The sequence below is a fragment of the Anas platyrhynchos genome, chromosome 36, assembly GCF_047663525.1.
Source record: "Anas platyrhynchos isolate ZD024472 breed Pekin duck chromosome 36, IASCAAS_PekinDuck_T2T, whole genome shotgun sequence".
Lineage (NCBI taxonomy): Eukaryota > Metazoa > Chordata > Aves > Anseriformes > Anatidae > Anas > Anas platyrhynchos.
Window position 1 is genome coordinate 4,903,697 of NC_092624.1, and position 54,378 is coordinate 4,958,074.

A 54,378-nucleotide genomic window follows, 5' to 3' on the forward strand; every position below is an offset into this window, starting at 1 on the left:
TATCGGTCATTTTATCATAGAACGTTTTCAAGTTGTTCAAGCATGACTTCCCTTTGGTGAATCCAGCTTACTACTGCTGATGACTTTCATGTCCTTTCTTTGCCTGTAAATGGTTGACAGGATGAGCTGCTCTGTTATCTTCATAGGGAAGAAGGTGAGGCTGACCAGCCTGTAAGTCTCATTGGTCCTTCTTCTTGCCCTTGAAGAAATGGAAAGAACAGCACTATTTAAGCTGCTCTAAGAATGTTAACTCAATCCCAGCAACACTTAAAAAAATTAGGCTTGAAGAAGGCAGAAAGAAATTTATAATGGTTTTAAGGAGAAAATAAATCACCATGAATGTGAATTAACACTTGGTCAGGAGAAAGTACTGACCAATCCGATCTCTTAGTTAAGTTATCCCTGCTCAGAGCAGACCATGGTGCGAGAGAGCTCCAGAGGTCCTTTGTGACACTAAGTCTTGTCAGGGGAAGGGGCTGGACAGTGGAGCCAGGGGTAATGGGCACTTCTGTGTGTTGTGACGTTACTGGCTTTTGTAATCCCTGTCCGGCCCTGTCCTCAGCACTACCTAGTGACCATGTTCATCCTCAAAATGCAGCTCTGATCCATGGGCTGCAGGACTCATTGAGGATGAGGGTACCACAGAAAATTTCTCAGAAACACTGTTGGGCATTACAGAATCACAAAATAATGAGGGTTGGAGGAGGCCTATGGAGAAAGTCTAGTTCAAGCACTTCCCACTCAAGCATGGCCAGCTGGAGCAGGTTTGCCAGGACAGGGTCCAGCAGTGTTTAGAACATCCCCAAGGATGGAAGCTGCAGTATCTCTCTGGGCAATGTTCGTCAGTCACCTACAGTAAAGAGAAGTTTTCTTAGGGTCAGTTAGTGGCCATTGCCTCTTGTCCTGCTGCTCAGCCACCCTGAGAACATCCTGGTTCCCTTATCCTGTCCTTTTGTCAGACATGTATATACATTGACAAGAACACCCTCGGAACGGTCTCTTCTCCAAGCTGAATAGTACCAGCTCTCTCAACCCATGTCCTTCTTGTACTTTGAAGCCCAGCAACAGACATAGGACTGCAAAAATGGCATTACCAGTGCTGAGCAGAGTGGAAGGACCGCCTCCTTTGACCTGCTGGCAATGCTCTGTCTAATGCAGTCCAGGAGGCTGTTGGCCACCCTTGACACAAGGGCAGCCTGCTGGCTCATGGTCAGCTTACTGTCTACCAGTACCCCAAGGTCCTTGTCTCTTCATCAGTCCCTCCCCAGCCTGTACTGGTGCAGGACTTATTTCTCACTATGGGAAGGACTTCCTTTTCTCTTTGTTAAAATTCCTGAGGTTCCGGTTCCCAAGCATGCTGAGGTCTATCTGGATGGAAGAATACCCTTCTTCTCTATCAACCACCTCTCCCAGTTTTCTGTCCTCTGCAACCTGCTGAGGGTGCCCTATGCCCCATTGACCATGCTCTCTATTGAATTATGGAATCATTTACGTTCATGAGGACATACACACTCACTGCTACACACACTCTGGTCTTTCCCTGCATCTCATGTATTTCACCGTCCCCCTGCAATAAAGGGACATCATTCCAGGAGGTTCATGCATCCTCCAGGATTGTGGATGTTTCATGTGTCCATCCAAGTGTGGGGAGTGACAGAGGGGAAGAGAGCAAGGTCAACTCACAGGGTACAGCTGAGCACAGATGCCCCAGCACTGGGCATTCCCCACCTCCTAGGCCAAGGCACAAATACCAAAATGAAACTTCATCATCTCTGATTTTGTAAGCACTGCCATGTTGACATAACATATGTCTTTCTCCTTCACTCACAGACATGAATTCTTTCCAATTCATGATTTCAAAAATTTTCTACTCTATAGAAGATATCTTGAGCTTGCTGGATCTTCCTGGTGCTTGTTACAGTCTTCTGGGTTCCCTCCAGAGCTCACAGTGAGGCTTCCTGTCTGCAGCAGGGCCTGTATGAAAAGCTTTGATGAAATGTTTGTCTTTTTGTCATTCTGCTGTGCAGAAAGAGGAATCACAGAAAAGCACTTCTTCCTGGCAAAAATTCTCTCTTGAGAAGGGGACCCAGCCTTTTCCACATTAGAGAGGGAAACCAGCACTGTCCATGCCACTTGGGCACATAAGGGTGCAACTTCTGCAAGATCACTTCTCATTGGCTGCTTTTTGCTTTTGCTTTTGTTCTACTCCCGATCATTTGATTTTGCTGTGGTTGGACCAGATGGTCTTGGAGGTCTTTTGCAACTTTAATGATTCTATGATTCTGTATTGTGCTGAGGGGAACCTGAGTGACCACTAATGTCTTCAGTCTGTGTCCATTCCTCATGCCATAGGGTATCTCAAATGAGTACCCAGAAGGGCAATGCACCACAGGGCTGAGATGCCTCCCAGACTCTAGGAGAGGCAGAAGAAGCCAGAGAGACACCACAACCATTGCAATGCCCTGCCTTTGGGTGTGCAAGGGAAGGACTTGTGTCTCTGAATACTGTTCTGTGTACGAGAAGTGCAGAAGGCCAGCTCAAATGTGAACACCTCACAAAGCCCTGATGCTTCCATGTGTGATGCCATGAACAATCCCCACCATCCCCATGAGATCCATCTCACCTGCCCTGCACAGGTTCATTGCAAATGCCCCTGTCTGTTGCATCACCCTCCCCTGCCTTTTTGGACTGTGTCAGGAAATGTGCCAGAGGGACCAGAGAGCTTTCTGGAGACTTGGAATGACATCAAACCTTTCTTCTGGAAGACGACAGAGGAGGGTGGGGAGAATTCAGGCTGGTCAGCCTCACCTCAGTCCTTCAGAAAGTGATGGACCAAGCTACAGCCACCTCCAGGCACTTGGACAAAAACAGGATTGCTGAACCCATAGGTGAGGGGAAAGAAAGGGATGCTGTCTACATGCACTTTAGGAAGGCTTTTGACATTGTCTGCCAGAGACTTCTTCTAGCCTGGTTGGTGCTATGTGGACTTAACAAATGGATGAGGCTGTGGGTGGGAAGCATGCTGGACAATCAGGTCCAGGTGTCATCTGTGGTGCAAAGTTCTCCTGTCAGACAGTTCCTAGCAGTATCCCTCAGTGATCAGCACTTGGGCCAACACTGTTGAATGTCTTTATTAAATCTTGGAATTAGGAGAGAGCAGAGGTAGAGATACATGTACATCATGTGTTACTATGAACACAGTAGATCCTCTGAAGAGTGTATATTTGAAGCAGTTTGTGATACATGGCGTAGTAATTTGTGTCATTTAGATGATTGAGACAATGCTGGCAAGACTGTGGCAAGGCTGGAGAAAGTTTATGGCTTAGCTTGTACTCATGACACTTGCAGCTGGAAAAGCTGACCAGAGGGCAGCAGGGGAAGATAATGATGGATGAAGTAACAACTTTCACAGAGCCAGTTCAACCCCAACTCAAGTGGTGCACATGTGCATTTGTAGTCATGCTTATACAACACCAAGGAGGAGCATGGTGGCCATTGTGACATTTGTTGGCCCTACGTGTCAGAACAGCTACCGGATAGGAGGGGATAAAATGAGTACTCCACCAGAGGAGAGAGATGTGATGCACTATCAAGGACAACGTTGCCTCAATGGGGACAACCGTTCAAGCAGTATGCCTACTGACTCCTTCCTCTAGTACATCATTGACTGGGAAAACCACCATGCTCATCGGTACCAGTGTCATCGCCCTGGGGTCTGTATGTATGCAAATAGCTCATAATAAAGCTTGCTTAATTTATACATATATATATATATAAATGTAATTATATATATACATATAGTCTGCTCTTTGCTAAACTGAACCAATCAGCTTCAGCCCCTGGAATCTAACTACAACAGAGCCTGATAGACCCCATGCAGGAAGAGGCCTTGGGTGTGGGTTTTCAATTCCCTTCTGCCCGATTATACGGTGGGACAGCAACAGGCACACAGCTTGGTCACATCTCCCTGAGAAGCTGGAAGGCCAGCAGCAGGTATGTGGATTGGAAGATGCTGGTAAGGTTTCATCTGTCTGATCAGCTCACAGTGTACCAGAAGGCTGATGGGTTAGGACACCTGCTTGAAGGGTGATCTGGGGGCCGGGATAGGACAGTACAGGACAGCCTGTGGTGGAGAAGACCGAGAGCACTGGCAAGGCTGCAAGGCCCCAATTAGAGCCAAAGTCGTTGTTCCCTTGGCTATGGCAGTTGTCTCTGCTACTGAGGCTCATGAGAACACATGCTGTGCTCATGAAAATGGGGCCTTGTTGCCTCCTTGCAACCCAGTGGGGAGGCCAGCAGGTGTCATAGCATTGTCCTTCACACAACATCACACACCCCACATCCCACTACCCCATGAAGAGCCCTGAGCCATGGGTGAGGGACAGGACCTCCGTGCCCAGGGGCTGGGGGCCAGGGCTTGGCCTTTCTGCTTCACCAAACAAACCAAGGCCTTTACTCAGCATCAGAGCCTCTTGCCCAGTGCCTTTGTCTACCTGCAATCATGGCCTCCAATTGTGTGCTCTAACAAGTCCACGGGGAGGCTTTGTCAGTAATGACCCTCACTGGGGCCCATTAATACTCTCAGACACTTCAAAATCTCCTTCTGACTTTAACTTCTCTTGCAGTTACATCATTCTCCTCTCACTACCTGAGGTTTATGGACTCAGCACCAAATGCACCATGGGAATCATTACAATTCAGCCATTTTAATCCAGTCTTCCAGACTTGTACAGTTAATTAGTGAGGTTTCAAGAATGCAGTTTAAAGAGAAAGTATTCAATGACCAGATTTCTAAAGAATGATTTAGATTTCTAAAGTATTCAATGACCAGATTTTCTTAAAGAAGGAAAATTTGCATTTTCCTTCTTTAAGATTATTTTCCATTAGTTTAGAGTTTTCAGAAGATCTGATAGCATCATTCTCTAGTTGTCATGGATTCAATGTGCCTCCTAAGGAGGTCTGTATGGGTGGAAAAGCAGTCCCTTGCAGTCCTAGACTGTATGGACAACCTTGCTGCTCAGCTCTTCATCCCCACAACTTTTCTCATCAGCCGCCTGGGACTTGCATCACTTTTCCTTACATCAGACTTCTCCACTGAAGTCCACAGAGGGATGTTACAGCATCTTTTCACAAAGTCCCACCTCCCTTCCTCAGACAACTGGCTGCACACAAGCAGTTTTGGATGTTTTTATTAACATTTAACAACAAACAAGCAAACCCCAATGTCCTCACCAGTGAGCCAAATCCAAGTTGCCTCCAATGAGATGCACCTTCCGCAAGGGATGACTATACAAGAAATGTTTGATATAGATAGGAAATGATGAATAGAAATGCCATTACAGAGTTGGCTGTAGGGTTGATGAGATAGGAGAGTGAAATACGGGGAAGCTTGAAGAGTCCTCAAGTTCTGAGAACCAACTGTGCAGATGAGAGTTATCTGAATGATCAAAGAGTGAGGGGAGGGGAATCTGGAGAAGAATGGAGAGTGCACGTGTCCAGACAGTCTGATGGAAAAGTGACTTCCAAAATGGTCTGTTTCATAAAGCAAGGCAAAAATACAAGAAAGACTAGGGAGATGAAGTGCAGAGCTTAAGAGACAGAGTCATGCAAGTACAGGGGAAGACTGGTATTTTTTCTCTTGCTGCAATAAACATCCAAGGGAAAAAAATATCATGGGACAACTCAAACATTGTATTATAAGTGATCAATCATTTCAGCTGATTGAAGTGTGCTGATTGAAGTGAAATGATTGAAATGGTTAAAAAAATTGGAGGCAATGGGCCTACAGCCCAGCTCAGCTCTTCAGCCCAACTCAGACCTAAAGCCTTAAAATAACGATTTTCTGTCCTGCATGGAACCCAGTTACCATAAAAACCTTCCTGCTCTGGAGTTTTCATGCCACCCCTCACTGCTGGCACAGAGCAAATCTGTGACTTGTCAACCTCTCCTGCCTGTTAGAGGCCCAGAAGATGTAGGCAATGGTATCTGAATTACCAAATGAGGGTACGGGTATAGCAAAGTAGGGATCAATGGGGGAAGATGTGATTGGTGAGAACTGATAATTGGGCAGGGGACTGCTTGTAAGAAAGGAAGGGATTAAAGTGTCTTGAGAAGGAAGAATCCTGTGGAAGAGGAGGGGAGAAGGATGCAAGGGGCCAGCTGCATGTGGATATGGGGCTGGTCATGTCAGGCCCTGTGTCTGATCACTGTCCTCCCCTCTCATTCAACTCTGTTGCTGGCTATTTGCTGTGTGTGTGCTCACTCCTGGGTGTGTTGGGGGTGAATCATACAATCATGGAACCAAATAGCCCTGTGTGCATCTGCACCCATGGGTAATTGCTGCTGTGGATGCATGGAGCACTGGTGACCTTCAGAGCAGATCAGGCTGAAGTGGGGAATGGGATGGGGCCAGGTGTGTTCACAGAATCACAGAGTTTCGAGGTTGGAAGAGACCTCAAGATCATCGAGTCCAACCTCTGACCTAACACTAACAGTCCCCACTAAACCATATCCCTAAGCTCTACATCTAAACGTCTTTTAAAGACTTCCAGGGATGGTGACTCCACCACCTCCCTGGGCAGCCTGTTCCAGTGTCTAACAACCCTTTCAGTAAAGAAGTTCTTCCTAAGGTCCAACCTAAAACTCCCCTGGCGCAACTTAAGCCCATTCCCCCTCATCCTGTCACCAGGCACGTGGGAGAACAGACCAACCCAACCTCTCTACAGCCTCCTTTGAGGTACCTGTAGAGAGCAATAAGGTCTCCCCTGAGCCTCCTTTTCTCCAGGCTGAACAAGCCCAGCTCCCTCAGCCGCTCCTCGTAGGACTTGTTCTCCAGGCCCCTCACCAGCTTCGTTGTCCTCCTCTGGACCCGCTCAAGCACCTCGATGTCCTTCTTGCAGCGAGGGGCCCAAAACTGAACACAGTACTCGAGGTGCGGCCTCACCAGAGCCGAGTACAGGGGGAAAATCACCTCCCTAGCCCTACTGGTCACACTGTTTCTTATATAAGCCAGGATGCCGTTGGCATGTCCACCGACTGTCCACCATCACTCCCAGGTCCTTCTCTGCCTAGCAGCTCTCCAACCACTCATCTCCCAACCTGTAGCTCTGCTTGGGGTTATTGCGCCCCAGGTGCAGGACCCGGCACTTGGCCTTGTTGAACTTCATGCAGTTGACCTCAGCCCATCAGTGTGGCCTATCCAGATCCTCCTGCAGAGCCTTCCTACCCTCGAGCAGATCGACACACACACCTAACTTGGTGTCATCTGCAAACTTACTGAGGGTGCACTCAATGCCCTCGTCCAGATCATCGATGAAGATATTAAAGAGGACCGGCCCCAGTACCGAGCCCTGGGGGACGCCACTAGTGACTGGCCTCCAACTGGACTTGACTCGATTTACCACGACTCTTTGGGCCCGGCTATCCAGCCAGTTTCTAACCCAACGAAGCATGTGCCAGTCCATGTCAAGAGCAGCCAGTTTCTTGAGGAGAATGCTGTGGGAGACGGTGTCAAATGCCTTGCTGAAGTCAAGGTAGACCACTTCCACAGCCTTTCCCTCATCCACCCAGCGCGTCACTTTGTCATAGAAGGAGATCAGGTTCGTCAAGCAGGACCTGCCTTCCATAAACCCATGCTGACTGGGCCTGATCGCCTGCTTGCCGTGCAAGTGCTGCATGATGGCTCCATGAGCTTCCCTGGTACTGAGGTCAAACTGACAGGCCTGTAGTTTCCCGGTGTTATAAATGGCTCAGGATTCAAATTAGGATTAAATAAAAAAAATAGGATTTATTAAAAGAATATAAAGGAATAGGGGTAAGCAAAAAGCGCTGGGTGCACTGGGAGTCTCTGCTCCACCAGGACGCACACCAGTTACATCAAGCAGCTGATTTTATGCACCTAGACTAATACATATTCATTACTACTTCTAAAAAAATAGATTATTATAATTAGCTTCCGGGGTCCAGTTCCTCCTACTGGAGCATGCGCATCAGTCTCCTCTGGGGGTCTCTAGGGGTCTTTCATGCTGAAGGCTCGTAGTCTTCCTCTCACCCTTTGTACGTACTCGGCACTATTCCAAGTTTATGGAACACTCTCTGTACACTCTCCACAGGTCTTGTCTCCCAACCGTCCTTCAGCTTCTTTTTTCTTCCTCTTAATCTCTTGGCCCCCCTGGCCAGATACCAAGGATCTCATAACAGTCACAAGTTGTTATCAGTTGTTCTGAAACTCCCAGACATCAAACACAAACAGCTTTCTTATTTGACGCTTCACGAGTAATTAAAACATTCTTCCCCAGCCATTCACAGACACATCTATAGCAGTGTTAAGTTAATCTCGAAGAAGACAGGAAAAAAGGCTGTAACTGTTAGAAATAGAAGTCCGGAATAACAAAAGCAAACAGGTTCACAAATTTAAGGAGTGTTTTCTGAAGACGTGATAAATTGACTAGAATGAGGGGGAGACTGGGACACACTGCATCTGTGGTTCAAGAATTAAACTGCCAGTGCAGGGCCCAGAGGCAGACAGGATTCAAACAGAATTGTTCTTTATGGACACAAATTTATGGACACGAATTGGAATTGTTAAAACATTCCTCACACCGGGTCAGTCCTCCGGCCCTTCTTGTAGATGGGTGTCACATTTGCTAGCCTCCAGTCCACTGGGACCTCCCCTGATAGCCAGGACTGCTGATAAATGATGGATAGGGGCCAGCTCCTCTGCCAGTTCTCTCAGTACCCTTGGGTGGATCCCATCCGGTCCCATCGATTTGTGCACATCCAAGTGCCGTACCCGGTCACCAACCAGTTCTTCGTGGATAGTGAGGGCCACATCCTGCTCCCCAACCCCTTCCACCATCTCAGGGTACTGGGTATCCAGAGAACAACCAGTATTGCCGCTAAAGACTGAGGCAAAGAAGGCATTGAGCACCTCCGCCTTTTCCTCATCTCTTGTAGCTAAGTTTCCCCCCGCATCCAGTAAAGGATGGAGATTCTCCTTAGTCCTTCTTTTTGTGTTGATGTATTTATAAAAACGCTTTTTGTTATCTTTAACGGCAGTAGCCAGATTGAGCTCCAGATGAGCTTTGGCCTTTCTAATTTTGTCCCTGCACAGCCTCGCAACATCCTTATAGTCCTGCCTAGTGGCCTGCCCACTTTTCCAAAGATTATAAACCCTCTTTTTTCTCCTAAGCTCAAGCCACAGCTCTCTGTTGAGCCAGGCTGGTCTTCTTCCCCGCTGGCTCGTCTTTGGGCATGTGGGGACAGACCGTTCCTGCGCCATTAGGATTTCCCTCTTGAAGAGCACCCAGGCTTCCTGGACTCCTCTGCCCTTCAGAACCGCCTCCCAAGGGACTCTACCAACCAGTGTCCTCAGCAGCCCAAAGTCAGCCCTCCAAAAGTCCAACACAGCGGTTTTACTGGTCCCCTTCCTGGCCTCGCCAAGAATAGTGAACTCCACCATTTCATGGTCACTCTGCCCAAGACAGCTCCTGGCAATCACATCCTCCACCAGTCCTTCTCTGTGAAGAGAAGGTCTAGCGGGGCACCAGCCCTGGTAGGCTCACTAACCAGCTGCATCAGGAAGCTATCTTCCATGCTCTCCAGAAACCTCCTAGACTGCTTTCTCTGGGCTGTGCTGTGCTTCCAGGATATGTCAGGGAAGATGAAGTCCCCCACGAGTACAAGCGCTGAAGATTTCGCAACTTCTGTCAGCTGCCTGTAGAACTCCTCATCCATCTCCTCATCCTGGTTCAGCAGACTATAACAGACCCCCACCAGGACACTAGCCTTGTTGTCCCTGCCAATCCTAACCCAAAGGCCTCGACCTTGTCATTCCCAGCCTCGAGTTCTACAACATCGAAAGACTCTCTAATATAGAGAGCCACACCACCACCCCTTCTGTGCTGCCTGTCCCTTCTGAAGAGCTTATAGGCAGGCATTGCAGCACTCCAGTCATGAGACTGGTCCCACCACGTTTCCGTGATGGCAACCAAGTCGTAGCCTGCCTGCAGCACGATGGCTTCCAGCTCCTCCTGTTTGTTACCCATGCTGCGTGCATTGGTGTAGATGCACTTCAGCTGGGCCATTGCCTTATCCCCTGGCCTTGCTATTGTTCCCCCTGGCACAGCTCCAACAAGCCTTGCTTCAGCCCCATCCCCCTTCTTACCTAGTTTAAAGCCCTATCAATGAGCCCTGCCAGCTCCTGGCCCAGGATCCGTTTTCCCCTTTGAGATAGGGACCCATCTGCAGCCATCAGGCCGGGTGCCGAGTAAAGTGCCCCATGGTCGAAAAACCCAAGATTTCTGCGTAGGCACCAGCCCCGGAGCCACGTGTTTTACAGGTGGCTTTCCATGTCCTCTCTGTACCCCTCCCTGCCACCGTACGGATGGATGAAAACACCACCTGCACTCCCGCTCCATCCACTAACCGTCCCAGCCCCCTGAAGTCTTGTTTGATAGCTTTCAGGCTTCTCTCTTCAATGTCGTCACTACCTGCCTGGACTATCAAAAGAGGATAATAGTCTGAGGAGCGAACCAGGTTGGGAAGCTTCCTGGCAACGTCCCTGACCCTGGCCCCTGGGAGGCAGCAGACTTCCCTACGGGTAGGGTCAGGCTGACAAATAGGGCCCTCTGTTCCCCTAAGAAGAGAGTCTCCCACAACAATAACCCTTCTGTCTTTCTTAGTGGAGGCAGTCCTGAGGCGTGGAGTCGACCTCCTTGCCCTAGGCATCCTCCTGGGAACACTTGCTACCTCTTCCTCGCGCACTCATCTCTCAATCTCCAGGGCCTCAAAACTGTTGCATAAGGGCACCTGGGAAGGTGGGGCCAGAAGGGGAGGGCATTGCCTGAAATGTCGAGCAGGGACCTGTTTCCATTCCTCCTCAACTCCCAGATCCCCTCCCTCTGCCCGACGGTGACAGAGCAGGGGGTCCACCCCCATGTGGGGTGTCTCACCTTGATATCTCTCCTTGAGGCCCTGCAGGGAGTTACTCCACCAGTCTATCTCCCGCTCACACTCCCTGATATCCCTCAACCTCTCCACCTCCTCCTTGAGCTCCGCCACCATGCGGATCAGGTCATCCACCTGCTGGCACCTCACGCACGCAGTTTCTCTGCCTCCCGCCGATGGCAGCAACAGGCTCAGACATTCCCTGCATCCGGTGACCTGAACTGCTTCATTTTTTAACGGGGAGTGGGTCTGGGTGTGTACCGACTTCCTGGAGAGAGCACTGTGCCTGGTGGAGACCATTATCACCTATCTAAGGGCTGTAGTTAAGGAGGTGTTCGTATGGACGGGGGGGGGGGAGCGCTCTGCCCTTCCTGCTCGCCCTGCCTGCGCTAACTGCCGCGCTAACTGCCGTGCTAACTGCTACGCCACGCCCTGTTTGCCCGTCCTTGTCGCTGCGCTCCCTAGGGGCATTTTTTGAACGGCTGGGGAGGGGGCACTGCTGGCTCCGCCTACGCCTCGTCAGCCTCCCTCACGAGGGCTGGCGGCTCCCGCAAGTAGGCTCGATGCCGGAAAAATTAGCCCTGCGTGGCCCGATCCCCCGCTCCGCTGTAGAACGTGTCTGCCCCGGAGCCAATCGCCTCAGCAAATGGCAAATGTTGCTCAGGTCTGTGTGTGTGCTGCTGGTGGTGTGGTGGCTGTGAAGGTGCTGCTCCCTGTTGGAGTTGGTCTGAGTGTGGTCGGCTGTGTCCATGCCCTGTGTGCACATCTGTGTATTTATGAGAGTGTGTGTTTGTGCATGCAGTTGTGTGTGCCTGTGTGCACAAGAGTGTTGGAAATTGTGAGAGAATTTCTTCAGGGTCCTGATGCTTGACACTGGGCTGCATCTTAGGGCTGAGGGACATTTTTGAGGCCCCAAAAGGCACAGGGAAGTGAAAGGGGCATAAGCTATGGATATGCTCCCTTTTCCTGTGGAGCATATAAAGGCATCCAGCCATGGACAGGCCCAAGGAGAGGGCTCATCCTTCCTGCAGTCACCACTGCACTACAGTCCTTGGGGTGGACCCAAGCCTAGGACTTGTTGATGACTCTTGGGCTGAGGTTCAGCACGCAGGTTGGGGGAGACTGTCTCATGGACATGTGTTGGACACAACCTGAGAAACAGCAGCAAATTGATATGGCTGCTGGGCCATGTTTCCATCAGTCAAAGCCCTGACACAGGGCACAGGTATTGCTTTTTGTGAGAAATGTTTTAACAATTCGTGTCCATAAAGAACAATTCTGTTTGAATCCTGTCTGCCTCTGGGCCCTGCACTGGCAGTTTAATTCTTGAACCACAGATGCAGTGTGTCCCAGTCTCCCCCTCGTTCTAGTCAATTTATCAAGTCTTCAGAAAATACTCCTTAAATTTATGAACCTGTTTGCTTTTGTTATTCCGGACTTCTATTTCTAACAGTTACAGCCTTTTTTTCCTGTCTTCTTCGAGATTAACTTAACACTGCTATAGATGTGACTGTCCCTGTGAATGGCTGGGGAAGAATGTTTTAATTACTCGTGAAGTGTCAAATAAGAAAGCTGTTTGTGTTTGATGTCTGGGAGTTTCAGAACAACTGATAACAACTAGTGACTGTTATGGGATACTATGCAGACCTTTGGTATCTGGCCAGGGGGCCAAGAGATTAAGATGAAAAAAGAAGCTGAAGGACGGCTGGGAGACAAGACTTGCAGAAAATGTTCTATAAACTTGGTATGGTGCCAAGTGAGTACAAAGGGGAGAGGAAGACTACGAGCCTTCAGCATGAAAGACCCCTAGAGACCCCCAGAGGAGACTGATGCGCGTGCTCCAGTAGGAGGAGCTGGACCCCGGAAGCTAATTATAATAATCTATTTTTTGAGAAGTAGTAATGAATATGTATTAGTCTAGGAGCATAAAAATCAGCTGCTTGATGTAACTGGTGTGTGTCCTGGTGGAGCGGAGACTCCCGGTGCACCCAGCACTGTTTGCTTACCTCTATTCCTTTATATTCTTTTAATAAATCCTATTTTTTATTTAATCCTAATTTGAATCCTGAGCCATTTATAACACTTTTGATGCCATCCAATGAGAAAGATGGTTGCATTAAGGCCTGGAGAATATAGGTCACCAGTTTTTTCCTCCGCCACTTCCTAGGCTTGGCAAAGCACCAGGGAACCATGGAGTTGTGGCTCTGCATCATAAGAAGCATAGAACCTTAGAATTATTAATGTTGGAAAAGACATCCAAGATCTTCTGGTCCAACCATCCCCCTACCACCAAAATCACCCACTAAGCCATGTCCCTAAGTACTACATCCAACCTTTTCCTCTGCACAGCTTTCAGGCCAGGCTGTCCCAAGCCTGTAGCATTGCATGGGGTTGTTGTGGCCAAAGGGAAAGACGCAGCACTTAGCCATGTTGAACTTCATCCCACTTACCTCTGCCCATCAATCCAACCTGTCCAGGTCCCTCTGCTTGGCCTTCCTATCCTCTGGCAGATCGACGCTTTGCTCCACCTTGGTGTCATCTGCAAACATACTGGGGGTGCACTCAATTCCCTCATCCAAATAATCAATAAAACGTTAAAGAGGATGGGCCCCAACACCAACCCTTGGGGAACACCACTGGTGACTGGTCACCAGCTGGATTTCACTCCGTTCACCACTACAATCTGGGCCTGCCCACCCAGCCAGTTTTTAACCCAGCAAAGCGTGTACCTGGCTGCTGGCTTCTCCAGGACAATATTGTCAGAGACCATGTCAAAGACCTTGCTGACGTCTAGGTAGACTATGACAACAGGCTTTCCCTCATCCCCCAGACACGTCACTGGTCATAGAAGGAGATGAGGTTGGTCAGGCAGGACTTGTCTTTCTTGAACCCATACTGACTGGGCCTGATCCCCTGGTGGTTCCGCATATGCTGCATGATTGCATTCAAGATGACCTGTCCCATCACCTTTCCTGGCACCGAGGTCAGGCTGACAGGCCTGTAGTTCCCTGGGTCCTCTTCACAGAATCACAGAATTTCTAGGTTGGAAGAGACCTCAAGATCATCGAGTCCAACCTCTGACCTAACACTAACAGTCCCCACTAAACCATATCCCTAAGCTCTACATCTAAACGTCTTTTGAAGACTTCCAGGGATGGTGACTCCACCACCTCCCTGGGCAGCCCGTTCCAGTGCCTAACAACCCTTTCAGTAAAGAAATTCTTCCTAACATCTAACCTAAAACTCCCCTGGCGCAACTTTAGCCCATTCCCCCTCGTCCTGTCACCAGGCACATGGGAGAACAGGCCAACCCCCACCTCGCTACAGCCTCCTTTAATGTACTTATACAGAGCAATAAGGTCACCCCTGAGCCTCCTCTTCTCTAGGCTGAACAAGCCCAGCTCCTTCAGCCGCTCCTCATAGGACTTGCTCTCCAGGCCCCTCACCAGCTTTGTCGCCCTTCTTTGGACCCGCTCAAGCCCCTCGATGTCCTTCTTGTAGTGAGGGGCCCAAAACTGAACACAGTACTCGAGGTGCGGCCTCACCAGAGCCGAGTACAGGGGGACGATCACCTCCCTAGCCCTGCTGGTCACAGTGTTTCTGATACAAGCCAGGATGCCATTGGCCTTCTTGGCCACCTGAGCGCACTGCTGGCTCATATTCAACCGACTGTCCACCATCACTCCCAGGTCCTTCTCTGCCTGGCAGCTCTCCAACCACTCATCTCCCAACCTGTAGCTCTGCTTGGGGTTATTGCGCCCCAGGTGCAGGACCCGGCACTTGGCCTTGTTGAACTTCATGCAGTTGACCTCAGCCCATCAGTGTGGCCTATCCAGATCCTCCTGCAGAGCCTTCCTACCCTCGAGCAGATCGACACACGCACCTAACTTGGTGTCGTCTGCGAACTTACTGAGGGTGCACTCAATGCCGTTGTCCAGATCATTGATGAAGATGTTAAAGAGGACCGGCCCCAGCACCGAGCCCTGGGGGACGCCACTAGTGACTGGCCTCCAACTGGACTTGGCTCCATTCACCACAACTCTTTGGGCCCGGCTATCCAGCCAGTTTCTAACCCAATGAAGCGTGCGCCAGTCCAAGCCAAGAGCAGCCAGTTTCTTGAGGAGAATGCTGTGGGAGACAGTGTCAAAAGCCTTGCTGAAGTCAAGGTAGACCACATCCACAGCCTTTCCCTCATCCACCCAGCGCGTCACTTTGTCGTAGAAGGAGATCAGGTTCGTCAAGCAGGAGGTCTTTATGACCTTTCTTAAAGATGGGCATCACGTTAGCAAGTCTCCAGTCATCTGGGACCTCTTTAGAAGACCATGACTACTGACAGATGATGGAAAGTGTCTGATAGGTGACAGAAAGTGGCACAAGCTTCTGGAAAGCTTGGTAACAACCTTGAAAAAACAGCCAGGACTTCAGACAGTGGACTGCAGAGAAAAAACAGAGAGGAAGTGTAAAAAAAGAGATATTACTCTAAGAGTAAAATAAATCAAATTATACCAAAGAGAAAAATAACAATATTGACAATGAAAGAAGGACCAGGCCTGAGGGGAGGTACCAAGTTAAGTCATTTCTGGAAAAAGAGGGGAAATTTGTCACTATTCAGAAGCATCCATGCCCTCAGCCCTGCTGCGCTGTGCAGAGGAGCTGCTCCTGGGCAGGGCTGTCTCTCTGCAGCGCTGCCCACTTGCCAGGAGCTCCCCTTGGGCCCAGGAGCCCGGCCCAGCTCTGCAGCAGAGGCCCAGCCCAAGGCCTCCCTTGCTCTGCCCCCCACCAGGCTCCCTGCACGTGGCCCTGGGCTCCAGGGCTCACAGCTCCTGGAAGGCAGCACGGTCTCTCCTGGGGAAAACACTTGGAAGTAGACCACACAAAACACTGACTGGCCCTCTCTAAATACTGTGCTGACTTATTCCTGGGAGGAGTGGCTGATACCCCAGAGGCCTGTGCTGCTATTCAGAGGGACCTCGGCAGGCTGGAGAGATGAGGCAGAGGACTGACAGTATGCTGAGCATGAGACAGTAGTGTGCCCTTGTGGCCAACAAGGCCAATGGGATACTGGGTGCATTTGGAAGTGTGTTGCCAGCAGGCCAAGGGAGGTGATCCTCCCCCTCTACTCAGCCTGTACTGGTGCTTGGGGTTATTCCTCCCTAGGAAGGAGACACCACCTTTTCTTTGTGATGTCAAATGCATGAGAAGCCTGACAGGGTCAGAAAAGTGGCCATTTAGTTGCAGAAGAAGCAATAGTGCTGGATTCTCCTGAAATGCTACTTATTCCTTGACAGAGCAGCACACTGTGACAGCCATGGTGACAGCCTGGCAGCCTTGTGCCTCGGTATTCCTGTGAGATCAGCCAAATGGGATGAAGGATTTGTTCCCTGTCCCTTCTGTTATGGGAGGGGTTTTTCCTCTCAGCAAAGCATATCGCTGTTGCCTGGACTCCTTCTGTGAGTGGCATCTGCCATTGGGGCCCAGAGATGTGCAAAGTCTTGGTTCTCTTGCTTTCCAATATTGTCTGACATTCAGACAACACAAAGCAACCCAAGGCCTTCACCACATCTAGTCATCATGGAAAGGCACCTCTGGGACTCCCTGAGACTGGCTTCAGTAATTCTGCCTTTGCTTATGTCAATCGTGATTGCCTACACTATTACGGACTCTTCTAGAGGTGACTTTGGAGTATGGGAATACTTTATGCAAATACAAAAGAACTTTGACATGTTAACTTGTGCTCAGTGACTTTGGTCCTAGAGCATTGCAGGTTATTGAATCAAAGCCTGGAAAACCTTAGAGCCACTCACACACTGGCCTATACAAACTTGGTTACTGGAAATAGTCTGCTGAGGGACTTCAACTTTTGAGATGTCTGCTGGAAAGACAACACAGCAGAGAGGAAACAGTCTAGGAGGTCTCTGCAGTGGGTGGAAGATAACTTCTGACTCAGCTGGTGAGTGAGGCAACCAGGGAAGGTGCCCTGCTGGACCTTTTACTTGTGAACAGAGGATGTGGAGGTTGGAAGGCAAATCTTGGGCATGGCTGAGCAAGGACCTGCTGCTTAAACTGAGGGAAAAGAGGGAAATGTACAGGAAGCGGAAGCCTGGGAGGAATACAGGGGTGTCATCTGGAGGTGTAGAGAGGGGATCAGGAAAGCCAAGGCACAGATTGAGCTGAACTTGGCAAGGGACATGAAGAATAACAAGAAGGGGTTCTACAGATACATAGGCAGGAGGAGACAGCCCAAGGAGAGTGTTCCCCCTCTGATAAACGAGATGGGAGAACTGGCTTCCTCAGACATGGAAAAAGCTCAGGTACTCAATAAGTGCTTTGCCTCAGTCTTCACTCTTGGTCAAGTTTCCTGTGTCTCTCAGGACCCTGAACCTTGAGGAGAGGGTGAGAGGAGCGGATTCTGTCCCACTGTGACACTGGAACAAGTCCGGGACTGCCTAATGAAACTGGATGTGTACAAGTCCATGGGGCCAGGGAGTATACATCCCAGGGTGCTGAGAGAGGTGGCTGATGTCATTGCTGAGCTGCTCTCCATCATATTCAAAAAATCATAGCTGTCAGGTGACTGGGAAAAGGGAAACATGATTCCCATTTTTAAGGAAGGGAGAAGAGAAGAGCAAGGAACTAAAGGCTGGTGATCCTCACCTCTGTGCCTGGGATGATCATGGAGCAGTCCCTCCTGGAACACATCTTAAGGCACACATGAGATAAAGAAGTGATTCGAGACAGCCAGCATGACTTCACCAAAGGCAGATCTTTCCTAACCAATCTGGTGGCCTTCTATGATGGAGTGATGGCATCGGTGGACAAAGGAAAGACGATGGATATCATCTATCTGGACTTGAGAAAAACCTGGTATCCCCCAGGGGTCAGTCTGGGGGCCAGTGCTCTTCAACATCTTTATCAATGACATAGAAGATGGAATCAAGTGCATCCTCAGCAAGTTTGCAAATGACACCAAGTTGAGTGGTGCAGTCGATACAATAGAGGGAAGGGATGCCATCCAGAGGGACCTGGACAGGCTGGAGAAGTGGGTCCATGAGATTCTAATGAGGTTCAACAAGGTCAAGTGCAAGACATTGCACTTGGCTTGGGCAATCCCACGTATTTATATAGACTGGCCAAAGAAGAACTTGTGAAGGACATGGGGGTCCGGCTGGATGAGAAGCTGCACATGAGCCAGCAGTGTGCGCTTGCAGCCCAGAAGGTCAACTATGTCCTGGGCTGCATTAAAAACGAGTGGCCAGGAGGGAGAGGGCTGTGACTGTCCCCCTCTACTCTGCTCTTGTGAGACCCCACCTGGAATACTGCGTACAGGCCTGAGGCCCCCAGCACAAGAAGGATGTGTAGCTCTTGGAACGGGTCCAGAGGAGGGCCACTCAGATGATCAGAGGGCTGGAGCACCTCTCCTATGCAGAAAGGCTGAAGGAACTGGGCTTGTTTAGCTTGAAGAAGAGAAGGCTCCACTGAGACCTCATCGTGGCCTTCCAGTACATGAAAGGAGTGTATAAACAGGAGGGGGAAATGCCTGTTCACATGTCTTGGTAGTGATAGGACAAGGTGGAATGGTTTTAAAGTAAGACAAGGGAGGTTTAGACTAGAAATTAGGAGACCTTTTTTCCCTCAGAGGGTGGTGAGGCACTGGAACATGTTGCCCGGAGAGGTTGTGGATGCCCCATCCCTGGAAGCATTCAAGGCCAAATGGATGCGGCTCTAGGCACCCTGCTCTAGTGGTTGGGAACACTGCCTAGAGCAGGGTTGAAACTAGATGATCTTGAAGGTCCTTTTCAACACAGGACATTCTATGATTCTACAATTCCATGTCTTTCCTCCCAAAGCCAGATCTCAAAGAGGCACCCTTTCCCAGGGACACCTGGCCCTGCATTGTCTGCCGTAGCAAGGAGGTATGCCTAGAGAAGCCCTAGGGATAAGGGCATCCCTGGCATCCGGACCCAGTAGTCCTGGCTGCCACATTGTCCCCTGAGCTCAGAGGGACACTCAGGCAGGGCTCTCACAGCAGCCACAAGTCTTGTCCAGCCTTCCCCCAAAGCACAGGACTTGCAGCTTTGGACAGCTGACAGCTGTGACACATCTTGGAAAGGGGCTCCTGACACCCTCACCTTTGGAGGAGAGCTGCAGGAGCACTGGGAACAGGGAAGTCAGGACAGAAGTGATGGCCACCCTCCAGCAGCCTTCAATCTCACTTGCTGCTGTCCCTCAGCTCAGGACAAGGGATGCCCGCCCTGGGTCCTCAACCACAGCTCCTCTGCAAGGTGCCCCTGCTCCTCCGCCCGTCAGCGAGGGTCACTCAGTGCAAGCTTGCTGCCTGCTGACCCCACTCCTGGCCACAGAAGGACAGCGCTGGGGAGCACCCAAGCAGTGCCCAGCAGGGACCAGGCCTTGCAGGGAAGTGCCGGCACTGCCGCTGCTCCAGTGACGATATCCTGGTGATGCAGTGCACCCCCTGTGACATCAGCCTGTGTCATTTGAAGGCCTATGAGGTCAGCAGCATGGAGATGGCACAGCTCAGGACAGAGATGAGAGATTTCCCTTCTTGTCCTGAGAAACAGTCACTTCCCTTCTGCCCAGTTCTTTTTGGGATCAGGAACAGATCAGGGACATCTCCAAATGGTGGCAAAGGCCATGGAGTAAAGGAAGTGGAGCGCTGGAGAAATCACTACCGACCCCTCAACATGTCATGATGAGAGAGAGGTGTAGGGCAGCACTGCAAACAAGAAGGGGAGTGGGGAGAATGGTCTAGGATGGATGTCATGCTCTCCTGTAGGCTGCCACAGCCTCCCCATGGCCCACAGCTTTGGGCCTTCAGAGGAGGTGGAGACCACAGAAGAGGCTGAGGTGGGAGGGCAGCCTGCCCCTTGCAGCTGGGCTGCCAGATCTGCCTGCAGGAGACCACTTGTGTCTCTGTGTCCACAGTGGAGGAGGAACCCATCCTGATTTAGGATCTAAACTCTCTCATTTCAGGAGACCTGTGGCATGCTGAAGGCAGAACTACAGCCCTTGACTGTACTGCGCACAGATGTACCTGGTCCCGTGTCAGCTGGACCATGTCAAGTGGGCTGCAGGGAAACATAAGGCTGAGCCTGTGCAGCTCATCTCTTTCCATGTGCTGAAAAGCAACTGGACTACCACATGCCTTGTGCAAGAGGAGTGTCAAGACACAGGTTTTCCTGTTTGCAAGTGCCAGATCCTGGTGAACATCACCTAGGTTGGCCCATCTGGCAGTTGTGCAAAGCTCTCTCCAAGAACCCATAGAAACCATGGGGAATGTTTGAACCAAGCAGTGTCCCTTTCCTGTGGTTGTCAGAGTGAATAAAGTCCCCCACAGTGACATGGAGTCATTGAACTCAACTTACTCCAATGGCTTCCACAAGACTTTGCCCACTTCTTCAGCCCGGCTGCAGACATTTACCTCCTGCCATGCTGTCACCCTGACTGGCTTTTGTCCTCAAACCATAAGGGCTCCCCCAGTCTGCTGCCCAGTCCATAGAAGAGATCCGTGCATCGAGACAGATTCTTCACGTGGAGCAACCTCTACATGTGAAGAATTGGATCATGCCCAATTGTCTCTTCTGAAGAAGCTGCACCCATTCAGCATGATCATGCTGTACCCCTGATTGGCTCTCCTCTGACCTTCACCCACAAGGGCTCTCCCAGCCTGCTGCCAATCCCATGGACAGGACAAAGGAAGGTGAATCTTATACAGATTTTATTAACTTTATTTTTATTTTAGGAGAGGTGATTCTGCTGTCAAGAAGTGTGTCTGCCCAGGGGAGAGAGGGAACCCCCAGGGATTCCTTCAGGCTGTTTGCCAGCAGGTTCCCCTGCAGCCCCAGGGCCATGTGCAGGGAGCCTGGTGGGGGGCAGAGCAAGGGAGGCCTTGGGCTGGGCCTCTGCTGCTGAGCTGGGCCGGGCTCCTGGGCCCAAGGGGAGCTCCTGGCAAGCGGGCAGCGCTGCAGAGAGACAGCTCTGCCCAGGAGCAGCTCCTCTGCACAGCGCAGCAGAGCTGGGGGCACTGCCTGCAGCTGGCACTGGGAGGGGACAGAAGGGAGAGTTGTTAAAGACCGCATGGAGTGTTAGAAAGCTGAGAGTATACTGGAAAAGCAATGCTTGCAACCCTTAACACGGTAAGTCTAAGTGCATTGCAATGCACTGGAGTATCCTGGATGTGCCCTAGACCTGGATTGTTCCAGAGCAGATGAGGCTGTAGGCAGAGCGTGTTTATTTCTTGGAGAGAAGGACATGCTCCAGCACAGGGGTTCCCTGACATACGGTCATTGTCCAGGCCCCGAGGGCTCCCTTGTCACAGGCCAGCTGCAGGTTGTGAAGCCGGGGGTGCAGGCAGGGGTGTCCAGGGCTGTGGTGCAGAGCAGGGTCCCTGCTGTGGCCCAGGGGCTGTGTGCCGGGGCAGGGCCTCTGCCGCCTGCCAGGCTCAGCACTCAGCCTGCCCGGGGAGCTGCCCAGGGCGCTGCGGGGAGAAGCTGCGGGTGGAAGGAGCCCCCCGGCAGGGCAGGGTCCTGCTGCTGGTGGGAGGCTGCTGCCTGGGGCAGCCTGCTCACAGCTGCACAACAAACCAAGGCAATTTCAAAGGGAACTTCACTCTCATCTTTCCTTAGCCTCTGCTTTCAGTTTTCTCTTCTTTTAGCTCACTGGGAATAGAAATAGAAGCTGTTATTTCCAAGAAGAGACTGAGGCTTACATGTCATAAGAAGGAAGTTTACAAGGACACCCAGCAAGTCCCTTTCCTGCCCCTCAGCCCCTAGAAAGCTCCACCACCCCTTGCACAGTGTCAGCAGGGTCTGTGTGCTCTGGGCTCTAGGACATGTCCCCAGCGAGCTGCCCCTGGACAGAGCCCTGCTGCCAGGAGGTGTCTGCAGGGCAGAGCTGAGCACCCAGCTCTGATGGGGTGGGGGCTGTGAGCTGCAGGCAGGAGGCGTGGGGACAGAGCCCCAGCTGCAGGCAGGGACAGCTGCAGGCAGCAGAGCCATGGCAAGGGATTGGCAGGACAGTGCGAACAGACTAGTCTGGCACCTCTCTGCCCTCTAGGCCACAGGATTCAGGACGTGACTCATAACCTCAGTACCAGGACCTCACTCACAGCAGGCCCTTCTGAGTTCCTGTTGGTCCCTCACCTTGCCTCCCCTGGCAGGAGCCCTGTGCCATTCCTCTCTCTTCTTGGAGCTGCAGCTGCTGTTCTTGCTTTATGGCTCCCTGCACATTTGGAGATGGGGCTTTCAGCTGCAGCTCATGAACTTACCCTCTGGGTCCCACGACGCAGATGTGTCCATAGGAGGAAGGTGCCCAGAGTTCCCCTTCTAACCTGTGAGGCTCTCGGCATTGCAGTCTGTGGGGCAGGGACAAAGCTGTATCTCCTTCTAGGGACTTTTCTGAGGCCACAATCATTGAGTAGCTCAATGTGGGTAACTCGACTGAGCCCTAGAGACCAGGGTCGATGGACAGACAGGCTATCCTCACTGCACTAAGGACAGTCACTTTGCCTTCCGGGACTCACAAAAGCTCATCTGGTATACCTTACAGCTTTTTTTTTTTTTAGAGGGTTTTCTACCCTCTAAAAATGCTCCTGAGTGTGATGCAGATAGAACAAAGTAAATTACAAGTACATCAGTAAAGAGTGTTGAGAGTGATAATGCTGTGAAGTCCAATACAGAGGTAGATTTAATCAGCGATCACTCCTGGTTTCTTTTCATGTAGAGCTGTAGGACAGGTCTGAATCCTCCAGCACACACAGCAGAGACCATTGCTCCCAGGGCCACATTCCTCCAGCACCAACCAGATCTCAGGCAAGGGAGCAAAAGAAACGCCTCAGAAAGGGGAAAGTCACTGTAGGGGTGTTTGGATGGGAACAGCATTAGGTTTTATCTCTTAATAATCACTGTCTTTTCTTCCTTGCGTAGTCCCCCTGGTCCAGGAAGATCAGATGTCCAACAGCAGCTCCATCACTGAGTTCCTCCTCCTGGCATTCGCAGACACATGGGAGCTGCAGCTCCTGCACTTCGCGCTCTTCCTGGGCATCTACCTGGCTGCCCTCCTGGGCAACGGCCTCATCCTCACTGCCGTAGCCTGTGACCACCACCTCCACACCCCCATGTACTTCTTCCTCCTCAACCTCGCCCTCCTCGACCTGGGCTGCATCTCCACCACTGTCCCCAAAGCCATGGCCAATTCCCTCTGGGATACCAGGGTCATTTCCTATGCAGGGTGTGTTGCTCAGGTCTTCTTTTTTGTTTTCTTGATTGGAGCAGAGTATTTCCTTCTCACCATCATGGCCTATGACCGCTACGTTGCCATCTGCAAGCCCCTGCACTACGGGACCCTCCTGGACAGGAGAGCTTGTGCCCAGATGGCAGCAGCTGCCTGGGGCAGTGGGGTTCTCTATGCTGTGCTGCACACTGCCAATACATTTTCACTGCCCCTCTGCCAAGGCAATGCTGTGAATCAGTTCTTCTGTGAAATCCCCCAGATCCTCAAGCTCTCCTGCTCACACTCCTACCTCAGGGAAATTGGGCTTCTCTCAGTTAGTTGTTTTCTGTTCTGGGGGTGTTTTGCTTTCATTCTTTTCTCCTATGTACAGATTTTCATGGCTGTGCTGAGGATGCCCTCTGAGCAGGGACGCCACAAACTCTTCTCCACATGCCTCCCTCACCTGGCTGTGGTCTTTCTGTTTCTCACCACTGCCATGTTTGCCTATCTGAAGCCCCCTTCCATCTCCTCCCCATCCCTGAACCTGGTGATGTCTTTCCTGTACTCGGTGATGCCCCCAGCAATGAACCCCCTCATCTACAGCATTAGAAACCAGGAGCTCAAGAATGGCATTAGGAAAGTGATGTCATAGATGTTTTTCAGGATATGCTGAGGAAACTCATTGTGCCTTTCCGCAGCTATGAACTGCTTCTTTCCTTCTTCAGATGAATTACAGTTTATGTAAAGACATGGAAAGCCTGTCTTAACTTCTGGAGGGATTTGTTTGGTTTTGTTTTTCTTTTTCCCTGTGTGATAATGTTTTCCACAAAGAAATGCTGTTTTTCATCCTGTTGTACTCAATTACCAACATGTAAGAGACTCATGAAAAGGACCCTAAAGGTCATGTAATTTCAGCCCCTCTGTTCTGGGCAGGGTTGCCAAGCACTAAAGCAGGCTGCACAGAGCCGCATCCAGCCTGATGGATATCTTGTGTGACCCTGAGGCTTTGCATAAATAAGGAGCCAGAGTCTTTGTGTATTTAAACAAAATAAATGAAACCAAAACAACTTCTTTGTCTGAGACCCACTCTCAGCTGATCAGGAAGTAATGGCAATAGCAAACACCCTTCTGGCTGCAGCAGCTCGGGTCAGGCTAACCTGGCCCTGGGGCAGTAGGAGATGCTTGAGGACCTCCAGGGATGGCACGGAGGGGCGGCAAGCCTCTGAGGATCTTCTGCAGAAGAGAGCAGGGGACACAGCAGGGGACACTGACCTCTGTACGCTTGTGCCATGGATATCCGCATCTGTGGGGCTGAGCCCTCTGTGCCCCCAGGAGCTGCTGTGGCCTTCAGAGGGGCTGTGGCTGTGGTGGCAGTGCCCAGAGCCCTGCAGCAACTTACAGTAGGCACTGACATGGGGCTAGTGCCACTGGCTGGGCAAAAGGCAGGCAGGTGAGCAGAGGGCAGGGAGGTGGGCAGGGGGCAGGGAGGTCAAGAGCTGGCACTCAGGACCCGTGTCAGGGGAATGGCCAACCGTGCTGGTCTTGGTCCTGGCCCACATCCCTGCAGACCTGGAGCTGGGCTGTCTGCAGATGCCCCCATGGGACATGGCTGGGTCAGGGCAGAGCCATGGGCTGGAGGAGGCTGCAAAGGAAGGAGGGCCATGGCAGGAGGGGACCATTAGGACATTACAATCCTAATGACATTACAATCTTAATGCCATTAGGATTGTAATGGGGGGAGATCCATCCAGCCCTGAATGTGCACTGCCATGTGCAGCGCCTTGGCAGCACGGCTGCGGGACCATGTGTGGGGCAGTGGGGCTGGGACGATGCAGGGACAGGGCGCTGAGAGGAGCCACGAAGGATCTGCCAGGGGGTGACAGCAAGGACAGGCTCCAAAACAGAAATTTATGGTGGAGATGGAGGTATGGTTTTAGCAAGGGCAGAGCTCACCTGGAAGTGGTGTTACCAAGAAAAGTCAAGAGCAAAGAGAAGAGCTTCTGCTGGAGCTAAGGCTCAGATTTCTCACCCAGCTCACCCAGGGCTCGTCCTGAGCAAGGCGGCCACGAACCCTTCCTGCCCTCCTGCCTGCCCCGCACCGCCAGGTGGCTGCAGCAGAGGGGACCCCCAGCCAGCCCCTCGATGGGGCTCTGCCAGCCCCTCGCCCTCCCCTCTGCAGTGACGTCATTGCTGCCCAGGGGGCTCTGTGATGCGCGGGATGATGTCACAGTGCCTGCCGGCCAGCCCTTCTGAGGGCCAATCAGGCTGCTGCAGTTGCAGTGACCTCACTCCAGCCCCCTCCCCACGGCCTGCCTCTCCCCTTCCCTCTCCCCTGTCTGGACCCCGGGGACAAAAGTCGGTGTTATGCAGCAGCTTTGCAGTGGTGGCCTCCGTGGTGGTTTTGCCAGGGAGGACATCTGCCCATGTGCCAAAAGGACCTACTACCACCAAGATGCATTTGGTGTTTCAAACTGTCACTGGCCTTGCAAAGTCTTTCTGCAGTTGTGCCCAGGGACCTTCACTCCATTGGTCCTGGGCTGGGGCTTTCACTTCAGCTGAACCTGTGTTGGTTGTGGCACAAGCAAGACGCCTCTTACAGCTGCGCTCTGCATCCTCCTTCATGGGAGGGCACCACTCCGTGTCCTTCTCTGTGCTCACAGTGTTTGTCTTAGCTCACGGATGAACCGGATTTAATCTGCTTGAGTCTTCTGAGGCCCAATCCAAGGCCTATTGCCTGCTGCACTGTCGTAGTTTAACCCGGCCGGCAGCTAAACACCACGAAGCCGTTCGCTCACCCTCCCCCCTCCCTCTCTGGGACAGGGGAGAGAAATGGAAAGTGAAGCCCGTGAGTTGAGATAAAGACAGTTTAATAAAACAGGAAAATAATAATAACAATAATAATAATAATAATAATAATACAATGATGACAATAGTACTACTACTAATAATATGTACAAACAAGTGATGCACAATGCAATTGCTCACCACTCGCTGACCGATGCCCAGCCTAACCCCGAGCAGTCCGGCCCCCTCCCCCTGGCTAGCCACCCCTATATATTGTTTAGCATGACCCCAGATGGTATGGAATACCCCTTTGGCTAGTTTGGGTCACCTGTCCTGGGTCTGTCCCCTCCCAGCTCTTGCTGCACCCCCAGCCTGCTCATTGGCAGGACAGAGCAAGAAACTGAGACGTCCTTGGCTTGGTGTAAGCACTGCTCTGCAACAATTAAAACATCGGGGTGTTATCAGCACTCTTCTCATCCTAAGCCAAAACACAGCATTCCACCAGCAACTAGGAAGAAAAATAATTCTGTTCTAACTGAAACCAGGACATGCACCTACCGTGCAATAACTATTACTTCCCCATATTACGCTGATTGACCTGATGAGTCTGTTCATATTAATTGCTTTTAATTTCCCTAGTTGGAAGGGGACATATTCCCAGACTGGGACAAGCTGCTGAGCTCTGCCACAGCCACTCACAGTCACCTGCTATTGAGTCTTTCAGCCTCAGGTTGTCACACGTGACTCCAGACGAGTTTCTCAGGGTCTCAATGGCCATTTCAAGTGTAGTTAACTCCAGCAATCCACTGGCAAGTGTGCCAGGATGCATGGTGCATTCCCGCAGGAATCCCTCACAGAACCTATGGGCTTGTCCAGGCCATAGTCTCGAGTTCCCAGACTGCAGTGGCTGCCTTCCAATGATTGTGACTTATGTTAGACTCATAGAAACATAGAACCATAGTGCCATGTAGGTTGGGAAAGACCTGCCACATCATTTGGGTCAGGCCAAAGACGACAAGCTAACAAACTCTGATCTTTATACAGCTCTTCCTGATAAATTCGGCAGTGGCCTTGTGTTCCTTTTGTTTCCTCTTTAACTGTAACTTCAGCAGGAATAGTTCATCTTGGTACCATGGCACAAGCATACAGAGGTCAGTGTCCCCTGCTGTGTCCCGTTCTCCTCTGCATCAGACCCTCAGAGGCCTTCAGCCCCTCCGTACCATTCCTGGGGGTCTTCAGGCATCTCCTTCCACCCAGGACCAGGGCAGCCTGCCCTGACCTGCTGCAGAGAGAAAAAGGTTTACTATTCCTGTTTATTAATCCACTGAAAATAGATCTCAGAGAAAGAAATTGCTCCAGCTTCATTTATTTTGATAAAATACACAGAGAGCCTTTTTTCACTGAAACCATAGGTCACACAGACAAGGGAATACTCAGGTAGAAGGATGTGAAGGGCTTTTCTGTGTAGACAACATTACAACAAGGACACAAAGGAAAAACAACCAAATAAATCAACAAACACCAAAGAGAAAGGCAAGAGTGCCTGTCGTGACATACGCTGGGAGTCATTTGCAGAAAAAGGTAGACAGCCTGTGGCCACAGATAAAAACCCAATCAACAGTTTCCATATTGAATCCCTGAGATCCTGGTTCCTCATGCTGTAGATGAAGGGGTTCAATACTGGAGGCAGCACTGAGTACAGAACTGCCACAACGAGGTTCAGGTTTGGGGAGGAGATGGAAGGGGGCTTCAGGTAGGCAAATATGACAGTGCTGAAAAAGAGTGAGACAACAGAGAGGTGAGGGATGCATGTGGAAAAGGATTTGTGCCGGCCCTGCTCAGAGGGGATCCTCAGCACAGCCCTGAAGATCTGCACATAGGACAGAACAATGAAAACAAAGCATCCAAAACCCAAAAAGGAAGTGAACGTGAGAAGCCCAGCTTCCCTGAGGTAGGAGTCTGTGCAAGAGAGCTTGAGGACCTGGGGGATTTCACAGAAGAACTGGTCCACGGCATTGCCTTGGCAGAGGGGCAGGGAAAATGTATTGGCAGTGTGCAGCAGAGCATAGAGAAAGCCACTGCCCCAGGCAGCTACTGCCATCTGGGCACAAGCTCTGCTGCACAGGAGGCTCCTGTAGTGCAGGGGCTTGCAGATGGCAACGTAGCGGTCATAGGACATGACAGTGAGAAGAAAATACTCTGCTGATATCAAGAAGATAAATGAAAAGACCTGTGCAACACATCCTGCATAGGAAATGGCCCTCGTATCCCAGAGGGAATTGGCCATGGCTTTGAGGACAGTGGTGGAGATGCAGCCCAGGTCGAGGAGGGCGAGGTTGAGGAGGAAGAAGTACATGGGGGTGTGGAGGCGGTGGTCGCAGGCTGTGGCTGTGAGGATGAGGCCGTTGCCCAGGAGGGCAGCCAGGTAGATGCCCAGGAAGAGCGCGAAGTGCAGGAGCTGCAGCTCCCTTGTGTCTGCGAACGGCAGGAGAAGGAACTCAGTGATGGAGCTGCTGTTGGACATCTGAGACATCCTAGACACAGGGATGATCCAAGGAAGGAAAGACAGTGATAATGAGGAGAGGGATCTCTGAGAAAAACTTAATCCATGTCTCACTGAAACCCCCTACAGTGACTTTCCCATTTCTGGGACTTTTCTCCTGCTCTGTTGTTTGAGCTTTGGATGGTGCTACAGTCAAGTGCTACTGGGAGTAGGGACACTGCTATGGACTTTGGAGGAGTCACGCCTGTCCTACAGGTCTAAACATAAAGAAATCAGGAGAGACCTCTGATTAAATCTACCTCTGATATATGTGGACTTCCCAGCATTACCATTCTCAACACTCTTGACTGCCAAACAGCATTTGTGGTTTAATTTGTTCCAACTGCATCTGTGACACTCAGAGGAGTCTTTTGAGGGTAGAAAACCCTGGCATTTTTCCTACATTCCAGGTGAGATTTTGTGAATGTCCTGTGAGGATTTTGTGAAGTGCAGTGAGGATAACCAGTCTGTCCATCTACCCTGGTCTCAGCCAGACTCCTTTAGGGCTCAGTCGAGTTGCCCACAGTGAACTGCTCAATGATTGTGGCCTCCAGAATGTCTGGGAAGATGATTCACCTTTTTCCTTCCCTCCAGACTGCATTGCCCCAAGCCCCAGAGTTTAGAAGGGGGTTTGGGCACCTTTCCTCTAAGGACAGATCTGCGTGGTGGGACCAAGAGGGTCAGAGCTTGAGCTGCTGCTGAAAGCCAGATCTGCAGGGAGCCATAAAGCAACAACAGCAACACTAGGTGTAGGAACAGAGAGAAATAGCACAGGGCTTCTGCCAGGGGAGGCAAGGCCAGGGAGGGACTGACAAGAACTCAGGAGACTCTGCTCTGCTGGAGGTTCTGCTGCTGATGTTATGAGTCGCGTTCTCAATCCTGTGACCTAGAGGGCAGAGAGGTGCCAGACTACTCTGTTAGCACTGTCCTACCATTCCCTGCCCATGGCTCTGCTGCCTGCAGCTGTCCCTGCCTGCAGCTGGGTCTCTGTCCCCACGCCTCCAGCCTGCAGCTCACAGCCCCCATCCCACCTGCTGGGTGCTCAGCTCTGCCCTGCAGGCACCTTCTGGCAGCAGGGCTCTGCCCAGGGGCAGCTCGCTGGGGACATGTCCTAGAGCCCAGGTCACGCAGATCCTGCTGACACTGCGTGAGTGGTGGTGGAGCATTCTAGGGGTTGAGAGGCAGGAAAGGGACTTGCTGTGGTCCTTGTAATGCTGCTTGTGAAGTCTTAGATGTAAAAGCCCCTATCCTGAAACAGCAGACTTTATTTCTCTTCTCACTGAGGCAAAGAAGAGAAAAACGTAAGCAGAGAGTCTGGAAAGCTAAGAGTGAACAGGAATTCTCACCTTTATCCCTGCTCTTTCAAAGTCCCCGTGGATACATCCTGCCTGCACTGTGGAGCTGTGAGCAGGCTGCCCCAGGTAGCAGCCTCCCACCAGCAGCAAGACCCTGCCCTGCCAGGGGGGCTCCTTCCACCCGCAGCTTCTCCCCGCAGCGCCCTGGGCAGCTCCCCGGGCAGGCTGAGTGCTGAGCCTGGCAGGCGGCAGAGGCCCTGCCCCGGCACACAGCCCCTGGGCCACAGCAGGGACCCTGCTCTGCACCACAGCGCTGGACACCCCTGCCTGCACCCCCAGCTTCTCCTGCCTCCACGAACTGCGGCTGCATTGCCCTCCAGCCAGAGACTTACCGGTTGCAGGGCTGGGAAGTCTTCTTCCCCAGTGAGCTCTGGGCATGCTGCCACTTCTGCCTGCCTTTAAGCACTGTGTCTCTGCAGGCAGTGCCCCCAGGCCTGCTGCGCTGTGCAGAGGAGCTGCTTCTGGGCAGAGCTGTCTCTGTGCAGCGCTGCCCGCTTGCCAGGAGCTCCCCTTGGGCCCAGGAGCCCGGCCCAGCTCAGCAGCAGAGGCCCAGCCCAAGGCCTCCCTTGCTCTGCCCCCCACCAGGATCCCTGCACATGGCCCTGGGGCTGCAGGGGAACCTGCTGGGAAACAGCCTGAAGGGATCCCTGGGCTTCCCTCCCTCCCCTGGGCACACACACTTCTTGACAGCAGGATCATTTCTCCAAAAAGTCAGGCAGCAGAGTCCGTTAAGACATCTCATGCTGGATTTTAATCCTGTGGCTAGGAGGGCACTCAGCTCACACCCATGCCTGCCCAAGGCACATAGGAACTGGGATTCGCCTGCCCTCACTTCAGGTGTGCACCACATGGGCAGCTGCAGGTGTGCTCCTTTTTTCATCTCCAGGATCATTAATGGAGATGGAGGAAATCAGGGGGCTGCAAACACCTGGTGACATGTCAGGGGGCAGAGGTACGTGCAGGCATCTGCAAACTCTCATGGAGGTACTATGAGGGACAGGGCAGCACATGGGGATATCCCCTTGGAGGCTGGTGGGGGATGCCTTTGGCCAGCTGAAATGACAGCAAATGCACCCATTTAGGACAACTAAACCTGTCCCTCCTCAGTAGGCTCAGGGCAGCCTGTAGAGGCATCCACCTGACCCAATGGAGAACTGTGCCACAGGGAGAGCTGAGTCTCTCTCTCCCTCTTCTCCATCTGGTTTTCCCTCCATCTCCAGGGACTGTAACAGCATTTGGCTCATGGACATCCCTATATTACCTAATGAAATTCGGGGCAGCTGCTCCATTTAAAGCCAATTCCAGGCCTGCAGTTCCACCTGAGATGCCAATGCTGCCCAACACCACTACAGCATGCAGCTGACACGGGCAGCACAGGACCCACAGGACAGCTCTGGCCATTCACAACTGGTACTTAAAGGACACTCCTGAGGGCATCTCTGGTAGACGTGGTGCTTATGAGCAAGTGACTGCTTCTCAGAGAGCCAAGGTCTGTCCCACCTCTATTCGGTAGAGGCAGGCAACGCATGGATATGAGGCACATCACACAAGAGTTTCCACTTGTGTTGTTCAGCTCGCAAACATTTCTGCTGCTTATCACCTCCATCCTTCATTCACCTCTTTGATTGTACCATCCAGACACAACCCAATGATTTTTTGTCTGTGTCCCTGAATCACAGGTTGCCCATACCAAGGACATTTTCAGCAGCCCCTTCCCCTGCCTGGAGATCGGCCTCATCTCCAGCACTGGCCCTCAGGGCTGCACCAACACCACAAAGGCCCTCTGCTGTCAGGGCGGCACAGCCCAGGCCTGTTTCCTTCTGGCCTTGGGAACACCAGGGCTTGCCCTCCTTCGGGTCCCTCATTTCATCCTCCTATGGCCATCAGCCATCCACAGCAGCAGGTCTCTGCCCTGCTGGAAAGCCTTTGCATGTCTTGGGTCTTGGGCAGAAGGTCTGGGACTAGTTTGAGTTTGGCCCTTGTGCCACAGCTGAGGTGCTGCAGCCCAGATGTGCCCCAATGCCCTCAGCCTGGGGCACAGACGGGAGGAGCTGAATCTTGACTGCAAGGAAGCTGTGTCAGCATTAAGGAGTGCACTGCAGCTGTCCCAAGCTGTTCTCCCTACTCTCCCCTTCATCTGCAGTGCTGCACTACCCCTCTCCCTTACCATGAGGTGCTGAAGGTAAGTTTGCCATTCCCTCGTGTGCCACCTCTGCCTATGGCATGGCAGCGGGGATGTCCTGGGAGAGGGTGCTGAGGCCTTCTCAGAGCACAGAGCCTTGTGGGACATGAGGGGAGGAAGGCCCAGGAATGTGCTGCAATTCCCTCCATATAACACATCCTACTTCACCAAGTGAGCGACATGCTGTGAAGACAAGTTCAGGCACAATGAGGAGCTGCTGCATCCCAGGCGCCTTTGCTCCCATCGTTTGAAAAAAGCCCAGCCCCAGGACAAGCCTCGAACCACACCTTCCTGGAAGGGCTTCCAAGAGCAGAGGCCTGTTGATGCAGGAACACAGCAGGGACTTCTCCATTGTTCCATTTCCTATATTCCATGGCCTTTGTCACCATTTGGAGATGTTCCTGGTAAATTTGTCAGGATCCTGTGGAAAAGAACTGGGAAGAAATGAAATGACTGTTTCTCAGGACAAGAAGGGAAATCTCTCGTCTCTCCTGAGCTGTGCTGTCTCCATGCTGCTGACCTCACAGGCCTTCTAATGACACGTGCTGATGTCACAGGGGTGCACTGCATCACCAGGATATCGTCACTGGAGCAGCGGCAGTGCCGGCACTTCCCTGCAAGGCCTGGTCCCTGCTGGGCACTGCTTGGGTGCTCCCCAGCGCTGTCCTTCTGTGGCCAGGAGTGGGGTCAGCAGGCAGCAAGCTTGCACTGGGCGACCCTCGCTGACGGGCGGAGGAGCAGGAGCACCTTGCAGAGGAGCTGTGGTTGAGGAGCCAGGGCGGGCATCCCTTGTCCTGAGCTGAGGGCCAGCAGCAAACGAGATGGAGGGTTGCTGGAGCACGACCATCACCTCTGTCCTGACTTCCCTGTTCCCAGTGCTCCTGCATCTCTCCCCGAAAGGTAAGGGTGTCAGCAGCCCCTTCCCAAGATGTGTCACAGGGGCTGGCAGCTGTCCAAAGCTTTGCAGGGGGCTGGAAATGGCTGGTGGCTGCTGCAAGAGCCTTGCCTGAGTGTCCCTCTGGGCTCAGGGGAGTATGCGGTAGCCAGGATTCCTGGGTCCTGATGCTAGGGGTGCCCTAAGCCCAAGGGCTCCTCTGGGCATGGCTCAGCCTCCTTGTGATGGGGACAGTCCAGGGCCAGGTTTCCCTGGGAGCTGGTGTCTCTGTGGGATCTGTCTCTGGGAGGAAAGACGACCGGTGTCCCAGAGACTGGTGTGTCCTCCAGTTCCCACAGGCCTCTCAGAAATGTGCCAAAAATGCCTGTGTTGGAAATCAAGCCTTCCCCTTGTACTGATCTCCTTCAGGGGAACCAGCCCCTCCTGTGCCACCAGGCTGCCAGAGCGTGTTCTGGGTGCTGAGATGCCATCCCTGGATGGCCACAGCCCTGGTGCTGGACCCTTCCAATCTCCATACTGTGGTGGGTTTACACAGGTACACAGGTGAACTCCATGGCCACCGCTCTTTTACTTCCCCACCTACAAGGAAAAGGGGGAAAAAATACGATGAAAAGAGCTCAAGGCTTGAGGTAGAACAGGAGGTCACCCACCAAATATCCTCATGGGTACCAATTATCATCACAGGCAAGACAGACTTAGCATAGGTAGATTAATATAATTTATTGACTCTCAGTGGTGGACTACAACCTTGAGGAACTACAAGCAAACTAAAAACACCATTCCCCTCATCAAGCCTCCTGTAACTCCTCGTCCTGGGTGGAACAGGAGAATTGGGAATTGCTGTCAGTCTGTGACATTGTTTCCACTGCTCCTTGATGGTCAATCTCTGCCCTCTCTGCGTCCCTCCTGTGGGATGCCCTCCTTCCCAAATGAATCCTGCGTGGGACCATAAAGGGCTCAGATAATGACAGATATGACTGCATCATGTTAAAATAAAGTTGTTAGAAGCAATAGATCAGCTTCATAGTTGCTGACCACAATGTTCATTTTTTGTTGGTTTAGTAGTCCTGTTTGGTCTCAGAACTGTGTTGGGTAGCACAATACATATTGTGTGTGTTCCCTGTTGTGCTGTTTATCCTTTGTGCGTGCTCGTTTATGGTTATTAGTTTACTCTACGGCCTAACACTACCTTATGTTGTGATAAAATTACTGGTCATGAGACAAATCTGGTAGTTGTACTCAGCATTGCTGTCACCTCCATGCTCGAGGAACTTTCTCTCAGAAACTATTTATAATTAACAGTCTTTACTTTTCTCCTCGGGGAGCCAATCTATGGAAGGGATGAGAGGGGACACTTCTTCTCCCCACAGCTAGTTACAATAGCTCTTTGAAACTTGGAATCCTTGGAATGTTCAAACCAGCCTGTACCTATTGTTATGTGTCCTGAATGTGTTTCAGGTTTTGTTTAAGGTTAGAGTAAACTATTTCAGAATGCCACACAATGATCTTCCCTGAGGCAGGATAATTATGAGGGGCAGGGTGTGTGGGAGGATTTGGGCAGGCACCTAGAACTGTGGGCACCTCCAATGCTTTCTAACTTCACCCCTGAAGAAGTGCAGAATCATAAAAATAAAAAAATAAAATAAATAAATAAATAAATAAAAAGGCAGAATGCTTGAAAAAGGAGTGTCATCACCCTGGCGATTCCAAAGAGGGAGAAATCACTGCAGTGTGCTGGGGCTTGGCCTATGCTTACGAGTTGCAATCTACACAACTCCAATCCCTGCGACTGGGCCAGAGAAGCAACCTGTGCCTCTATCACTCATACATACATATGAGAAGAAACAGGAGAGACAAAATCAGCTTGTTTAGCTAGGAAAGAAGCTCCTACTCATACAGGGGAGGAGGAAGAAAAAGACGAGGCATGCTCCTCCCAAGTAGAGCCATCACAGGAAAAGGTGGATGAAGACAGAGATAACATAAAAGGAGCAGTAAGCTCCTGATCACCATTCCTTGGGGAGCTGTGAGATGTGTGATTACAGAATCACAGAATCACAGAATTTCTAGGTTGGAAGAGACCTCAAGATCATCGAGTCCAACCTCTAACCTAACACTAACAGTCCCCACTAAACCATATCCCTAAGCTCTACATCTAAATGTCTTTTGAAGACTTCCAGGGATGGTGACTCCACCACTTCCCTGGGCAGCCCGTTCCAGTGTCTAACAACCCTTTCAGTAAAGAAATTCTTCCTAACATCCAACCTAAAACTCCCCTGGCACAACTTAAGCCCATTCCCCCTCGTCCTGTCACCAGACATGTGGGAGAATAGACCAACCCCCACCTCGCTACAGCCTCCTTTAAGGTATCTGTAGAGAGCGATAAGGTCGCCCCTGAGCCTCCTCTTCTCCAGGCTGAACAAGCCCAGCTCCCTCAGCCGCTCCTCGTAGGACTTGTTCTCCAGGCCCCTCACCAGCTTCGTCGTCCTTCTCTGGACCCTCTCAAGCACCTCGATGTCCTTCTTGTAGCGAGGGGCCCAAAACTGAACACAGTACTCGAGGTGCGGCCTCACCAGAGCCGAGTACAGGGGGATGATCACCTCCCTAGCCCTGCTGGTCACACTGTTTCTTATGCAAGCCAGGATGCTGTTGGCCTTCTTGGCCACCTGAGCACACTGCTGGCTCATATTCAGCTGACTGTCCACCATCACTCCCAGGTCCTTCTCCACCAGGCAGCTCTCCAACCACTCATCTCCCAGCCTGTAGCTGTGCTTGGGGTTATTGCGCCCCAGGTGCAGGACCCAGCACTTAGCCTTGTAAAAAAAAAAACAAACAAACAGTAACTATATATTTAAAGATACATGAAGGACAAAAATGTTTATGGACTGTGAGCCACACTAAAACACTGCAACAGCGATGAATATTGTCATTTACACTAACAATTTTCCTTACAGACCAAAAGCCACCTCGTGGTTACTAGAGGATTCTACTGTAGCTTTATGGGGATAAAACAGTGCAAGTGACTTTTTTTTCATATACTGGGAACTTGCTTTGTACCTCAAATTCAGGTTTCTGGCATACTTTAAATATGGTATCATACCAGCTATAGTTTATTATGGGAATCCCAGAAACATCAGCAAAGTTAATACAGAAGTTAAGTTGCATTCGCCTGGAAGTGAAAACTTGATCCACATCTTCCTAGCAATATTTGTATCAGCTATTTAGCAGAATTTTAGCCTACTTTATTTATGAGCTTGAATAAAAAAATAGTGTTCTATAAGTTAGGTATGAAATCATTTATGAAGCATAAGTTAAGAGATAAACATGGCCACACTCCCACAGCTGGGGGCTGGAGGAGGATGCAAATGCAGTAGGGCCATGGCAGGAGGGGACCCCAAGTGTGCCATTGAAATCGTAATAGCAGGAGCTTGACCCAACCCTGAATGTGCATTGCCATGTGCGTTGCTTTGGCAGCACGGCTGTGGGACCATGTGTGGGGCAGTGGGGCTGGGCTGCTGCAGGGTTAGGGCACTGAGAGGGGCCGTGAAGGATCTGCCAGGGGGTGACAGCAAGGACAGGCTCCAAAAAAGAAACTTAGATATCTTACCTTTGTGGTGGACATATGCTTTTAGGAAAGGCAAAGCTCACCTAGAATTGGTGTCTGCAAGAATACCCAGCCATGTGTACACAAAGACGCAATCTTTTAAACACACATGGATGTGCACACACAGGTGTGTACAGCTGAGCACACCCAGACCAACTGCAACTGGAAGAAGGCAGGACAGAGAGATGCGATCAGGTACAGGGTATCTGGAGTCACTAGAGCAAGGACCAGACCTCTGGTCTCCACTGCTCCCCTCTATCTCTCTGTGCCATTTGCCCATCGCTCAAATCTCTGCCCACCAAGGGCACGTGAGATGTTGCTGTCCCTCACAGCCCTGCCTGTAATCTGCTCCTTTCTCGTGCTGTGCTTTGTCACACCCAGCACTTTCTTGTGCCTTTTCCCACAGGCTCCCACCCCATGTCCAGCTGGCATCACTGCAGGGCAGCCCTCCCCAGGGGCCCAGGCATCTGCCTGCAGCTTCCACAGCTGCTGCTCTTGATGGCCTCCTGAGGCCTGCCTGCTCCTGGCCCATCACACTGTTGTGAGGAGGTGACCTCAGCAGCAGCAGCCCAGCCATGGTGGCTCGACAGAGTTGTCCCCTGTCAGAGCTGCCCCCCGTGTCCCATGGGGTTTGTGATGCACTCAATGACATCGCTGTGTCTGCCTGCCTGCCACCCGGCAGTCAGGTCACTGCAGTAGGAATGGCATCACAACCCACCTCCCAGCCGTGTCACTGCGACCTTCCTCCACGTCTCCCCTCTCCCCAGCTCCCAGCACTGCTGGGGTGGTTTCTTGATAGTTCAGGTGATGTAAACTCCTAGAATCCCAGACACTTGCCCGTCTCTCTCCCAGTTATCTATGTGTATACGTGTAACTCTGTATATACATTTACCTTTACTTGCACATACAGCTGTAGTTACAGCTGTAGCTACACAAATATTTCTCACTATACAGACAGAAAGATGTGAATATTCCCACCAAGAAAGGCAGGTAATGCAGATATGTATATATATCTTCCCCTGTACTTGCATTGCCAGAATTTCTCTTATGCACTGCACTTCATCTCAGTCTTTGAGGTATTTCAACCTGGCCTTACGAAACAGACCATGCTGGAAATCATCTTTCCAGCAGAGTGTGTGGACATGTGCATTTTCCGCTCTTCTGCAGAGTTCCCCTCCACTTGCTCTTGCTCTTCGGTCATTCAGATACTTCTCATATACCCAGTTGCTTCTAGGGGTTTCAGGGAGGTTAAGCTTGCCTGCGTTTCAGTAGTCCCTTTCATCATCCCTGTAGCCAACTCTGTATTTCTCTTTTACCATTTCCTATCTCTCTGTGTCAAAAATTTCTTGTACAGTCATCAATGGTGGATGGTGCACCTCACTGGAGGCAAGTTAGAGTTGACTCACAGCTGTGGACTGTGGTTTTTGTTTGGTTGCTTCTTTTATTTTTGTTGGTGTTAGTTTCTTTTTAATATACTTCTTTTGTAAATATTAAAAAAAAAAAAAGACACATCCACACAAAAATAACAACAAAAAACTGTGTGTAGCCAGATGTCTGAGGAAAGGAGGCGGGAGTTGGTGCAAAAATCATAGAATCATAGTATATCCCAAGTTGGACAGGACTCATAAGGATCATAGAGTCAAGCTCCTGGCACCACACAGGTCTGCCCAAAATTTTAGACCATGTGACTAAGTGCACAGTCCAATTGCTTCTTAAACTCTGATAAGCTTGGTGCCGTGACTCTGTATCTGGGGAGCCTGTTCCAGTGTGTAACTACCTCTCAGTGAAGAGTTATCTTCCTGATATCCAGCCTGAACCTCACCTGTCGCAGCTTGACACCATTCCCTCTGGTCCTATCACTGGTCACTAAAGAGAATAGAGGGGTGCCTGCTGCTCCACTCTCCCTCGTGAGGGAGACTAGACCATGATGAGGTCTCCCCTCAGCCTCTCCTTTTCCAGGTTGAACAGGCCAAGTGACCTCAGCTGTGCCTCCCCTCTAGGCCCTTCACCATTTTTGTAGTCCTTCACTGGACTCTCTCCAACAGTTTCATATCCTTTCAGTACTGTGGTGCCCAGATGTCCTGGTTTCAGTTAGCACAGAATTAATTTTCTTCCTAGTAGCTGGTGGAATGCTGTGTTTTGGCTTAGGATGAGAAGAGTGCTGATAACACCCCGATGCTTTAATTGTTGCAGAGCAGTGCTTATACTAAGCCAAGGACATCTCAGCCATTTGTTCTGTCCTGCCAACGGACAGGCTGGGGGTGCAGTAAGAGCTGGGAGGGGACAGACCCAGGACAGGTGACCCAAACTAGCCAAAGGGGTATTCCATACCATCTGACGTCATGCTAAACAATATATAGGGGTGGCTAGCCGGGGGGAGGGGGCCGGACTGCTCGGGGTTAGGCTGGGCATCGGTCAGCGAGTGGTGAGCAATTGCATTGTGCATCACTTGTTTGTACATATTATTATTATTTCCCTATTATCACCATATTATTATTATTGTTATTATTGTTATTATTATTTTGTTATTATTATTTTCCTGTCTTATTAAACTGTCTTTATCTCAACTCACGGGCTTCACTTTCCATTTCTCTCCCCCGTCCCAGAGAGGGAGGGGGGAGGGTGAGCGAACGGCTGTGTGGTGTTTAGCTGCCGGCTCGGTTAAACCACGACACCAGAACTGCACACAGTACTCAAGGTGAGGCCCCAACAGTGCAAGGTAGAGCAGGATATTCACTTCCATCAACTGACTAGCAATGCCGTGCTTGATGCACCCCAGGATACGGTTGGCCCTCCTGGCTGCCAGGGCACACTACTGACTCATATTCAGCTTGCTATCAACCTGCCAGCTCATGTTCAGGAAAGCTTTGAGCACACACCCAGATCCCTTTCCTGTGCACAGCTTTCCAGCCAGTCTTCCCCAAGCCTGTAGAATTGCATGGGGTTGTTGTGGCCAAAGAGGAGGAAGTAGCACTTACCCATGGTGAACCTCATCCCACAGCCCTCTGCCCATCAATCCAGCCTGTCCAGGTCCCTCTACTGGGCCTTCCTACCCACTGGCAGATTGACACTTCCCTCCACCTTGGTGTCATCTGCAAACGTACTGGGGGTGCACTCAATTGCCTCATCCAAATCATCAATAAAAATGTTAAACAGGATGGGCCTCAACACCAACCCCTGGGGAACACCACTCGTGACTGGTCACCAGCTGGATTTCAGTCTGGCCACCACTACTGTCTGGGCCCGGCCACCCAGCCAGTTTTTAAGCCAGCAAAGTGTGTGCCTGTCCAAGCCATGGGCTGCCAGCTTCTCCAGGAGAATACTGTGGGAGATCATGGCAAAGGCCTTGCTGAAGTCTAGGTAGACTATGTCATCAGGCTTTCCTTCATTCTCCAGGCAGGTCACTGGTCATAGAAGGAGATGAGGTTGGTCAGGCAGAACTTGCCTTTCTTGAACCCATACTGACTGGGCCTGATCCTCTGGTAGTCCTGCATATGCTGCATAATTGCATTCAAGATGACCTGTCCCATCACCTTTCCTGGCACCGAGGTCAGGCTGACAGACCTGCAGTTCCCTAGTCCTTCTTTATGACCTTTCTTAAAGATGGGCATCACATTAGCAAGTCTCTACTCACCCAGGACATCTTTGGAGGATCATGACCACTGACAGATGCTGGAAAGCGTCTGATAGGTGGTGGAAAGTGACACAAGCTTCTGGAAAGCTTGGTAACAACCTTGAAAAAACATCCAAGCCTTCAGACAGTGCACTGTGGAGATCCCATTTTATTTTGAAGGTAAGAGTCAGCTCTGACCTTCTGTTGGACACATATTTGTATAGCCTCAAGAGCAAACAGAGAAGTGTCAATCCTCAGCAGAAGTAGGGTGAAAAAGAGATATTACTCTAAGAGCACAATAAATCAAATGATACCAAAGAGAACAATAACAATACTGACAATGAAAGAAGGACCAGGCCTGAGGGGAGGTACCAAGTTAAGTCAATTCTGGAAAAAGAGGGGAAATTTGTCTCTATTTAGAAACATTCGTGAAATCACTTTCCTAATAGCCCACTTGAGCTCCCTGTTTCTCATGCTGTAGATGAGGGGGTTCAATGTTGGAGGCATCACTGAGTACAGAGCTGTCACCACCAGGTTCAGGGATGGAGAGGAGATGGAGGGGGGCTTCAGGTAAGCAAAAAGGGCAGTGCTGATAAACAGGGAAACCACAAACAGGTGAGGGAGGCATGTGGAAAAGGCTTTGTGTCGCCCCTGGTCTGAAGGCATCCGCAGCACAGCCCTGAAGATCTGCACATAAGAAAAAAGAATGAAAACAAAGCACACGGACGTTAACCAGACACCAATCACAAGCACCCAAAAACTCCTCAGGTAGGACTGTGAGCAGGAGATCTTCAGGATCTGGGGGATCTCACAGAAGAACTGGTCCACAGCATTGCCTCTGCACAATGGCAGTGAAAATGTATTGGCAGTGTGCAGCAGAGCATAGAGAACCCCACTGCCCCAGGCAGCTGCTGCCATCTGGGCACAAGCTCTGCTGCCCACGAGGCTCCCGTAGTGAAGGGGCTTGCAGATGGCAACATAGCGATCGTAGGACATGATGGTGAGAATAAAATACTCTGCTGATATCAGAAAGGGAAAAAGAAAGACCTGTGCAGCACATCCTGCATAGGAGATGGCCCTAGTATCATGAAGGGAATTGGCCATGGCTTTGGGGACAGTGGTGGAGATGCAGCCCAGGTCGAGGAGGGCGAGGTTGAGGAGGAAGAAATACACTGGAGTGTGAAGGCGGTGGTCGCAAGCTACGGCGGTAAGGATGAGGCCGTTGCCCAGGAGGGCAGCCAGGTAGATGCCCAGGAAGAGCGTGAAGTGCAGGAGCTGCAGCTCCCTTGTGTCTGCAAATGCCAGGAGGAGGAACTCGGTAATGGAGCTGCTGTTGGGCATTTTATGACGTTGGACACAGTTGTCTGTTGAAGAGGAGAAGGCAGAACAAATTTAGAACAAACGTCTATGAGGAAAACCTACTGCAAGCCTTAAAGCACCACTCTGCCTAAGCCACTCTCTTTGCAGGAGAACTTTTCTGCAGCTCTCTTGCTCGAGCTGTATCTGCAGTTGGCTGAGAGTGGCTCTGGGAGCTGGGTGTGCTGTGCACTCCAGAGGAGTACTTCCTGCTGTTCAGCAGGAGGGAAAAAGTAACATGGGGGAAATTCAAATTCAGTCCAACTTTCAGATCATTGAACTTTGCATTGTTTTTGTAAACAACTCATCCAACGACAGTTTAGAGCATGGTAGGATTATCTTTGCTATATTTTCTAGCATTTAACCCAGTAATGTTTAGGATGACCACCATGCTCGCGTGTTTCACTGAGATGTAACTGAAGACAGCTGAGAGCACAGAAGCCCCAGTCCAAGTACAGCTGGACAGAGTCCTCCCCTTGTCTCTGGGTGCTGGATCAGGTTCTCAGTTCTTCCCTCCCAACCAGGGGTGCAGAGCGCTCACTCCAGCTGCCCTCAGACAGCTATCCAGCAGCAAGGACATGGCCTTAGTGTGGAAGTGTCTTCTCCTTGGGACACCTGGATAACACAAGGATTGACGAGACAGCTGCATCCTGCTGGAGAGCAGCCTGCAGCCCAAGAGTGTATGCCCCACGGCCAGAGCTGGATATACGCAAGCTGGGGTGTCCCACTATTCCAGCTGCACCGCTGCCTTTAGGAGCCTTGGCCACTCTGCTCTTGGCTGACCAGAGGCAGTTAGGTTAGAGCACTCCAAGGGGCTTTTGCCACTCTTCCTCACTTCGCAGTGCAATCCAGCAGGACTCTCAAAGCCTACTGCATTGCCCACTGCCCTCCCAGAAACAAGACCCAGGAGGAGACTCTTACAGGACGTTCAGCTGCGTGGCCCTGCAGCCAGAGACTTACCTTGTCAAGGGCTGTGCAGATTTCTCCTCCGGTCAGCTCTCAGCATCCTCCTTCTCCCAACTGCCTTCAATCCCTCTCTTCTCTCCTCTCAGTGTTTGCTGTGGTCAGAGCCCCCAGCCCTGCTGCACTGTGCAGAGGTGCTGCTCTTGGGTAGAGCTGTCTCTCTGCACCAGGGCTCTCTTGCCAGGAGCTCTCTCTGTCCCAGGAGCCCGGCCCAGCTCAACATCAGAGGCCCAGCCCAAGGCATTGTAATGACCCCTCAGGGAGTTTTGGTGATGAGCCCTCAAAATGCAGGCACTGAGAGCAAACTGAAGAAATCTCTCAAGAAGTCCAAATCAGATGCAAGTTTCCTGCAGTGTCCCCCTGAGGGCCAGGGCTGACACAGCCTCCCTTGGAGCTCGTTAGAACACAGCGTTGGAGGCAGTTAGCACAAATAGAGAAAGACAATGTCAAGGCACACTGATGTGTAGAAAGGCTGGATGTGTTTCACCAAGGACAAGGGCCAAGCCTTTGACCCCTGGTCCCTGGGAAGAGAGATTCTTTCTCTTCACGCATTGCTCAGGGCTCTTCCTGGGGCAGTAGGAGATGGGATGTGCATGGCCAAGTGCAGGAGAATGGTATGACCCCTGCCTGCTTCATGGGTGGGGGCAAGGAGGCATTGAGGCCCTTGTGCATCAACTGTACACTGTCTCCTCATAGACCTCAGTGGCAGAGACAACAGCCATAGCCATGGGCAAAGACCTCAGTCCTGTTGGGACTCTCAGTCTTGCCACAGCCCTTACTCCTCTGCACACCAGACTGTCCAAGGGAATCCCAGACCTGCACATCTTTCCCTGCTGGCTGTAGATACTTCTTGTAATGTCACACCGGATCTGAGCTGAGTATAAATTAGATTTTCTTGGTGGCCACACTCCTTGTAAAGCAGCTCTGTAGGAAGTTGGTCTGGTTCCTGGTGAGCAGGCACCACTGCTCATATGGCATCCCTCATGGTGGATGTTCACAAGAGCTAGATGGGATCTACCTGAGGGTACTGAGGGAGCTGGCAGAAGTGCTCGTCATGCCGCTTTCCATCATTTATCAGCAGTCCTGGCTATCAGGGGAGTTCACAGTCAACTGGTGACTAGCAGATGTGATGCCCACCTACAAAATGGCCAGAAGGAGGATCTCTGAGCTACGAGACTGTCAGTCTGACCTCGGTGCTGGGGAAGCTCATGGAGCAGATTATTTTGAATACCATCACACAATGCTTCCAGGACAACCAAGCGATCAGGCCCAGTCAGCATTGGTTTATCAAAGTCAGGTCCTGCATGGCAAAAAAAAAAATGAGGGTAGGAAGGCTCTGCAGGAGGATCTGGATAGGCTGCACCAATGGGCTGAGGTCAACTGCATGAAGTTGAACAAGGCCAAGTGCCGGGTCCTGCACCTGGGGCGCAATAACCCCAAGCAGAGCTACAGGCTGGGAGATGAGTGGTTGGAGAGCTGCCAGGCAGAGAAGGACCTGGGAGTGATAGTTCATAGTCGGCTGAATATGAGCCAGCAGTGTGCTCAGGTGGCCAAGAAGGCCAACGGCATCCTGGCTTATATAAGAAGCAGTGTGGCCAGCATGGCTAGGGAGGTGATCGTCCCCCTGTACTCGGCTCTGGTGAGGCCGCACCTCGACTACTGTGTTCAGTTTTGGGCCCCTCGCTACAAGAAGGACATAGAGGTGCTTGAGCGAGTCCAGTGAAGGGCGACAAAGCTGGTGAGGGGTCTGGAGAACAAGTCCTATGAGGAGCAGCTGAGGGAGTTGGGTTTGTTCAGCCTGGAGAAAAAGAGGCTCAGGGGTGACCTTATTGCTCTCTATAGGTCCCTTAAAGGAGGCTGTAGCGAGGTGGGGGTTGGCCTGTTCTCCCACGTGCCTGGTGACAGGACGAGGGGGAATGGGCTGAAGTTGCGCCAGGGGAGTTTTAGGTTAGATGTTAGGAAGAACTTCTTTACTGTGAGGGTTATTAGGCATTGGAATAGGCTGCCCAGGGAAGTGGTGGAGTCACCATCCCTGGAGGTCTTTAAAAGACGTTTAGATGTAGAACTTAGTGATATGCTTTAGTGGAGGACTTGTTAGTGTTAGGTCAGAGGTTGGACTTGATGGTCTTGAGGTCTCTTCCAACCTAGAAATTCTGTGATTCTGTGAAATCAAATCTCAGTCATAACAAGGTGATGCTCTCAGTGGATGAGGGAAAGGCTCTGGATGTGGTCTACCTAGGCCACAGTAAGGCCTTTGAGATCTTTTTCCACAGCATTCTGCAGAGAAACTGGCTGTTCAGTGTTTGGACAGGTGTATGCTTAGTTTGGTTAAAAACTGGCCCAAAGGGTCCTGGTAAATGCAGATAAATGCAGTTGGAGGCCAGTCACTACTGGTGTCCCCCAGGGCCCAGTACAGGGGCCAGTTCTCTTCAATATCTTCATCAATGATGTGGATGAGGGGATTGAGTGATGTGGATGATGATGTGGATGAGGAGATTGATTCTAGTCCTACAACCAAATCGTTTCTAAAAATATTGAAGAGGACTGGCCCTAAAATGGAGCCTTGGAGGACCCCACTAGTGACCTTCTGCCAGTCTGACGTGGCCCCATTTACCACAACCCTTTGAGCTTTGTCTTGGGAAGTTGACCCCAATATGCACTGCTGAGCACAGTGTTATATGCCATGGAATGTACATGTGGTAAGGCTGGGTTGGCTGTCATGGCAGGTTCCCCTCCCAGCCTCTTGCCCACCCACAGCCCACTCGATGGTGGGACAGAGTGAGAAGCAGAGAAGGCCTTGATGCTGTGCAAACACTTCTCAGAAACAGTGACTACAGCCATTGGTGACCAACACTGCTCTGCTCATATATCAAAAGCACAGCACCACAGGGGCTGCTCTGCAGAGAGTAACTCCGTCCCAGCCAGAGCCAGTGCAGGGCCACATGCTGGACAAAAAGGCTCCCTCTGAGCTCAGGAAGGAGCCAGGAAGGTGCTAATAAGCAGCAGGACAACTGAGGAAGCCCAAAGCCCCTACTGAAGGGTCACTGAGTGCCACCTGAGAGGAGGGCCAGGAAAATGACTTGCGTGAAGGCTGCGAGAAACAAGGAAATCCAGGAATTTAGCAGATCCTTAAAGTCCTGCCTGAGACCCCAAATGGAAACCTATGTATGTCTGTGGATGGAGGAGGAGGGGGCAAGTCCTGGGACTGGGCAATGCTGAAGAGCCCTGCGTGAAGCTGAGTTGATGGAGAAGTGTCCATCTTCTATGCTCTGCAGTCCCAGGACACAGAGCAGTCCCAGCAAAGGAGTCTGGTGAGTGATTCGTTGCCGTCCTGGGGCAATGGTAGTGACCCCATGAGCTGGGTCTGCCTCCCAGCCTGCCCAGCACGGCCCTGCAGAGTGCCCCCATGCCCCAGGCACCACAGCCCCCTCACTCTTCAGCGCAACATCTCTGGTTGTCCTGTCAGAGATTTCAGCTTTTTTTCCTAAAATGCCCCTTCAGGGCAGCTTTCAGTTTTCTCTACAGTGGTGGCAACTGCAAGGTCTCTCCTGCCCTAGCACCTCCCAGGACTGGCATGGAACTGGCTCCTGTGTGTTAGAGCAGCTGGGAATCCAGCAGCAGGGTTATGGGCTGGAAGGATCACAACCACATTACTTCTACCTGGGCAGGTCCTGGGCCAAAAGGGTTTTTTTCTGTAGGTATGGTATTAATAGGTAAGTGGTGCCTCAGAAATTCCTAATCCAGTTCTAAGTCAGTGTCTATAAAGCACATTGTGAGTTGACTTCTTCCTGAAGTAGCCAACTGGACATCCCTTGACTCCTGGCTGGGATCTGTGCCTTTAGGCTCACATCTGCCAGTGTCCATAATAGGCCTGCAGAAGGCACCTGCTTTGCACATAGTTTGTTAGATCCAGTTTTCCTAATTACCAGGTAGGCCCCGTAGGGGAAGAGGTCTTTGATACGAGTTTTCATGTCCAAGGTTTCAGCTTTTGCCTAAAGTCATCTTTCAGGACTACTTTCTGTTTTCTACACAGAGGGGGCCGCTGCCTCCAAGATGCAAGGGGGAAACTGAAGCATACATGATGGCCTGGGAGAAGTTACCCTGCATCTATAGGAGCCATTCTGGAACTGAAATTGTAGGCGGTACACACACATTTGTGGTGGTGCAGAGCTGCTTGGCACATTGTGGAGGGTGCTCCATGTTGGCTTAGGACCTGCTTCTTTCTCATGAACAGATTAGCCAACAGAAGTGAGACAGATACTCCTCAGAGTATCTTGAATGTCATGAGAAGCCTGCTCCCAAAAAGATGACCGATATGGGGAGGTCAGGAGAAGGCTGGACAGGAGAGATGTGAGATTTATGGGAGGGAAGAGGAGCTTGGCCAGCAGAACTTAATGATTTTGAAAAGGTAAGAGGGTTCAGGTAATGTAGATCCTACCATAAAACAGTCTTAAAACAGTCATGCCTATGCATGACAGTCATGCCTATGCATGCCCTTGCCCTATTTTAACCTGTAATCTTTATCCCTAAACCTAAATGCTACTCCACACAGGAATCCACTACTCCTATGCCTGACCCCAAAGCATCCCTTGAAGCCAAAACTCAGCCCATAGCCCCTTATCCTTACTGTCTTGCTCACGCTGATCCTTGCCCTTAACACTAGCATTAAAATGCTCTACTTAACCCTAGAGTTCTTGGAAGAAATACCCTAAACAAAACCCTAAAGCAAAGAGCTTTATAACATAACATAACCACAGAACTGACACCCCAAGCAGAACACCAAACCCTCCCACTAAACCTTTGCTTAATCTCTAACCCAGAAAGGTAAACCCTATTCCCATACATGAATAACTAACATCCTAGGCCCCTCTTTCTGTGTATTTACCTCCTCACCTTCAACCTCTCTCCCAACCCTTAGCTTTAGGTGCCTTGCTCCTTGTGACAGGGCATGAGCCGTGATGTTGTTGTGCAGTCACATGGCATTCAAAGATGAATGCGAGGGGCCATGGATCTGATCAGCTCACAACGACGAGATGGGTGGGAATGCTCTGATCAGCTCAGCTCTGCCTCAGGATCTTCTGCCCCAGCAGGAGGAATGTGACTGTGGCAGTGACTGTGAGGTCACTTCTGTCCCTGCAGTTGATAGGGCAGCAGCAGGAATATGTCACAGAAAGGGACTGTGAGGTCACTTCTGCCTGAAGTAGCTGACAGGTCACCCTTGACTTCTCCCTGGGATCTGTACTGTTCATCTGACATCTGCCAGTGCCCCTTCTAGGCCAGCAGAAGGCACCTGGTTGGCATGCTGACTGTGGGATCCCTTCTGCCTACATACCCAGGAGGACCCAGACAAAAAGGAGGCTGGGATATGAGTTGTCCTGTTCCTTCTGTTTCAGTTCATGACTGGACAACAGAAGGCACAAGGCTTGGTTGTGTCTACACAAAAGTTGCAAGCCAGCAGCAGACCCAAGGCTTGGAAGATGTTGGTGAAGTGACTTATGTCTGCTTGGCTGACAGGCGGCAAATATGCTGATATTTTGGGATACCTACTTCAGGAGGGGTTTCCACCATGATGGAGCTTTCTTTGGTAGTAGGGAAGAGCAGGAAAGATAAAAAGAACGACAACAACAACAAAAACACAAAGTGCATCTTGGAAGGTTGGAACTGGCCACAAGGAGGAAGAAATGTCCCCCACCATGAACTCAAGTCCAAACTGATACTGGGAAATAAAGAAGTTATTGTTACAGCTAATTAATTTTCTGGTAGGGGAAATGAGCCTGGTTGTGAAGAAATGTGAGAAGTGTATGCACCCAAGTGAGGGAGGGAAGCCCAGGAATCCCTTCAGGCTGTTTCCCAGCAGGTTCCCCTGCAGCCCCATGTGCAGGGAGCCTGGTGGGGGGCAGAGCAAGGGAGGCCTTGGGCTGGGCCTCTGCTGCTGAGCTGGGCCGGGCTCTTGGGCCCAAGGGGAGCTCCTGGCAAGCGGGCAGCGCTGCACAGAGACAGCTCTGCCCAGGAGCAGCTCCTCTGCACAGCGCAGCAGGGGTGGGGGCACTGCCTGCAGAGACACAGTGCTTAAAGGCAGGCAGAAGTGGCAGCATGCCCAGAGCTCCCTGCAGGAGAAGACTTCCCAGCCCTGCACCCGGTAAGTCTCTGGCTGGAGGGCAATGCAGCCGCAGTTCGTGGAGGCAGGAGAAGCCGGGGGTGCAGGCAGGGGTGTCCAGGGCTGTGGTGCAGAGCAGGGTCCCTGCTGTGCCCCAGGGGCTGTGTGCCGGGGCAGGGCCTCTGCCGCCTGCCAGGCTCAGCACTCAGCCTGCCCGGGGAGCTGCCCAGGGCGCTGCGGGGAGAAGCTGCGGGTGGAAGGAGCCCCCCCGGCAGGGCAGGGTCCTGCTGCTGGCAGGAGGCTGCTCTCTTCAGCAGCCTGCTCACAGCTCCACAGCACCCATTGGCATTTTGCAGGCAAGTTTTTCATGTTTAAAGTCCAATTAGGAATATTCTGTCCTCTTGCCAGTGTCCTACTCTTCTGGATGGAGACGGATAGCAGGGAGAAATGGAAAAGGAGCTGCCAAGTATAAGCTCATGGCTGAGACTCCTGAACTGTGGTACTGATGATCAGTAGGTTTGTGAGCTGCCCCAAAGCTGCCTTCAGACTCTCCTCTTCCTATCAAAAGTAACAGCATCATCTTTGCTGCACCCATCTGGGCATTTTTACAGGTCCTTTTCCACCTGTAAACATGCACAGGCAACCAGCCAGTCCCCTGCATAGAGGGGGTTGCTGAAGGGCAAAGATTACTGCACAGAGATTGGGTTGAGGTTGTGAGCTTAAACAGGAATAAGACTTGAGACAAGGAAATAGCTCCTGGAAATAAAATCTTCAGTCATTAGGGATATGATCGAGGCATGAGAGGAAGGTAAATCAGAGGGCTAATTCATCAGAAAAGTCCATGGTTTTTTCATTCAGTGAAGACCCCTTCCTCTGAACCTACCCCTAGCTTCCTCTCCGACCTAAACAAAAAAGTTGCTGCCCTCTTGGTCTTTTGAGCTGTGAGCTGCCCTGATAGAAATCTTTCCCATAGTATGTTTGTAATATCTGGAAGGCATACACAGTAGAGGAGATGCTAAATGCAAGGACATGCTATTGGGCTGTAGAAATTAACGTCAGGTGTCCTTGGCAAGAGGTGTAGTGCTGAGACCTTGTTCAGGTACCTTGAGAAGGGCTGGGCGTTGAGGGATTGGCAGAGCATTCCTCCTCTCTTAGCAGTGTCTGGCTTCTTTTCAGGGTAAGAGAAATGTGATTATCCTCCATCTGCAAAAGCTGCAAGATCATGGCCATTGGGAACAAGCCCAGCCAGCCCACCTCAGCCTGCTCTGAGCTAAAGGGAATCCCTTTGCCTCTCAGGTCTCACAACCATTCACTGTGAGTGCAGCAGAAATCCTCAGAATTTCTGACTGTAGAGAACACTGCTTGGGCACAAAGAGGGGGAAGGGGATATGTAGAAAAAAATGCCCCTAAAACTCCTTCCTGTCAACTACATTCTGTAGCACAGGAATGCAGATGTTGACATGCCCTTCTGTGTGAGAAAGGATTTCATCTGACAAAATCTGAATATAAAACTTTGCCCAGCTGCCATGCTCCTGTGTATTCACTGCACTGAGTCAGGACTGATTCCCTCAAGAGCCCAGGAGCAGAGTTCCCTGCTTCTCATGGTGCAGTAAACTTTAAAACTGGAGATCATGTCATGGAGCTAACTGAAAGATTCCAGGAGAGAAAGGAAAAGCCTGTAAGTATGGCAGGGGGAGGGTCTACAAGGAACGGTATAGGTTTCACTCAGAGAAGACTGTTCTAACTTTTCATTATCTTTTACTACCTGTACAGATCCCTATACCCAACAGGCAGCAAATGTCCAACAGCAGCTCCATCACCGAGTTCCTCCTCCTGCCATTTGCAGACACGCGGGAGCTGCAGCTCCTGCACTTCGCACTCTTCCTGGGCATCTACCTGGCTGCCCTCCTGGGCAACGGCCTCATCCTCACTGCCGTAGCCTGCAACCACCGCCTCCACACCCCCATGTACTTCTTCCTCCTCAACTTTGCCCTTCTCGACCTGGTCTGCATCTCCACCACTGTCCCTAAAGCCATGGCCAATTCCCTCTGGGACTCCAGGGCCATTTCCTATGCAGGATGTGTTGCACAGGTCTTTCTGTTTGTTTTCTTGATATCAGCAGAGTTTTCAATTCTCACCATCATGGCATATGATCGCTACGTTGCCATCTGCAAGCCCCTGCACTACAGAAGCCTCCTGGGCAGCAGAGCTTGTGCCCAGATGGCAGCAGCTGCCTGGGGCAGTGGGGTTCTCTATGCTCTGCTGCACACTGCCAGTACATTTTCCCTGCCCCTCTGCCAAGGCAATGCCTTGGACCAATTCTTCTGTGAAATCCCCCAGATCCTCAAGCTCTCATGTACAGACTCCTATCTCAGGGAAGTTTGGGTGCTTCTGTTCAGTGCTTGTTTGACATCTGGATGTTTTGCTTTCATTGTCTTTTCCTATGTACAGATCTTCAGGGCAGTGCTGACAGTGTCTCCCGAGGAGGGATGGCACAAATCCTTTTCCACATGCCTCCCTCACCTGGCTGTGGTCTCTCTTTTTCTCAGCACAGCCATTTTTGCCTACCTGAAGCCCCTGAGCATTTCCTCCCCTTCCTCTGACCTACTGGTGGCAGTTCTGTACTCGGTGATGCCTCCAGCACTGAACCCCCTCATCTACAGCATGAGGAACCAGGAGCTCAAGGGTGCCATTAGACAAATGATTTCATGGATGTTTCTGTGTAGTGATAAATTCCCCTTCTTTCCACACAAGTGACTTTCCTATCCCCATGAAGGCCTCATCCTTGTTTCATATGTATATTTTCATTGTTATCTTTAATGTCATTACCATTTATGTTCTTAGAGAAACATTTGCAGATGTCTGTAATGAGTAATGATACCGCTCTGTTTACTCTGGAGGCTCTTTAAACATGTCTCACAGTAGGACAGCACTGACGGTTTTAGTATCTGCTTAATAAAACAGCATCTTCGTAGTGCAGTCTGAATGCTTCACTCTTCTTTCAGAGCTTGTGCCAAAATCAGGGCTGTGCAGTTGCTCCCCATGTTGCTGCATGGATTTGGGAGAGACCAAGCATAGGATTTAGGAGCAACCTGTTGGTGTCTAATGGCAGCAGAGATGGTCACTGAGGTACATAGGCATGACTTGGCCATTTGCCGAGGCAATAGGCTCTGGGGCAGACGCGTTCTGCAACGGAGCGGGGGATCGAGCCAGGCAGAGCTAATTTTTCCGGCATCAAGCCTACTTGAGGGAGCCGCCAGGACCCGGCAGCCCTCGTGAGGAAGGCTGACGAGACGTAGGCGGAGCCAGCAGCGCCCCCTCCCCAGCCGTTCAAAAGCCCCCTCCCCCCCCCCCCCCCGCCCATACGAACACCTGCATCTCCACCACTGTCCCCAAAGCCATGGCCAATTTCCTTCATGATACCAGGGCCATTTCCTACTCAGCATGTTCTGCACAGGTCTTTCTTTTTTCCTTTCTGATATCAGCAGAATATTTTATTCTCACTGTCATGGCCTATGACCGCTACTTTGCCATCTGCAAGCCCCTGCACTATAGGACCCTCCTGGGCAGCAGAGCTTGTGCCCAGATGGCAGCAGCTGCCTGGGGCAGTGGGGTTCTCAATGCTCTGCTGGTCACTGCCAGTACATTTTCACTTCGCCTCTGCCAAGGCAATGCCATGGACCAGTTCTTCTGTGAGATCCCCCAGATCCTGAAGATCTCCTGCTCACGCTCCTACCTGAGGAGTTTTTGGGTGCTTGTGGTTGGTGTCTGGTTAGCATCCGTGTGTTTTGTTTTCATTCTTTTTTCTTATGTGCAGATCTTCAGGGCTGTGCTGAGGATGCCCTCAGAGCAGGGGCGACACAAAGCCTTTTCCACATGCCTCCCTCACCTGTTTGTGGTCTCTCTGTTTATCAGCACTGCCCTTTTTGCCTACCTGAAGCCCCCCTCCATCTCCTCTCCATCCCTAAACCTGGTGATGGCAGTTTTGTACTCGGTGATGCCTCCAACATTGAACCCCCTCATCTACAGCATGAGGAACAAAGAGCTCAAGTGGGCTATTAGGAAAGTGATTTCATGAATGCTTCTGAAGAGTGACAAATTTCCCCTCTTTTTCCAGAAATGACTTAACTTGGTACCTCCCCTCACAACTGGTCCTTCTTTCATTGTCAATATTGTTATTATTCTCTTTGGTATCATTTGATTTATTGTGCTCTTAGAGTAATACATGTATAGAGCAATTACCCATGGGTGCAGACGCACACAGGGCTATGTGGTTCCATGATTGTATGATTCACCCCCAACACACCCAGGAGTGAGCACACTCACACAGCAAATAGCCAGCAACAGAGTTGAATGAGAGGGCAGGACAGTGATCAAGCACAGGGCCTGACATGACCAGCCCTGACCAGCCCCATATCCACATGCAGCTGGCCCCTTGCATCCCTCTCCCCTCCTCTTCCACAGGATTCTTCCTCCTCAAGACACTCTAATCCCTTCTTTTCTTACATGCAGTCCCCTGCTCAATTATCAGTTCTCACCAATCACATTATCCCCCATTGATCCGTAGTTTGCTATACCTATACCCACATTTGGTAATTCAGATACCATTGTCTACATCATCTGGGCCTCTAACAGGAAGGAGAGGACAACATTTCACAGATCTGCTCTGTGCCAGGAGTGACGGGTGGCATGACACACTGCAGGGCAGGGAGTGTTTTATGGTAACTGGGCTCCATGCAGGAGAGAAAATTGTTATTTTATGGCTGTAGGCCTGAGTTGGGCTGAAGAGCTGAGCTGGGCTGTAGGCCCATTGCCTCCAATTATTTTAACCATTTCAACCACTTCTATCAGCACACTTCAGTCAGCTGAAATGATTGAACACTTCTAATACAATGTTTGAGTTGTCCCATGACATTTTTTTCCCTTGGATGTTTATTACAGCAAGAGAAAAAATACCAATATTCCCCTGTACTTGCATGTCTCTGCCTCTTATGCTCTGCACTTCATCTCCCTAGTCTTTCTTGTATTTTTGCCTTGCTTTATGAAACAGACCATGTTGGAAGTCACTTTTCCAGCAGACTATCTGGACATGTGCACTCTCCATTCTTCTCCAGATTCCCCTCCCTTCACTCTTTGATCGTTCAGATACCTCTCACCTGCATAGTTGGTTCTCTGAACTTGAGGAATCTTCAAGCTTCCCCATATTTCACTCTTTTACTTCATCAACCCTACACCCAACTCTGTAATGGCATTTTCTATTCATCATTTCCTACCCATTTCTTGTATAGTCATCCCTTGTGGAAGGTGGACCTCATTGGAGGCAACTTGGATTTGGTTCTCTGTTGAGGACATTGGGGTTTGCTTGTTTGTTGTTAAATGTTAATAAAAACATCCAAAACTGCCTGTGTGCAGCCAGTTGTCTGAGGAAAGGAGGTGGGACTTGGTGAAAAGATGCTGTAACACCCTGCTGTGGACTTCAGTGGAGAAGTCTGGTGTGAGGAAAAATGATGCAAGTCCCAGGTGGCTGATGAGAGAAGTGGTGGGGATGGAGAGCTGAGCAGCAAGGTTGTCCATACAGTCTGGGACTGCAAGGGACTGCTTTTCCACCCATACAGACCTCCTTAGGAGTCACATGGAATCCATGACAACTAGAGAATGATGCTAGCAGTTCTTCTGAAAACTCCAAACTAATGGAAAATAATCTTAAATAAGGAAAATGCTCTTAGAAATCTGGTCATTGAATACTTTCTCTTTAAACTGCATTCTTGAAACCTCACTAATTAACTGTACAAGTCTGGAAGACTGGATGAAAATG

The 54,378-nt window shown here is 50.9% G+C and overlaps 3 protein-coding genes across 3 annotated transcripts; 1 reads left to right on the forward strand and 2 right to left on the reverse strand.

The window, feature by feature from the left end:
• Window positions 1-22,912: 22,912 nt before the first annotated feature.
• On the forward strand, window positions 22,913-23,827 carry LOC140000997 (olfactory receptor 14C36-like). Its single transcript, XM_072032132.1, has one exon. It carries the CDS (start codon window positions 22,913-22,915, stop codon window positions 23,825-23,827), a length of 915 nt encoding a protein of 304 aa, XP_071888233.1.
• Window positions 23,828-27,372: 3,545 nt separating this feature from the next.
• Window positions 27,373-28,483, reverse strand: LOC140000985 (olfactory receptor 14C36-like). Its single transcript, XM_072032104.1, has 2 exons — window positions 27,517-28,483; window positions 27,373-27,419 (listed from the first exon to the last, which is right to left on the reverse strand). Exons 1-2 carry the CDS (start codon window positions 28,481-28,483, stop codon window positions 27,373-27,375), a joined length of 1,014 nt encoding a protein of 337 aa, XP_071888205.1.
• Window positions 28,484-40,528: 12,045 nt separating this feature from the next.
• On the reverse strand, window positions 40,529-53,171 carry LOC113840799 (olfactory receptor 14C36-like). Its single transcript, XM_072032105.1, has 2 exons — window positions 53,102-53,171; window positions 40,529-41,511 (listed from the first exon to the last, which is right to left on the reverse strand). Exons 1-2 carry the CDS (start codon window positions 53,169-53,171, stop codon window positions 40,529-40,531), a joined length of 1,053 nt encoding a protein of 350 aa, XP_071888206.1.
• Between the last annotated feature and the right edge of the window lie 1,207 nt (window positions 53,172-54,378).

Coding starts and splice junctions, on each gene's coding strand:
- LOC140000985 (XM_072032104.1), bottom strand. CDS start 28,483: ATGTCCAACAGCAGCTCCATCACTGAGTTCCTTCTCCTGCCGTTCGCA. Junction 27,420..27,516: donor TTCTGCAAATGACTCCCAGC/GTATGTCACGAC, acceptor TTGTCTACACAG/AAAAGCCCTTCACATCCTTC.
- LOC113840799 (XM_072032105.1), bottom strand. CDS start 53,171: ATGGTATCTGAATTACCAAATGTGGGTATAGGTATAGCAAACTACGGA. Junction 41,512..53,101: donor AATGGGGGATAATGTGATTG/GTGAGAACTGAT, acceptor CCTCTTCAACAG/ACAACTGTGTCCAACGTCAT.
- LOC140000997 (XM_072032132.1), top strand. CDS start 22,913: ATGTCCAACAGCAGCTCCATCACTGAGTTCCTCCTCCTGGCATTCGCA.